The 71,912-nt window shown below is 32.5% G+C and overlaps 10 protein-coding genes across 12 annotated transcripts; 4 read left to right on the top strand and 6 right to left on the bottom strand.

Moving 5' to 3' along the window:
- Positions 1-9,259: 9,259 nt before the first annotated feature.
- LOC11418264 (beta-glucosidase 12) lies at positions 9,260-13,688 on the bottom strand. 2 transcript variants are annotated; one of them, XM_003620144.4, is made up of 13 exons: positions 13,456-13,688; positions 12,817-12,886; positions 12,514-12,572; positions 12,341-12,416; positions 12,138-12,215; positions 11,969-12,056; positions 11,594-11,849; positions 11,392-11,507; positions 11,009-11,226; positions 10,792-10,823; positions 10,588-10,690; positions 9,778-9,886; positions 9,260-9,677 (listed from the first exon to the last, which is right to left on the bottom strand). In XM_003620144.4, the coding sequence occupies exons 1-13, from the start codon at positions 13,621-13,623 to the stop codon at positions 9,482-9,484; spliced, it is 1,569 nt and encodes a 522-aa protein (XP_003620192.2). In that variant the 5' UTR covers positions 13,624-13,688; the 3' UTR covers positions 9,260-9,481. The 2 variants fall into 2 exon arrangements, with proteins under 2 accessions (XP_003620192.2, XP_024642029.1); XM_024786261.2 differs by having other exon boundaries at positions 12,138-12,234; positions 12,817-12,879; positions 13,456-13,592.
- A 1,721-nt stretch (positions 13,689-15,409) lies between these two features.
- Positions 15,410-19,308, bottom strand: LOC11427859 (UDP-glycosyltransferase 708D1). The gene is made up of 2 exons (XM_003620143.4): positions 18,406-19,308; positions 15,410-16,496 (listed from the first exon to the last, which is right to left on the bottom strand). Exons 1-2 carry the CDS (start codon positions 19,201-19,203, stop codon positions 15,834-15,836), a joined length of 1,461 nt encoding a protein of 486 aa, XP_003620191.1. The 5' UTR covers positions 19,204-19,308; the 3' UTR covers positions 15,410-15,833.
- Positions 19,309-23,686: 4,378 nt separating this feature from the next.
- Positions 23,687-26,471, top strand: LOC11422251 (54S ribosomal protein L37, mitochondrial). Of its 2 annotated transcripts, none has more exons than XM_024786216.2 (2): positions 23,687-23,808; positions 25,641-26,471. In XM_024786216.2, the coding sequence occupies exon 2, from the start codon at positions 25,650-25,652 to the stop codon at positions 26,043-26,045; it is 396 nt and encodes a 131-aa protein (XP_024641984.1). In that variant the 5' UTR covers positions 23,687-23,808; positions 25,641-25,649; the 3' UTR covers positions 26,046-26,471. The 2 variants fall into 2 exon arrangements, with proteins under 2 accessions (XP_024641984.1, XP_024641985.1); XM_024786217.2 differs by having other exon boundaries at positions 23,702-23,921.
- Positions 26,472-29,076: 2,605 nt separating this feature from the next.
- LOC11416176 (kunitz trypsin inhibitor 5) lies at positions 29,077-29,981 on the bottom strand. The gene has a single exon (XM_003620140.4). It carries the CDS (start codon positions 29,920-29,922, stop codon positions 29,281-29,283), a length of 642 nt encoding a protein of 213 aa, XP_003620188.1. The 5' UTR covers positions 29,923-29,981; the 3' UTR covers positions 29,077-29,280.
- Positions 29,982-31,598: 1,617 nt separating this feature from the next.
- LOC11422250 (miraculin) lies at positions 31,599-32,443 on the bottom strand. Its single transcript, XM_003620139.3, has one exon. The coding sequence runs from the start codon at positions 32,377-32,379 to the stop codon at positions 31,741-31,743; it is 639 nt and encodes a 212-aa protein (XP_003620187.1). The 5' UTR covers positions 32,380-32,443; the 3' UTR covers positions 31,599-31,740.
- Positions 32,444-38,990: 6,547 nt separating this feature from the next.
- On the bottom strand, positions 38,991-39,695 carry LOC11420197 (miraculin). Its single transcript, XM_003620137.3, has one exon. It carries the CDS (start codon positions 39,668-39,670, stop codon positions 39,071-39,073), a length of 600 nt encoding a protein of 199 aa, XP_003620185.1. The 5' UTR covers positions 39,671-39,695; the 3' UTR covers positions 38,991-39,070.
- A 2,057-nt stretch (positions 39,696-41,752) lies between these two features.
- LOC11420196 (miraculin) lies at positions 41,753-42,503 on the bottom strand. The gene has a single exon (XM_003620136.3). The coding sequence runs from the start codon at positions 42,455-42,457 to the stop codon at positions 41,843-41,845; it is 615 nt and encodes a 204-aa protein (XP_003620184.1). The 5' UTR covers positions 42,458-42,503; the 3' UTR covers positions 41,753-41,842.
- A 7,766-nt stretch (positions 42,504-50,269) lies between these two features.
- On the top strand, positions 50,270-52,220 carry LOC11419320 (pentatricopeptide repeat-containing protein At1g62930, chloroplastic). Its single transcript, XM_003620133.4, has one exon. The coding sequence runs from the start codon at positions 50,332-50,334 to the stop codon at positions 52,072-52,074; it is 1,743 nt and encodes a 580-aa protein (XP_003620181.2). The 5' UTR covers positions 50,270-50,331; the 3' UTR covers positions 52,075-52,220.
- Positions 52,221-58,275: 6,055 nt separating this feature from the next.
- On the top strand, positions 58,276-60,652 carry LOC120576109 (pentatricopeptide repeat-containing protein At1g12775, mitochondrial). Its single transcript, XM_039827100.1, has 2 exons — positions 58,276-58,289; positions 59,093-60,652. Exons 1-2 carry the CDS (start codon positions 58,276-58,278, stop codon positions 60,528-60,530), a joined length of 1,452 nt encoding a protein of 483 aa, XP_039683034.1. The 3' UTR covers positions 60,531-60,652.
- Positions 60,653-67,956: 7,304 nt separating this feature from the next.
- LOC11417289 (pentatricopeptide repeat-containing protein At1g62930, chloroplastic) lies at positions 67,957-70,155 on the top strand. The gene has a single exon (XM_003620129.4). The coding sequence runs from the start codon at positions 68,265-68,267 to the stop codon at positions 69,894-69,896; it is 1,632 nt and encodes a 543-aa protein (XP_003620177.4). The 5' UTR covers positions 67,957-68,264; the 3' UTR covers positions 69,897-70,155.
- The last annotated feature ends 1,757 nt before the right edge of the window (positions 70,156-71,912 follow it).

Raw genomic sequence — 71,912 nt, 5'->3', positions numbered from 1 at the left:
TGCTACACTTCTTTCAAACATAAATATAGCAAAATTACTATTATTTCAATCATTTCATAATATCAAAATTAAATCTCAATGCAGCGGAAAATATCTTAATAAAACATCATGTTGGCACGACGGCCTCGACTTAAACAACTTAATAAAAATTCAGTCTAAACAGTCTTCAACATAAAAGTCATAATAAATCACGTAACATATGGAAAACAATAAAGATTCTCATCCCGTTACGTATCAGAGCACCTAAGACTCATGTGTACCGCAACTAACAACAACTACTCTGCATCACCTGCAAGTTACTCATACGAAGGACAACATTTCCAAGCAGAAGAGGTGAGATTCACAAACAATAATAATAGATATATAAATCATCAACCGTATTTAACAACTTAAACTTCACCAATTTATAATAATAATTCTTTGTATAGTACTTCATTAAATCATCAATCAACTTCTAGTCAACATTAATATCATATTCATCACATCATGTACATTCATCATATAACCACATAATCATCACATCATAAACCTCATTGTATAACAACATAATTCATCACATCATAAAAATCTTCTCATAATAATATAGACAACACAACATAATCATCACCTCATAATAACATAGTCAACACAACATAATCATCATCTTATAATAATGTAAACAACAACAAATCATCATAATAATATTCTTACTTCTTTAATTTTAGTAACACTTACTAATTCAACCAACAACGACGACAACAACAAGATTCTACAACAACGACAACAACAGCTTAATCAACAACAACGACAACAACTTAATCAACAACGTAAACAACGTGAGAGTACACCACCTCTCATAACTCAACAACATAAGAGTACACCACCTCTTATAACACAACAAAGTAAGAGTACACCACCTCTTACACAACACCTGACATAATCATTCACCAACAACGGCTACAACTACGACTTCAACAACAACACGGACGATAATGACAACCTCGGCAATTTGCATAACATACTTATGACTTATTCGACAACGTACAACTCAACAACGCTTACAACTTAGACCAACATTTACATCTTAGTTAAGATTCAATAGCATCACAGGTATCACATAGACATCTCAAGATATAACAATATCAAATGATAATTAACACAACTTAAACATCATATATAATTCCACATAATGCATTTGCAAATATACCACATCATTAACAACATCATTAATCATCTTAATTTCATCAATAATAGATATATAATTCATCAATTAAATCTAACACCCTAAACATCAACAATGCTTCGATATACATATATATTTTATAATCAACAACATCATCAACACTGACAATTTCAACCAACAACAACGACTCATGCAATGACACGACAACTCCACTACGACTCAACAACAAAATGCGACAATGCACATGCATGTGGTACCATATTCAAGGTCGTAGCCCTCACAGCTGTAGAATGGTTAAAGCATTCATTTTCAGGACATAAGTCCTCACCACTAAACACCACTTTGAGCAACTAGTGCTCCACCACTTTGAACGACAAGGTGCTCCAGAGCCGAAGCTCTCCCACTTTTATGATTATGCAATGGACTCCACTTGTGTATATATACATACAACTCAACAATGCATATATATGATATGACTTTCAACTCCACAATTCAACAACATGTATGATTTAATTAAATGTAATCATACATCACAGTCATCAACAAATCATTATAGTCAATCCAACAATTCCAGAAAATATACAATTGATCACAATCATGCTCACACAATCAAGTTCATCCATTTCTACCCCAAAGACCAACTCATGAACTCATTAGCCCCTATATACAAGGTTATTTCTTACCTAAAAATATCTCTAGATGGTTAAGATAAAGTCCCTACACTTAGGAAGAAGTTTGGAAGCAATTGGAGCGAAGAAAAATGCATTTTAAAAGTTCCTGGTCATGCAAAATCGTAGCTCGATTTTCCCCCATCGTAGTACGATTTTTTTCGTGCTAAAACACCCGAAAACCTGGTCAAAATCGTAGCCCGATTTCTGCTCGACATACAACATCAGATTTTCTAATTTTCACGTTTTCGCGCATAAAATCCAAACCGTTAACCCATTTTCGATGTCGTTTTCGCCTACACGCTCCTGACACTTAGCTCTATCATAATCTACAGAAAAAGATTCAAGTTTCAACCACCCAAAAATTGATTTCCCAAACCTCACATAATCTCTTATTTGCAAAACGTTTAGACACCGATTTTTCAAACGAAAATCGCAATTTCCATCAACCCAAACCCCAATACTGATTGGAAACTTAGTCTGTGATTAATCTACAATCTAAACATCCTTTATCATCCTAATCCATCAAATTATCTACTTCTTTCCACAATTCAATTCTACATTCTAACCCTAATTCCCAACTTCATAAACAACTACATGTTAAATCAATTTCAGAGTTTACATACACTATGATTATTGAGAGTTAGCCTCACTCTTACCTTAGTTTTGATGAACAAACTCTTACACAATCAGATTCTCCCCCTTTGGCTCTTCTCCTAGCTTTCTCTTGTTTTCTCCCAAAACCTCTGTTTGTACGTGAAACTGGTTCTGACACTTAGTTTCTATTTTTCCAACCTATTGTAACCTCCCAAATATTCTTAACTCCTCTTAATTTCTATTAATTCTAATTTAAATCCCCAAACTCCAAAATAATTATATTTCTCCGCTTATTCTATTTAATAATGAAAATAGCCATTAATAAAATACATCACACCACAAAATCAACATAAATCATTTAAAATCATATAAAGACTTTAAATCAACTAAAATAATTAAATGACAATTAGGGCGTTACAATTATATTCTCACGGCTACGTATCAACTTCTTGTTGACAACCATTCAGACTTAATTTGGAGCAAAACAGTGTCTTTCAAGGGGTCACTCTTTGCCTGGAGAACAATTAATAAGGGTCTGTTTGGTAACACCTAAAAAAGAGTTTATAGCTCTTAGCTTATAGCTTATAAGCTCGTTTGACAAAAAAAGCTCTGTTTGGTAACACTTTTTCACCATGAGCTTATAGCTTATAAGCTATTTTTCAGAAGCTATTCCAAGTAGTGTTTGAGCTTATAGCTTATAGCTTCTCACTTTTAATTCCAATTTTACCCTTATTATTCTAACTAAATTCTATTTCTTACCCTTAATCATTTCCTGTTACGTTTAAGTTTTTTTTCGTTACAATTGTTACGTTTTTTTTTTTTTGTGGGACTATTTCAATATTTAATGTCACCTTTTTTTTTTAGCAAAATGACACGTTGCTTTTGTGTGATATATCAGAATTGAAGAGAATAAGAACAAGGACAATAATTTTCTCCAACAAAAAAAATGAGAACGTTACGTTACCTTCACTATATATATATATATATATATATATATATATATATATATATATATATATATATATATATATATATGGGAGGGATATTTTGACTCCAAGAGTAACTCTAAAGAGTTACTCCACATCCCCACCATTAGTTTTATCTTAATCTAATGGACTACATTTATGTCTTATTAATAATCATGTGCATCATCATACTTGATCATTCTAACAATATTTAATTTTCCTTTTTCATACTCAATCAACATTTATGTTTTATTAACACAATTTTTTTGGTCAAGATATTGAGACATCAGTTATTGGTGAAAAGATAAAAAAGAATATTCTTACATTATATCTAATACTTATTTAGAACAGGGCTTCGGTCCATCCTTATATATTAAATAAATTGTTTTGAAGTAGATATATATATATATATATATATATATATATATATATATATATATATATATTTTAATTTGATAAAAAAATAATTAATACAAATATATCTATACTTTTTTCTTTAAAAAAAAGTATATATATTTTTTTAATTTTTATTTTATCGGTGTATTAAAAAAAGTTGTATTTAAATATAAGTGTAATGTTTTGTCCAAAAAAAAAATAAGTGTGATGTTTTTTATCAGCATGAGTTTTTTTTTAGGAACGTTAATCATAGTTTAATATATTTTTTTTGACAAATCATAGTTTAATATTTGAAATTTGTTAAAAAAAACATTTGATGAAACATAAAAATAATTTCTTGTTACCAATTATTAATTGTGTCAATGAAACATAAATGTTGATTGAAAGCAAAAAAAGGAAATTTATTATTGTTAAAATGATCAAGAATGGTGAGACACATGATTATTGATAAGACTTAAATGTAATACATTAGATTAAAATAAAATTAAAGGTGGGGATGTGGAGTAACTTCTTAGAGTTACTCTTGGAGTCAATATATCCCTCCCCATATATATATATTTGTACAAACTATATTTTATTAATTGTTACATTTAAATTTTTTTACACTTTATATCTAATTTTTTTAGGCAAATGAAAATAAATATAAATTAACATTTAGGAATTAAAAATTAATTAAATAACAATATTAAATTAACAACTTTTTTTTGAGGGAGTTAAATTAACAATTTTTATTTTTTAAATACTTTAAACATTAATTGTTATAAACTTTATTATGAATTAAAAATATCATTTTATGTAATTTTACATCTATTAGCTAATTGAACCGCTAATTTTACCAAACACTTCAAGTAGCTTATCAGCTACTAGTCATCAGCTATAAGCTATCAGCTAGCTTATCAGTCATCCACTATTTTTACCAAACAGAGCCTAAGAGAATTCCCACGAAGGACAACTTAATTCGAAGAGGAGTAATTCCATCAGATTCGATTTTGTGTTCGGGCGGGTGTGGAAAAGAGGAAACAATCAATCGTCTATTTTTGCATTGTGACTTCTTTGGTAGCACGCATTTGACATCTCGTTCATCACTGGTTGGATATAACTACCGTTTTTCCATCAAATATTGGTTGTCAAGCACAACAAATTTTTTGGCGCGCATGCTTTCAGGAAGGACATTCGCTCTTGCAGGTGGTGTGGCTGACATGTCTTTGGGTCATTTGAAAGGAGAGAAATTCGGGAATTTTCAACAACAACGTGTCTTCTAAGGATAAATTTCTCGATAGTATTATGCTTATTCTTGGTGGTGGCTAATGACACATTAACCGGGTTTCGCTTTTGATTTTCATTATTGGTGGTCTATGTCGTCTCTTTGTATAAGTTACACCATTTGATAATTGTGGTTTTTGTTTTTACCGTCTTTGTTACTTTGACGTTGTACACAGTTCCCATTACACACATTTTGTGTTTAACTGATTTAGTTTTTAATATATTTTGCATTTAACTTCAATTCCAATTTAGTTTTTTGAGAAAAGTCCAAGGGATTTAACAATTAGAAGAAGAAAAAAGTTAAACGTGCATGATTTGTTATTACATTAACATCACTTTCTTTGACCCCATTTAACCGTTGGCAGATCTCAAAAAGATCACCGCCATATATTAAATTATATAATCTACATCATGTCATTATGTATAATCTATTTCTTATTCCTTTTTCCGAGTGGATGATCTATAATATTTCTCGTAGCTTTTTATTTTGACAAAATATAATATCGCATGGGAAAGAGATAGCTTGCAATTTTTATAAAAGAAAAAAACGGATAACTTGCAAAATAAAGAATTGGAACTTATAAAAGCTGGCATAATCTTTTCATGAATCTATCAGACTATATATAACTTCTCACAAATATGATAGGAGTGTTGACTTATGAGATTAGATCAATTTATATGAAATAATATTTTGTTTTCTTTTAGTTGAATATGAGACATCCCGTTTATTACCTTCTACTATATAGACGATCTTAGGAAAGTTGTTGGATTCAAGTGTGAGTGATAAATTATACATTGATTATGAGTAGGTTTAATGTTGGATTTATAAAAAAGATTAATCATATTTCCATTCTCTCAAGGGTTTGTTTGGAGATGTGGTGTCTCCCTTTCTCGTGGCCATGGAACATTGACTTGTTGATGCGCCCTGTACATCCCGGACTTCCCATATTTTGGGTTAATATGTGGTAGTCAACTCACTTGTGTGGTTGCTATGGTCTTATGTGGATGATTCTTGAGCTCCCTTTATGATCCAACTGTGGTATCAGAATCAATGGTTACAAAATGGATCAGCTCCTTCTGTTCAAACCCTTCCTAAAAATGGTGGTTACGTAGTGTATCCTATTAATGCAGCCGCAACGACAATGCAAGTATATGTAGATGAAAAAGGTTTTTATTTGAAGGGATCATATATTTATATGAATGGATGAACTCACACTTGAGGGAGAGATTGTTATATAGCTAGTATGAGAAGTTCCACATTGTTGAGGGAGAGATTGTTATATAACTAGCGTGAAAAGCTCTACGTTGGATTGAAAAGTGAATGTTAAACAATATATAAGAGAATTCATAAACTCAGTGCCTTAAAAAAATTTAGTTAAAGATGTGGTATCAACTTCATTTGTATGATTTTTGTTGATCCAATATAATGATTCTATGCTTCTATGTTAGTTATTGAAAATGTTTTGTGACAAAGGAATTCCTTTGACTTATTCTTTAGCTGGGTGACTCATCTTTGGTGATGCTTGCTTTTTCTTCTCCACATTTCCTTTTGTGGTGTCTTTGGAGTATTAAGTAAATCAATTGCATCTATTTTATGGAAAATGCTAACCAATGTTTTTGAGACACTTTTAAGTACCTTAAATAGTAAATTTGTATAAACATTTGTGTATCAATGCATTCAAAATTGATCTAAATTCTTAATTTAGACCCCTATTTCATTTCTTCTATTTGCTTTTCGGTTTCTCGTATGTTTTAAGAGGGAAATCATGTGAAGAAGATTTCTTTCTTAAACTTGGCTAGGTTTTGATGATAACAAACTCATATCACAAAAGAAGAAAAGCTATAGAGGCACAAGATGAAGATGTGATGAAAATGAATTCTTTTAGAATATATAGTGTGAATCATTGTAAGTATGGTCTTTATCTTTGATTTATTACTTCATGTATATAACTTAGAATGCTCAGAAATTCATTTGAACTTAATCACAAATCATTTGCTAAGTCAAATATAAGAGTCGACATGCAAGTTTCGAAAAATGGTGAAAAACTGATTTTCAACATCAAGTTATCGATTGCCATATGTGTAATCGATTACCACATATATGTAATCGATTACGAAGTCAAAATTTTCAAGTTTTGGTACGTTGGAATGTGGTAATCGATTACGTAAATATTGTAATCGGTTACCACGTATCAGAATGTGTTTTTTCATGAACATGTGCGATTCAAATGATCATGAGAACCCCCATGGAACTGACGTCTTGCTTCATGGACATTTTCTAAAGCCTCTATAAATATATTTCAGATCAATACAACAACAACCAACTTTCATATTCAAAAATCTAAAGATCAAATATCACTTAAACTTTCAAACTTCCATTTTTGTGAAGCTTTGATTATATTTTCATATCCAAAAGGTTTCTAAGCATTAATTTATATTAATTTGAAAGTGATATTGATATGATAATTAAGGTCATACGATATTTTCTTCAACCATTGCTTGCAAGATTTTCATTAGTGTTTGGTGGAAATTCTTGCTAAAGATAGTAGATTGTTATCTTATTTGTTTGTGAAAATTTTATCATAGAGTTTGGTGAAGATTTATGTTGCAAAGATAGTGAAGTGCTATCTTGTAATTGTTAGGAAGATTGTTAGAGAGGTCTTGGAGTGAGGCTTGATTTGTAACAAAGATTCTGACATAATAAAACTCCTTCACGGGGTGTGAGGGCACGGGGGATGAGAGCCTGAGAGGATTGGACTACCCTTAGGTTAGAAGAGGAACCAATGTGTTGTGTTCTTTTTGCTCTTTCTTACTCTCTTTATTTTTTCAGCATATCCTTCATACTTTCGTCATAATTTTCTGGAAAAATAAAAAGAACCTAAACATCACTAAAATAATCGAAAAAGTTTCAAAACCTAGTTCACCCATCTTTAGGTTGTACTCTAAACTTGCAAATCATTGTGCCAAAAAACTTGCTTCTTTTGGGATCTTTTCTAAGCGTCTGTTTGGCATCACGTTTTTACAAGCCAAACGTGGGTTTACTTTGTCAAACGTCGTTTCCCAATTTTCTGTGTTGTTTTGATGAAGGAAAAGTGGATCTGTAAAACCATGTTTTAGGTCCAAAACATCGGTTCTGCTAAAGCTAAAATTCAAAGCTTCTGCAGTAGTGAAACGCGATTCACAGTTTTAACTTTTCAATGACAAGTATAGTTTACCAATATACCCATGTTTTATTCTACAATTTCCTATGAATAAAAATCTTTCTTCTTCTTCCATAAAAAAACATTTCTTCTTCTTTATTAATGCACATCGCTTGAAGTAGTAAGACTCTTCTCCTTTCATTTTTGTAGATCTATCCTGTTTTTTTTTCAAATTTGTTCTTAATTGATGAGTGATGGAGAAATGGTAGAATGAGAGACAAATAGTGAGATGGGGAAGGAGAAAGGCTAGAAGAGTTTAAGCAGTGAGAGGTTGAGAATAAGATGGAAATGAGTAGAAAATAGAAAGAGTGACGTGGTGATCTCCAAGAGTGACACAAATTGGATTTTTTTAATTTTTTTTTCTATTGGGTTTGGGTTGTGTTGGAGTATTAGGTAATTTGGTCATTATACATTCAAAATTAATTTTGATTCAAACTATCCAAACAACATCAACTCATAAGAATCATTTTTAAAAAACTGTATCCAAACATAAATCAATTCACATCAAACTCACTTTTAATCAAAATCAATTCTTTCAAACTCAATTCTATTAAAATCAATTTTCGCCACCGTCATACCAAAAACACACTAAATATTTTACTTGGTTGGATTTAGTTCCTAAGACTAGACCTTTTTCGTAATATGTTTGATCTTTCTGACTCTTATTTGAATTCTTCATTTCTTTATTATTAATATATTTATTTATTGAGGTGCTGCATATGATTGTTGTTGTTTTGCTGAAGAGCCAACAATATAGTTGAAGATGTTAATAATTCATAATAAAGTCTTTGCTCTTTTACATTTTGCTTTTATATAATGAGAACAAGAATCATGAAGTTGTCGCGAATGAGTTGTAGCCATTAGATCTCTTATTTGACCGCAAATATGAGATACATGTTTGCAGGTTGTGATTGTATAAAACAAATGTTCGTAGGTTTTGATGTTTTCGTAAGCTGTTAATTCGAGTGATGTAGCATTATCCTTAAATAAAATTATGTAACTCTGTTGAATTTCAAAAGTAACTCTAGATTAGATTCTTTTTTTTCTTTATCATAATCTAATAAATATTTATGGAAGCCCTTGTTTACCATCAACTATCATTAAATCCATTGAAAACCTTGTCAACTTATATCTTGAGATAATGTATTGTACATTACCAAAAGTATCGTGGAACAATATTGCTCATTGCAATCATATTTAAGCCACACATCATTAATGAAGTTGACCATCTTAGCGCAAATCACCATAGCTAACTTTTTTCTTTTGTAGGAAATTTCTAAACCATATGGCTGACATTTTTGGATATCTTTTGAGACCATTTTTATAATCTACAAAGTTTATTCCAGTCCTCACTCTATAGCCTAATGTCCATTCGAAATTGTCGAGCAATGACCATGCAAAATATCCTTTTACATTCACACCATCCCTGAAAAATTCAAAGAGTGAAAAAATGTTAAGCATGCCTTACAATTCATATAAACAATAGAATAACTAAAAAAAAAAATCTTTTACTTCATGTCACATACTTGATTGCAGATTTAAGATAATATAGATGATTATAAAAGTAATCAATCCTGGCTGTATCTGCAAGGGCTTCTTCAAGTGAGAGTGTTGGATCATTGAGCTCATCTATACCTATACATAATTTAATGGGAAATGTTAACAAGTGCCCTTGGAGTATTGTTTAGGGAACTTTAAATAGTAAGTTTTTGTCAAAATTTATGAAATCAATGCATTAGAAATTGGAGTTTTTGACTTTTTTAAAGAATAATTTCTTTATTAGGAATCCTTAAAGAGTGCCCTTAAGGCACTCGTTAACAAGACCCTAATTTAATAAATTATTTCTCATAAAAAATTTGTCATAAGGAAATAACTATTATATTACATACAAAAATGACCCCCTTCAACTTTAGTATAAACATATCAAGCATAAGCATTGACAATGTCAATACATCACTGATGCTTCAAAATGAAGGTGTATCTGGTGTTCAACAAGTGTCAGTAGATATATGTAGTTACATTTTACTTCTATTTTCTGAAATTATTATTGACGGTTACGTATCAGACTCTATTTTCTTAAATTATTATTGTTGGTGCAAATTTGACTTAGACATTGACATAGAGATTGATACATAAGCATCAATAATAGTTTAAGAAAATAGATGTAATTAAATGTAACTATATATGTTCACTGACTCTTATCGAGCACGAGATACATCTTCAATCTGAAGCATTAGTTCTACATTAAGTATAAACTAAATTTGCACCAACAAATAATCTTTATGGATGAATACTAACTTATTAGATTTGAAAATAAAAAATAATTGGTGTTTTACCATTTTCAGTGATGTATATCAAAGGATTGTTGTACTTTGTTTTAGTATAGAGCAGCAGGTCATGAATTCCCTTAGGATAAATTGACATCCATATTGAAGAAGTCTGCATGTATATGTATACAAGTTACCTCTTTTCATCAAACAAAAATGAAATGAAACCTTGATGCATGATTGCAGTAGTAATTAAATTATTCACATGCTTACCATTGGACCAATAGGTATTCCATTACGTTCACCTGTCAAAACAAAATGCATCATGCTCAAATGCTAACAAAAACTATTGATAATCGCAGTAATCGATTGTTAATTACCATAATACTCGATGTCTTATCTTATTAATTAGTGAGGTCGAGTAAATACATCAACGGACAACATAATACTCTATCATCGTCGATTTAAAGATGGTGAATAAAATACATACTTGTAGTAATGACTTGAGAATCTGTGAGCAAGCTAGGCCTGGATTCGCTTAATTCAGGTGCATCGGTAGCATAATTTGAAGTGTAATAGTTTAATCCGATGAAATCAAAGGACCCTTTTACAAGCTTGACTTCATGTTTAGAGAATTTTGGTAATCTGCTTCCGACCAATGATTGCATAGAACTTGGATAATCTCCTGTTGTCAATGGCTCCATAAACCTAAAATATATTCTTCAAATTAAGTCTTTTGATTAATATAAGGACCGTCATTTTGCAAGTCAAGATAGGTTTGATATTGATATCGCAAATCGTTGTATACACTATAATATAGTCGGTCCATTTGTTGGGTTTTAGATATAAATTTAGGTTCATGAAGATCTTTACCATCCAAGTATGAAATCAACGGCTCTTTCTGTCGCACGGATATCTGATTCTGTATCATGTAGCGGAACCATCCAGTCACATGATAGTGTTATCCCTATGGAGCCCTTCTGAGATGCCTAGTGATAAAGGAAGTAATTTTAGGTAATCAATTATGGAAATTCTTACGTTATTCGTCCGAAAAAGAGTGTATATGAAGCAAAACCTGATATTTAGCTTTGTAAACTTTGACGGCAGTTGCATGAGCAAGTAACTGATTATGAGCCACTATATAGGGTTCAGTGGCTGAATCACCACCAATGCAATTGTGGTCATGCCAGGATGAACATCGTCCGGGTGCTGACCTTCCATCAGCGTAACCGTATTTACTTAATGTCCATGGCTCGTTCAATGTGATCCAATGCTTCACCCTATCTCCGAATTCCTTATAACAAAGCTCTGCATAGTCTCGAAAATCATTCCTACATATATATTGAAAAAAAATTAGAAAAAATTATGATAGTAGATTCAAATTATCAATGATCATCGACAAATATTGTTCGATCATTATCATTTATCAGTTATAAGGCATGTGAAATACACTATATTAGGGCTTAAAAAGCCGCCATATTCTTCATCAAGTGTCTGCGGAAGGTCCCAATGAAAAAGGGTCACAAAGGGCTGAAGTCCTGCATTGACAAATGCATTGAAACTAAGTTTTTGACAGAAATTAGTAAAATCAGAATTAAGCAATTATATGAAAATTTTACCTTTGTCAAGAAGTTCATTTATAAGATTGTTGTAATAATTGATTCCTTCCTTGTTCACACCTCTACTAGCCTTTCCTTCTGAAATAAGCCAAGCAATCTAACATTTAAATAAAACAATCACTCATTTGCATAAAATATACTTTTTTTATCGGAATGATTAAGGAAAACTAAATTAAAAATGTTTCTTGTTTAATGTTTTTTACTTGGCAATATTCTTGACCAAGAGATTGAGAATCTGTAAGCATCCATGTTCATGTCCTTCATGATCTCGACATCTTCCTGCATTAACAATAAAGTTTAGAGAATAATCTTTATTATGATTTAGATTCATTCTAAAATAGTTAATAGTTATATGTGTCGGATATTAGTATTTCACCTTATAACGATGATATTCATCGTTGGCGACATCTCCGTTACTTCTACCCAATATTTTTTCTGGCAGCAGAAATATGTTACATTACAGTCTATAACTAGAGACATCTCAAATAAATATGATAATCAATATTGACTAAATGAATCTGTAAAACTAATTCAATCTTGCATTGCATTTCGATTAAAAATTATAACCTTGCACACAAGGCTAGTTCAAAGGAACACTATGCTTTCACACTAGAGCAATCTCTGACCAATTATTCAAAATTGAAAATTCAAAATCCAATTATGAGTGTGTTTGTGTAACCTGGATAATTATGAGTGTAAGCATCCCATATGCTTGGTCCTCTGCCACCAACATTTGCTGCACCTTCATACTACAAAAATTGTTCAAAAATATATATACCAAATTATATATTGTGCAGAGATTTTTTTGACAGAGGATATTGTGCAAACATATCATAGCCGAACACCGATAAGTCAAAGCTGTGTTGTCAAATAGCAGCTATAGTGGAGCTACATACCTTGGCGAAATTTGAAAAAATTGCTATTGTTTCACGATATGTTATTTAGTACAAAGTGTTCATAAATAGTGGTTATAGCAGCCAGATAACATTGTAGCATAGTGGTGATTCGCAATTGACAACACTGAGTCAAAGCATCAACTCTGACCACCACATACCATCGTACACCAGTTACATTACAGTTAGTCAAACCATCGGCTCTTATACCACTATTGAATCAAAGGGAGTCTAAAACATCGAATGTTATCACATATATTGGGTCAGAAGCAACTACAAAAATGGTTTCCACATCGCATCTTCAAGTAATGGTTATACGGATCCTCTCATTTATATATTATTCAATGCTCACATTTTTATTCATTATACTCGAACATAATTTATATACACAATTAAGTAAAAGATTATTGAAAATTTTGGACTACCTGGTAAGCTGAAGAAGCTGTTCCAAAAATGAAACCATCTGGAAAACTACTCCGGTTGAGGGGCGGACTAATACCGTCGGTGAATATGGTAGCAGCTTCAATGATAGCCATTGAGCTAAGAATAAGCAAAAAAGAATTCATGAGAAGAAAAACATTCAAGTATGCCATAACTAAATTGATCCGCAGATTTGCTAAAGTTTAATGAATAGTGCATGGCTTGGGTCCTTATGTACACTATTATACATGATTTAAACAAACAAATACATTGAATTGTGAAAGCAAAAGATAATATAGTTAAATTCCACATGAATGTCATTCGTTAGTAAATTATGAATATTAGCATAAGATATAAGGACAGCCTGACATGGACAAGGTCCACTATGTTTTTTTTTTTTTTTATAGATAATATACTCATAATTGTAGATAGATGGGGAGCTCTTACGCAATGGAAAAGTTGTTGTCACATGATTGAAACGTTGCGAGTTTAAGTCATAAAAACAGTCTTTTGTGTAAAAAAATTACGTTAAGGTTGGACCACTAGCTTGGTTCCTTGTGAATACTATTAAACAAGATTTCAACAAAAAAAAAATACATTATTGGATTGGAAGGAAAAGATAATATAGATAAATTCCACGTGAATGTCATTGTGCCAATAATTATCATTTCCAAGAACAATATATGGTGATAGCCTGACATGGAGAAGTCAACTATTTTTTTTTGAGATCGTTAACCGGTGCCCCAGTCTCTGGCGCATTGGTTAAGCAGCTAAAAAAGGTACTCCTTTCGTCCCTTAATAAGATGTTGTTGGATTCGTCTCGATGAGTATTTTTAAAATTTAAAATTTTTATAATTTTTTTTAGTAGAGAATTGAAGATATCAAAGATAAAACATACGCATTGGTATGTGTGTCAGAGTCAACTAAGTCATTTATTAAAGGACGGAGAGAGTAATATTTTATTAAAAAGTGGTGTAATAATTAATTACTAAAAAGTAATAATCACTGCCCTTTTTTTTTAATCTTTCACTTCATCTCTAGCCCATAAATTAATAACATTGTTTTTCATTGTTTCGCATATGTAATATTTGGATTATAGTAATTTGAAGTTCGAACTCGAACTCTCTTAAATGATATTCGTTTTTTATTGTAATTTATTAACCACTTGAATTTAATTATTTAGTTTAACTTTTTTAAATACTTTGTAAAATCTTTTTTATTTTAAAAATTCTCTAAATTTATGATCAAAAGAATAATATCAACATAAACCAAATTTAAATAACCATCTAAATTAAATTATCTCAAAAAAATTTACCATCCAAATACTTTGTACAACCATATTTGTCTTCAAAATATCACCTTAATTAACTTGTAAATGTATTACTTTCTTCCGAATCTAGTTTACTTCATATTATTTAGCGTACTCTGCGATCAGAATAGTTAATAAGAATAAGTCTTACATGGTCATAAGATCAAATGCATAGTATTTCGACACACACCACAAAGAGACAAATATTACAAAAATATAAGATATTTTTTTTCTTTCTTATTTTTAGAAAAATATATATATCTTTGGGTGTGCACATAAACACCGCTCTATATTTGGTCTTGGGACCATTCTAGGTGAGTTGTTATGGTTCACTCAATCTATTACTTTTTGTATACTTAATTGCACATATGCTTGTTATATCTATGTCTATTTCATTTTAGGAATGATAGATGGTAAAAGGATAGTAGGGGAAAAATGTACCAATTTGTCATGAAAAGAATGATGGATATTATTCTTAATGAAAAATGCTAGGGGAAACCAGGTAAAATTGGTTTCTTGTTATTATTTGTATTCATCTGCTTGAGTAATGCATGTTGTATCATGACTAATATTATTAGTTAACTCCCATTAAAAAAAAAAACTAACTAACAATTAACTAAACAGCACTAAACAGTCAAGAAAACATAGACTTAAGATACCAAATTAAAAATAGACCATATATTAATAAAGATTGAGGAGACATATGCAAACAACACTCACTCTAACACTATTTCTTCGATATCATATCTTTGATCGAGTAAAGTTCATATAAGTTCCATTATTTTGAAAACGGATCCCGCATAGTGTTGGGACTTACATGTAGTTCACCAAAGAAAAGTCTCGATGTTGAAAAGAGGATTAAAGTGAGTGTTGCTATTTATTTTTTTTAATTGCGATTGTCTGCATTCAACAATCAAGATATTGGTGGTCGTTCTATTAAGATCAGATGATCTAGATTCAAGTTTGGTGTTTTTATTTTATAATTCAAATATCAAACTTGATTAGTTTGATCTTGATCGAACGACCATCGATATTCCAAATACGTGAATGCAGACGATCCCTACTTTTCTTCTATTATATGCTTTGAAAGTTCATTTTCCATTCCTCAATTTGTTTCTTAATCACAACTTCAATACTCCCACCGACACTAGCAGCCTTTCTAGCTACCTCCATCATTTTCCCAGCTTTGATCCTCAAAGACTCACTACTCATCATCTCTTTAATAACCTTTGAAATCTCCTCCCCTTTCACCAAATTTTGCTTACCCCACCCCCACTCCTCAGGCCAAACCCCCACCCCACTAATTTGCACCACTTCTGATGCTATCTTTTGATCCCCATCATGAGCCCATGATAGAATAGGCTTTCCATGCCATATAGCTTCTACTATTGAATTCCACCCACCATGATTTACAAACCCTCCAATTGCAGGGTGACCAAGGATCTCCATTTGATTTACCCATTTATTTATAACCATACCCTTTTCATTCACTTTCTTCATCATCTCATTCCCTAGTACATTCTCTAACTCTTCCTCCTCTTCCTTGTCAACTACCTTCAATTTCACCACCCACAAGAACTTGTAACCACATGACATTAACCCATTAGCCATATCTTTTATTTGATCCCTCCTTGTACTTGTCTTGTTTCCCAAGCAAACATATACCACTGATCCTTTAGGGTGTTCATCAAGCCACTTCAATACAGAATCCGTGCAATTGTTGGTTGAGCATCGTACCTACATATTAAACAAAGACAAATGTTTAGGCTACATTAGAATAACACATATATGTATTCAGACACTTTATGATGTTGGCCGTGTGTTTTGGTGCCCAACATGGCCGTCCCCGTGAAATAGGAGGCTCGACTCTCTTTTTAAAATAGGCCCCTAGTAAAATAAAACATAATTTTTTTGTATAGCTAAATTTCATTAAAAAAAAATCATAACGAGAAGAAGTTCTAAATATAAAAGGAATTTAAAAAAATTAAGTGAAAGAGGTGAAATTTATCTAGGTGTCATTTGGATTTGTCACTCCTCTGTCGTGGAAAAGGGTAAGACGAATGGTTTATGCGAAGAAAAAAATGATTGTTGTGATTCTTTCAATGAAATAACTTTTCAAATTGACTGATTAAGTGATTATACTAATTAGGGGTAGTTTGATAGGATTCGATTTATGTACAAAAATGAAAACTAGAGTCAAGAAAAAAACTCAAACGTGTACTAAAGAAAGAAAATGATATGACATATATATTTTTTATTTAAGTGGAGGTGGGTATTATATTTAATTTTTTGTTAGAGGCCCGTAGCATTTGGAAACCCGATCTGATTGAGCACCTTGCACACCCTCAAGCCCGGGCCTGGTGCCCAACACATTGGTCACTTCACTTTTTTCTTTTTCCTCTAAATTTTCATTGTTTTTATCGGTTTCAACAAACCAATGGCAAGTTGGTTATGTCTTCATAATTATGGTTAAAATTATATTTCCACCGATCATATTTATAAGAAAAAAATATTTTTTTAAGTTCATTGAAAATTAATGTATTCAGTCACATTTATAGATCAGATACTTAGTTATTCAATGTACTTAAAAAGTTGTTTTTTGTTTATAAATATGATTGGAGGGAGTAAAAGATAATAAAATTACCAATAGCAAATCGGTGATGTCTTCGTAATATAATTTTGTCTTTATAAACTAAGGTCGATTCAATTACTATTGAAAAAGTTATATATGTTTTTATTCCCTCTAAATATATCAACTTTTATTTTAAATCCTTCTAAAAAAGATCATCAAATAAAGGCCCTTTAAACTTTACCATCATCAAAGTTGGTCTCTAATGATAACTCTCATTAACAAGCTAACATGGCACCTACATGTTGCTAATTTAATTGACGTGGTAAATACACATGACTAAATTGTGTAATTGCCACACCAGCTTTTTATTAGTGGAGTCATTGGTGGGGACCAATTTTGAAGACAATAATGCTTATGGGGATTGTTGCTTGATGGAAAGTTTTTTAGGAATTAAATATGAAAATTGGTATATTTAAAGAAATTAAAAACATATTTAACCTTCTAAAAGATGACTTATAAAAAGATGTAGAATCAAAAATGTTACTCCCTCCGTTTTAAAATGTGTGTTGTTTTAGATCTTTACACACATATTAAGAAATGCAATGATTAAAAGAAAGAGAATGGTTATTTTACCAAATTATCCTTATTAGTTATTGGTTAGTTTTAATAGCAATACTTTGGAGTAGTGTGCAGAGTATTAATTGGAGGGTACAATTGAAAAGAAAAAATTATTATTGCATTGGAAACTGAAAGTGACATTCATTTTGAAACAATTTTTTGTTGCTAAAACGACACTCATTTTGAAACGGAGGGAGTAAGCCTTAGCTTCAAATTGGAATCAATTTTTAAGACAAAATCAATTCTACACAAAAATCAATTCCATTCAACTTACTCTTTACCAAAATCAATTCTATCAAACTCAATTCTATCAAAATCAATTCTCTCCACCGCCAAACCAAACATACACATAAACATATCAAAATCAATTTTACACCTCTAAGTCAATTTTAGTTTCTACAAAAGTAAAATAGAGTCAAAACTGCATTTAAACCAAAGTTTTAGTGAGACATGAACCTTCTCAAATTCACATGGCACCAAAGGACCAATAGCATGAACAGGAGGCAACCCAGGAACAACTTTCCCATCATTAAGTGCAGCTAGTGCTTCAGCTTCCAGATCTTCAAACGAGTTCATAAAAATACCATGAAGCTTTCTAAGTTTAGGACTATCTTCCATAAGTATCTTTTCAAAGAGACTATTAGGTTGAAGAATCAAAGGAGGTAATGAAGATTTTGGTATTGGTGCAATTCCAGGGATTTCAACAGCATCACCAATGCATGAAAAATGTTTACCATCATTGCTTTTCTCAGAAAGAACAGATAAATATGCAAAGAAAGAAAACATTCTTGCTGGTGCTATGAAATATATGTAGCTAGGAAAAGTGAAACTCTCCATGATGGAAACCAAAGGTGAAATCAAACTAACATCATAGATCAAAGCTGAGAGAGGTGATGACGATGATGGTGAAGATGATAGTTTTGTTAGAATTGAAGGTAAAAGGCGATGAAGTGATTGACGAATGGTTTCGAACTGAAGCCAAAATGGATCGACGGTGTTAACGTTAATCGATGGATCTAAAGGGATGAGGTTTAAGTCTATTTGAGTGAGTTGAGATGAGGGGAAAGAAGAACAAAACTGAGTGATGAGGTCTGATTCAGCTAAAGAGATTGTTGGTTTTGGTGTGATGAGAGTGATTTTGCAGCCATAACGAAGAAATAACTCAGCTGTTCTTAGACATGGATTGAGATGACCTAGACCAGAACTTGGAAGGAAAGCTACATGAGCAACAAAGGATTCATCTGAAGAAGACATTGTTAGTTTTGCTATGTGGAGAAGAAACAAGGGAAGTCTAGCTAGTGTGGATGATGAATGATGATGGTAATTTATATTAGAAAAATGTTAACTTGTTGAATAAGGGTGTAAGTTTAGAAACCAAATATAGAGGTTTTTTCATGGAAATGGTGCATTTTTTTTTGTGGTGGTCGGGGTTCGAACCCCAAATCTTGCATATGTTTATGCATTGATAAGAGAGGTGAATCCAAAGTCTACTTTTTGGAGTGGTTAAAATATTAAAATAATAATAATTTTTTTTGCTTAATTAAGTTATAAACTATGTTCTATTTCATTCAATAATATTTTCAAAAGTTTTATTCGAACTAGTGTTATTAGTTTATTAGTTCAAGTCAATTCGAAACCCTAACAAATGTTAATTGTAAGAAAATGAATCGACAACATCTTTTAATATTTCATTCTTATAGACATCCTTAGTAAATAAAAAAATTGGTGTGGCTAGCTATATAAACTGGATCCACCTATATTAATAAGTTTAATATTTTATATTTTTAATATAAAAATTGATTTTTTTTTTTTTTTTAACTTCTTAACTTATACCTCGAAGATACAAATTAATAAAATTATTTTAGAATCTATGACACTTTTGTCGTAGGATCCACAATAAATCAAATAGATTTAAGTAATAAATGGATATCATGATTCATGCATGTCATACATTTATTTATGGGTGACCAGAATTATTATGGAGGTTAGGTAGGGGTGGGCATGGTTCGGTTAATCATTAAAACTGAACCGAACCGAACCAAATTGCTTAAATGGTTCGGAAAAATTGAACTGAACTGTTTAAAGTTTGGAAGTAACCAAACTGAACGACATTATGGTTCGGTTAACCATTTGTTTACCTATTAACCAAACCGAACCAAAATAAATATTTTTATCCAATAAATAAAACCACTTTTATTAAAAATAAATAACAAATTAAAATTAAAAGGTAGAATAGTTTATTTCTTCAAAACAACTTATCTTATGCAAAACAACTTATTTTAAAAAATAGCTTATTCAAAACAGCTTATTTTAAAACAACTTATTTTATGCAAAACAACTTATTTTATGAAACTACAACTTATTTTAAAAAACAACTTATTTTAAAAACAGCTTATACAACATGTTTTAAAAAACAGCTTATTTTAAAATTAAGAGTCTGAAAATTAAGATTTACCAAACCATTACGTTTGATTTGATCAAATTGCAAGTTGTCAAAAATTGTGACATTTAATCCTTAAGGAGGTTCTAGCTTGCAAATTACATTATTAAAGAAAATGTATCTACCAGAAGCATTTCATGCTTGAACGTTCATACTCTTCCTTTAAATCAATTCTTGATAGCAAACCGTTAGAATACATTTATTGTGCTCCTTTGAGTTAAACAATTGCTGTTGTTATTGTTATATTCCTATGATAAAATACAGGACCTCTGATGAATGTTGGACAACATAATGAAAGCTATAAAACGAATCACAATTACCATAGCAATATTTCCATGTTACTGCCAAATAAGAAAAGAATCACAATTCCCATTGTACATAGTTTTTTCAAAATAGATAAGTAAATCTCTAATCATTTAGGTAACATGCAACTTTAAAATCTAACGGTGTAAACATGTTAACTGTATGCTTACAAAACTAGGTACTCGAAATTGTTCCCTAACAATGTGTTGCTATCCTCGAATAAGCCCCAAGATCAGCTAGTAGATTTCTCAAAGAATTGCAACAGACTTAGTTAACAGAAGTTGATTTCCCTAACATAAAACTAACCATCCTAACGGCTTATTCAAAACAGCTTTAAAATAAGCCGTTTTCATTAAACAAGTTGTTTTGAATAACCTATTTTTTAAAATAAGTTGTTTTGCATAAAATTAGCTGTTTTAAAATAAGCTGTTTTGAATATGCTGTTTTTTATTTATTTAAAATAAGCTATTTTTAAAATAATTATGGTTAATGGTTCGGTTTGGATAATTGTGGTTACTAACGGTTCGGTTCGGTTGTAATTGTTATCAAAATTATGGTTCGGTTTGAGAATTGGTTAAATGTTTCAGTTAATTTTGATACGGTTCGGTTCGGTTAACCGGTTCAATTTTGTTTTTGGTTATTTTTGCCCAGCCCTACGGTTAGGTAAGCATATCAACTTCGGGAAATAATTTGGCAAGTTTGTAGTTTTTCTTCTTCTTTTTTTTAACCCTTTAAAGTTTGCTCGGGATATAAGTATAGGAGTTATGTTATTTGTACATCTAAAATTGGACAACCAATGCAACAACCTTTAACTTTGTGAGGAGCACAAAAATCGAAATCAATCAAAATATCATTAAAAATAGCAAATAAGTTGTTGGTTGTACAATTTGGCTGTTCACATATCATTCCTCTAATTATAGGGTGACTAATAAATGTTTTACGCCAAAAAGGAACTTGAGTTCTTTCGAACAATTCGTCCTTTAGTAAAATTTATTAACCACTTAAGTCTAATTACTTAATTGACAAGTTTGTACCTTTGTTCATTAGTTTTATTTTTAGTGTTGTTGATTAGAAATTAGTATTACCGTAATAACATCTTATTATATGAAAATATGCTTATAACATTTCATGTATTAACTATCTTGTTTTTTTTCCTTCAAAAAGAAAATAGTTAATATATGAGGTATATCCTAATGAGTAGTGGGACTATCTTATAAACTGGCATCTCCTGCAAGTGCATGAACTACCAAGTTTGTTTGTCGTCTGTTAAACTCCACTTGAGAGTTTGTAAACTGAGTAGAAAAGAGATTCCTGCATGTTGTAATGATATGGCCGAATTATGTCGCGTCAACATGAGATGAATGAAACATACTTGTTGTTATATTAGAATCAACCACAAAATCAACGTTGTCAAATTGCATATCGTGAATCCAATGTGTGGAATAAACCAAGAGCCTCCTACTACCACAATGCATAATGAAGAGAAGCTCATAGTTTTAGCTAACACAAAAACTCCATCCTCATCACGCAGACAAACATCAATACTTGTACGGTTCTAGTAAGACGAAAAAGAGGCATCGATGTTGCACTTATACCGACCCGGTTGAGGCTTATACCAGCGAACATGTGTTGCTACACTCAGAAGTTGATGCATGCACATGCATAATGGCCATATGTTAAGAGTGACTTGACCCACATGAATGACATATTGTGTCGACACAGAGTTGTCAAAATACGTGCTTTAAAAATACAACTATTTTCCTCAAGTGTGTTTAAATGATAGAATGTTTTGAGGTAATGTAATATTGTGAGGGAGTTCAAATGCTTTTAAGTCAATTTCATTGGTTGGATGATAATTTGGAGAATTTTCAAAATGATGGAGATTTACGAAGTATTTTGTTGAAATTAAATTTAAAGAATTTCAAATGACATCTCGACGTTAAGGATTTGAAATTTCTTCGTTCTTATCATTTTTCAAATTTTACATTTTGATCCTCAAATTTTTCAAATTAACCCCTATAAATTTCAATAAATTGCAAATTGACCCCTAATTTTTAGAACAAATTATAAATTGACCTCGATAAATTTACAAATTTACCCCTCAAAATTATAAATTGGTCCCTCAAAATTTTCAAATTGACCCCTTGTTTCAATTTTTAAATTTGGCCCACAATATTAAAATTTATAAAAGTTGCTAAAAAATGATGACAATGTATATTTTTGGTGTAGATTGAGTATCCTCCGTGCGCAATCGGTGAAGGCTGGATTCAAACTCATGGCCTTGATTAAACTAGAAAAGTCCTTTGCCATCTCATTTAAGCGATCCTAGGTTGTGATTAAAAATAGAAGTGTAAGAATCAAATTCGACAATCTAAATAAGCACAATTTCTAATTATTTTATTGTTATAAATCAAATATGCCCAAAATTAGATTCAGACCCAAAACCTTAATTAGATTAGAAGAGATCTGTGTTATCTCATCTAAGCGATTTTGGGTGCACAATTTCATATTTGAAATGAGGAAAATTTTAAAAATTTCATTAATTTTGCAAAGATCTTATTTCTTTTTTAGGGTGTGGAGATCTTACTTGAATATGGTATCTACTATTATTTGTGAGTAGATTCTAGTTACACTCTTTCTTTGAGGAGGGTAAATTATTAATTTTTTTTATTTGCGTCAGTTAGTGTTTTAATCTTCATATTTTTACTACTTTTCAGAATTAATCTCTCTATTTTAAAATTTGACAATTTGGATCTCTACATCAAATATTTAGTTTAAAATATAATGATATAACATAATTTAAATAACATTTTCAAATCCTTCAAAAAAAGGTTTTTAAGGAATTTTATTTAAAAATATATGAAATATCGATATGAGCTTAGCTCGTATGACAATACATCAAATATATAAAGTCGAAGGTTCGAATCCCGGCAAAAAAAAAAATCAAAATTGCATTAAAATCTCTTTTATTTTAACAATTAAATTAAAAACCCTAAAACAAAAACTCAACAAAATGCACGCTCTATCATTTCCCATTTGTTGTATCATAAACAAGAAGTTAGAGTTGCAGCACTGACCTCAACGCCACCGGAGTTCCTCGTCGGCCGCCAATAACGGTGAGAAAGTCTGTCCAGCTTTTTCTTATTTTTTCGAATTTTCCTTCCCATTTGCTGTTCGCGTGGCTAGAAGTGATTCCACCGCGATTTCCGGCCGCCATTCACAGTATAGGGTAGAGTGTTTTCTCCGATTCCATAAGCTCTAGATATTCATAATTTATATTTTTAATAGTGAAAGGTTGAAATTCAAATTGATATGCTGCATTTTAGTTATTTCGTTTGTATCTAAAATCTAAGGCAGTTGAGGTGTTGAATTTAGATTTCTGAGTAATCCTTAGTTCACTTACACATCACTGATACGTAGACACTAATAATAATTTAATGAAATGAAAGTGATCGAATAAAATCACTTGTGTCAGTTTCGTGTTGGCGGATCAGTGTTGGAGACTGATATGACATGTGTCGAACACTAGTCACTTGTTCAATCTGAGTGTTAGTGATCCATAGATAGCTTTTTGGTGACATTGGTACATTTTAGATGAGAGAGAATGATTAAGAGAGAGATAGAAACAATATCACCAATGTTACCAAAATGCTATATCACTCAAGTGCTATCCGCCGAAGAGATACATATGCATATTGAAATAAGTGTATGTCGAGGTTTTACTCGCAACCGAAGTTACTTTCATGAATCATAGACACCGACAATTACACAATACACAGACACTGACAATAATTTGATAAAATGAATGTGATTGAATAGAATCACATGTGTTAGTGTTGTAGACTGACATAACACCGTGTTGACAACAGACACTTTAATTTGAAGTGTTAGTGCTACATAGATATTGACTGTGGAAATGATACATATGCACTATTGAGTATTGGAGTGTACTTGTAGGTTTTACTTGTGCGTCCGTAGTCTCTTTTATGAGTCATAGACACCGACAACTTACATAACACTGACATGTAGACATTGATAATAGTTTAATAAACAAAAGTGAGTGAATAGAAGGACATGTGTCAGTTTCGTGTTGGTGTGTCAGTGTCGTAGACCGACACTTTAATTCCAAGTGTTGGTGCTACGTAGCTTTAGATACTAGAAGAGATCCATAGGCACTATTGAAGTGTATGTCAAGGTTTTACTCACATCGGTAGTTGCTTTTTTGAGTCATTGACACCGACAACTTACAAACACCGACACATAGACACTGATAATAGATAGTTTAATATAATGAAAGTGATTGAACAAAATCACATGTATCAATGTTGGAGACCGAAATGACAAGTGTCAAACACTAGACACTTCTTTAATCCAAAGCATTGGTGCTACTATATGGAAGAGATACATATTGTAGAAAATTGTGCCTGTAGTCACTTATATTGCTGAAAATTGTGAACAATGTTTTGAAGATGTCATTTTAACAAGGTTTATAAAAAAATGTTGGTTCTAAAAAAATATATATGTTGTGTTTTGTTAAACGTTTTTTTGTAAAGACAAATTGTTAGTAAATTAGTGATTATGTAAGTTTCGAGAGTTCGAACTTTGAAACTCCTGCATAAAACTCTTCCGGTGTCTCTTAGGTCTCCAATCGATCTTCCAGTACATAAAAATGGTTGGTTCTTATAAAATATGTACAAGACGTTAGTGATTATGTTTGTTTCAAAAATTCAAACACTGGGACTTCTGTGTTAAACTCTTCCAGTTTTATATTGCAGAAAATTGTGAAAAATACGGCTGCAATGCAATTGTAGTAAAAAATTGACAATGTTGAGGCTGCAGTTGTGTTTGTGGACCATTTTTTATTTCTGTATACCTTAATCTATACTCATACCAAGTTTTTCTATTTAGCCTGTGTTCTTTCCTGAAGTGATATGAACTTGTGTTTCAGAAGAAAGTCATGGCAATGAACCATGTAAGATCTGTTAGAAGCATTCTCAGCAGCACCAATGAGGCAATTGGGGTTGCATATCAGCGAACTTTTGCAACTGGGAAAGCAAAGAAAGGGAAAGGAGGTGCATCTGCTGATGGACCAAAAGAATCCTCTCTCAGCAAAGAAGTCAAGGCAAGTACCGTTGTAGGTGGCAACATTCTCAAGGAAGGAACCGATCCCAAAATCCTGCCTGACTCTGAATACCCTGATTGGTTGTGGCATCTGCTTGATAAACGTCCTGCACTAAGTGAGTTGCGTAGGAAGGAGATCGATACACTCCCTTATGAAGATCTTAAACGCTATGTTAAGCTTGATAATCGAGCTAGGATCAAGGAGAATAACTCTCTCAAGGCTAAGAACTGATTCAATTTCAAAAAGAGAACTGTGGGTGGGGATGGTTTAACGATCAAACAGTTCTGAGGTATTTCTTTTTCAAGTTTTTGTGGTTCTCAGTCTTGTGAGATTCCTTTGAGTAATAGATTTACATTTGTGCAAATCGTTAAATTGAACCAAAACCAAATATTTGCTTCATCTAGCATTTGTGTTTTCCCTAAAATGTTTAGTAGATTAAAGCCGATTGGTTATCTTTGTTTAATATATGAGTAGACTTGTATTTTACTAAACAAAGGAGATTTGATTAGACTTGAATTTACCTGGAATGTTTAGTACTATGTTAGTTAAAGAGGATTCTCATATATAAACAAAGGAAGGAATTTCCTTCCCCTCAAACAAAATGTTGGTCGACTACCAAATGGTAGTTGTACAAATCAATTTGCTTCCATTCAAGAATTTCATGTGTTCTTGAATATATGTATAACCTTCCTTACTAGAATTGAATGTCTTTTACATAGGAACAACTTATTTGAACAAACATCAATAGTTATATTTTTATTTTCATTTCTGATAGCAATGCAATGAGATTTGTTATGATTGGCATTGTTCCCACCATATGATTCAAGTTACAAAATGATAGTAATTTATTATAGTTTGAGAAAATTGAAGGGCATTAAATTTGTTCTGCTTCTTGTTCATGGGCCCTAGTTTTAAGTTTTAACATTGCCATCAAACTTTGGTGGTGGAAGCCACGTACCATCTGTTGCCGCCCACCCGGCCAGTGAACGGTTTTTTAACCAATACATCACGTTTAATTTGGTGGGGCCTTCTGTTCATGATTACTTTTGTAGGGAAATGGGTTTGGTAAACTTTTTAATTGCTATAACTAAGATAGTGCTAGTACTAATATACATATGGACAAAATGTGATAGATCATAATTTAATGATCCCTGACTTCCTGTTTTTTTAATTTTCACTTCACTGTAGGGGTCCAATGATTCAAGGATTAGGAAAATAAAGAAAAGAAACTAATGTATAAGTTTTATATTAAATGGATAATTACATGTTTGCATTGTTTATGTTATAAAAATATGGTCATGTTAACTAATATCTCCGAGGCACTTGTTAAGAAAACAAAAATAAAGTAAATTTTGCATTGAAAAAAAATATTTTCTTACACTGTTAAGAGGTTGACTACACAAGTTCCAAGATAGTTTTACTATATTTGTCTTCTTAGCATGTGTCCTCGGAGCATTTGTTAGCATTTTCCATAGACATACATCAGCATTTACCTTACTGTCATTAACTGTTGGGGCCTTCTCTTCAGAATTTGTCTTGTAGGGAAATGAGTCTTGTGAACTTTTAATTGCTTTAGCTAAGATAGTAGTAAATGCACATATGGTCCTAATATGTATATCATAATTTAATGGTCCCTGACTGTCTGTCTAATGTATCTTTAATTTTTTCTTCATGATTAGAGGATTAGGAAAATAATGAAAAACAAACCGATATAAGTTTTATATTGTAATGGATGATTACCTCTGTAGCACTAACACTTTTGACTGAAGACGTGTTCAGTGTCCGACATGTTTCGCCAAACACCGATACTACACTTGCACATGTTATTACATTCAATTCATTATCTCAAATTATTACTGATGTTCACATGTCATTGTCGTGATCGGTGTTTGTACTGTCAGTGTTTTATGGATAATTATGTTGTTTATGTTATAAAATATTACACCAACATTTACCTTGAACAGTCATTTCAACCTAATGAGAAAATATTAAGATTGTTGATATTGTTTTTCTTGTATCAACTTATCCATATACTAGATGGTTAAGTCTATGGAGCATGCACCCATAAAATGTGGCACTGTGCATAATCAAATTCGGATTATGTGCTATTAGGAATCACACATTTAACTCAATCTCACAATCTGAAAAGTTAGATCAAGACTGGAGAATCTGCATTCAGGTTTTCGTAAATTAGGCCTAAAATACAAGGTTAGAAGATTAGTTATTGATCTTGACCTGATAGACGATTGCGTTAAATACAGAACCTAAATTTGTGTATAATCTAACTTTGTTCACTGAATGTGATATTGAGAGGCTGTTAGTGATTGCTATGTGCTCGTTTGAGCTCGTGTGAAGCTTTATATTCATGATCTCTCACCAAAGCAAGAGAGACTAGCAGAGGTGACAAAAGTTTAGAGAGGATGTGATGAAACCGAAAGTGTGAATTGAAGGTAAAAGGTGATGAGGAGATTGATGAATCGTTTGTGCAAAAAGGGTTGTTGGTGTTATTGTTAACACCATGTCTATATGGGTTAGTTGATATAAAGGGAAAGATGAACAAAAGTGAGTGACTAGGTCTGATTAGGCTGAAGAGACTGGGTTTTGGTGTAACGAGAGTCATATGAGAAACAAAAGGTACTACCGAACCAGACATCATTAATTTGGGTATAAACAGAACAAAAATAAAGAGGCTGGAGTGAATGGTAAAAGTTGTTTTTTTTGGGAGGAAAATAGTTTGTTTTACAGGTAAAAGTTTAGATAAGTTGAGTCGAGGGTTTAATTAGGATGAGTGAATACCGTAAGGCTCAACGAACATTAGCAAGTATAGTTATATAATACTCAACAATGAAGTCTTCACAAGTATATTTGATACTTTAGGTGGGTAAACTTAGTAACTAGAGCTTTTTATTTTGACAGAAAAAGAGAGAAAAAAAGCTATGCTAATATTTTTTACAGGCCATTACTTTTTCCACCCTATAATTTCTCGCACGCCCTATTCAGATTTTAAAATCCGAAATGTTTCAACGTGTTTTTGAAGGTTTTTATTGGGTGTTTATGCTGTTCGGATTTTATAATCCGAACTGTATAGGACGTGCGAGAAACTCATAGGGTGGGAAAAGAAGTAGTTTTTTTTATATCATATGTTTGGTCTTCTTCCTGCCACACTTTTCTTTTATCATTACTTTGGAGATTATTTGTTGTCTTCCACAACCACAATTGGAGTCTAGAAAAGTTGCAAGCATTTCATTATGTAACAATAATATGAACAAAATACATAAGTATCACTTTAAAATGTGTGTAGTATATATAGTGAAATATTACAACACAAATTAGATCAGATTGTAAGATAAGAATATGCAGTTTATTCATATAAAAATATATGTGACAAACATATTTGTCTAAACAAACCCAACTCTAAACAAAACATATACATATCACACAATTTGTTCCATGTATTGAAAATATTTCAAGCAGATGGCTGAAACCTAACTTTGTATGGCACATCAGTGAGAGCCACACGCTGGTTCCCATTACTATCCCTAAAGATCCCAACATTCCTGCACATGACCTTGCAAAAATTACATACCGTAGGGCAAAACACAAACTTATAATCATCTTCATACTTTTCAATCTTGAACCAATTGTCAACGGTGTCCTTGCCGGGATTTCCAAGAACCCCACCGGTAGTGACAAACCATTGTCCAGTTGAGGAATCAAAATCATCAAGCGTCCATATGGTGGACTCTTCACATGATGTATTGAGGGATGTCTTGATATTAAGATCGGTTGAAACCCTAATAACACCTTTCTTAGGGTTAACAGGTGTAAACGTTACTCCCTGACCACGAAAACCCTCAACCACTACAACATTTAGTGGACATGTCTCGTTTGGTGATCTTGCTATGAGAACAAAACCACTACCAACAACACAAGGCCCACGACCGTCACATGGGGTTGTTGGGACTGGTCGGATGTAGTAGTCTACTCCAGCCCGAACCTTTTTGCCTTCTGTGTCAACCACTTGTTCAGGTGAAGCGTCAGCTTCTCCGAGCAAGGGCTGGGTGGACAAGGCAAAGAGAACTGCAAGTAATATGCATATTGATTTCATGGTTAACTTTTTTACTTTTGCTTCTTTGTAAATTTGTATTGATGGGAGTTTAGAGGTGTTATAGGACTCAATTTATAGATAATGATGTGATCTAAAACTATGGATTCAAATGATTTTATATATTAAAAAAAGAAAAATCAAAGTCAATGATTTTGGCCAACTCATAAAGTTTCCATGTTAAATTATACTACATCCAATTCCCCACGTCTAATTAGATATGTCAGCATTAATTGATTGTATTGGAAATTATAGTTTGGCAATTCAGCAAGCTTGGTGAAATGAAATAAACAAATTGATCTTTGAAATTGAATGATGCCAAATTTGAAGCAGCTTCCACATATTCTATTGCATTCAGGAATCAGGACTTGCTTGGAGGGTGAGGCATTTGCTAGCTTGTATGACTTTTTTTCTTCATAAGAATGAAAAACAAATAATATTTTTTTGTTGGTGGACATTTAGTTATAATTTAGTAGTCTAAATCTTTAGAATTCTAATCTTTAGAATTATAAAGTAGTCTAAATCCTTGAGCTGGTTCTTCATAGTACAGTTCATTTGAAAATTCGAAATCTCTTGTTTATTGTGTATTCTAGTAGATTGAGATCATAGATTCGCAATCCTTGAGCTACTGTGAATCAAATTTATGTGAATTTCATTTCATATATTATTAAGTGTATTGCTAGAGTAAAATACATAAGTGTCTTTCCTAAGATTATTGATGAAGTAGCTAATATATTGCAATTTTTTCTTGAAAATATAATTTAAATATTTGACTTTATTAAGAATACATTTTGTCTTGTAAGTACGACTCAGTTGAAAATAATATGCAGAAAATAAATAATAATATTCATAATCAAGTGTGTCTTTTTCTTTGATGGTGGCTTAGTTGGTGTGGACAATGTATAATCGAGTGTTTCTATATATATCATCACCATCTAGAATATTTTTTGTTTTTGTTTTTGACGTTAGGATTATTTAATAATTTTAAGGAGCTTGCCTTCCCCTAATTCATTATATTGAGATTGGCATTGAGTTCCAAGAGGATATACATGGTTGTGATATATGTTTTGTTGACTTTTTAAAGCATGAACGAACGTGAAGTACTCCTATCGTATGAGATTTTATTGAATACACAAAGAAGTATAATTGATATCACAAATTTATAAAAATAAATATTATCCGTTTGACCCTCTAAATATTAATTCTCTCAAAGGAATCCTGTTAATATTAATTACAACAATTTTTATAAAAAAATTAACAATATTAAAGTTGTGAAAGAAAATAAATAATAAAATTTTATTTATGCTAGCTATAAAACAATATATAAAATATAACAGAAAATAAGTAACAATAATTTTAACTCTCAAGGGTTATCTTGTGGTGTAGACTTTGATATCTCATAGTATTCTCCTATTATAGTTTCAGTTCGATTCCTCGTATGTTTAACAATTTATGTTTAGGGTCCGTGCATACAAAATTTTGCTCTGATTTCAATTGAATCCACCGTTAGTGGATGGTGGAATTGATCTCACATATTAGTCAATTCTTGAACACAATCCCATGTTTATTTTTTTTTATTTTTTTTCCACCAATCGTCTTAAAATATGAAGCCGATCGAGGTACTAATTAGCAAATACAATGTATTCTTAAACAAAGGACATGCTCTCTCTCTATATATATATACAATGAGAAAAGTATAGATTAGAATTTTTTTTATTCATTCATATATTTTTATTCTTAACAAGGAAAATAAAACTTAATAATCCTTATAAGTTATAAACACACTTGTACTTTGTTGCCATTGAAAAAGCTTAACTTCGATCAAGCCTTTTGGAACTTTACTTTAAAGGGAACATTGGTGAGAGCCAAACGCATTTCCCTATACTTATACACATAAATTCCAATATCTTTGCATACATGTTTGCAAGAAGGGCACACATTGGGACAATAGACCAACTTATAAGCATCCTCATACTTCTCAATTTGGAACCAATTGTGGATTGTATTAGAACCTGGGTTACCCAATACACCATTAGTGGTCACAAATGTTTCTTCTTTAGAAAAAGGATCAATCTTCCACACTAAGGAATGGTTAGGGCATCTAGAATCATAAGCATCATTAGAGAACTTTATGTTGAGATCAGTGGAGACACGAACAACGCCTTTCTTGTTGTTAACGGGTGTGAACCTCAACGGTAAACCTTGATTATGTTTCACAACTACTACATCAAGAGGGCAAGATTCGCCGACGGTTTCAAGAGCAATGCCTCCACTATTGAAACAACTAACAAAGCCACATGTTGTAAATGGTTTAGCCGGAATGATGTAGTAATTTGTATCAGCTCGAAGCTTCTTGCCCGATGTGTCAATGACTTGATCGGGTGAAGCTTCAGCTGATCCAAGTAATGGTTGCGAGGACAATGCAAAGAGAAGGAGAAATGCTAGCATTGTACCCTTCATTGTTGTGTGCTTATGCTTTATTTGTTAATTTTGTTTGTTTTGGTAATGAATGAGGATATGATGGGAGATGTAGAACATCAATTTATAATTGCTGCTACAATTCATATCTATGGATTATAAAATATTCAAGCTAGATTTGTGGCCAGTGATTTAAGCAATACAACTGGCCAATATTATTAATTCATTGGAGTATTTGAAATTGTATTCAAGAACTGCCTTCAAAACCTATATTACTCTATTTCAATGTCTTCAATTTAAAGAAATAATAATATATTTTTTTTAGTGAAGAAATTGTTGGAACAAAATGTGTTTCACAATGAACCTTATTAAGTTTTGATGATAACAAGGTATTAAAAATTGTCAATTGGTTATTACTAATAATTGTTCAAGTGTACAGGACTAAAGGCTACTCAAGTTATTTCAATAGGTCTTGGAAGAACAATGGAAAGAAAAAGAAATTCTGAGCATCTGAAGAAAACTGCTCCTGAAGCTAAACTGCTCCTGAAGAGATGACGTCATCAGAAGCAGAAAGTCATCAGAAACAAAAGTTTTCATCAGAAGCAATATCTTCACCAGAAGCTACATTTGATTCTTTAATCAAACTGAAGATTCAAAGTAGCTGATTCTCAATTCAGTCTTATCAAAGAAGAACGAAGAATTGAAAGGGAGGTATCAACGGATATATGGATAGCACTGAGCTCTTGTCTCTCGTTAATAGAGTTGACAAAGTACAAGTGTACAACCACTACCTCCACTACTCTGTTTTCTGTCTACGCTACAAGACAAAACAACAGCCATGCCTGCAGAATTGTACACTCAAGATGGGAATGAATTTGAAGTTTATTCTTCAAAGGACTACACCCAAATCAGGCAAAGGATCACTGGTGGATAATTAAAGGATTTCAAACGACTCTTTAGACGTGCTGATTATCTCAACGTCTCTTTCACGCCTCTATATAAAGGAGTGAAGACTTGAAGATAAAAGATAGAGATACATAAGTTTAAAAGCGCCAAAACTCTGTCAATTTGATTCTACAAAGCACACTGAATTTCTGCACTGATTTGATACATCTTAGAAATTCAAAGTCTAGAGTCTTTTCTGTATTGTATTGTGAACACCACTGATTGTATATCAAGTGTTCAATTCAAACTCAATTCTCTGTATTTTTGTTTGATTAGAAGTCTCTCGCCTGCGTGCTTGAGCATTAGAAGTCTCTTGCTTAGTGCTTGAGCATTGGAAGACTCTTGCGTGTGTGCTTGAGCATAGTTTTGTGAAGTCTCATACTTAGAAAGTATTGAGCAGTTGTAATCTTGTGATTATAGTGAAATCTCCTTGGAAGTGCAAGGGGGACTGGACTACTTCCGTGTTGTGGAAGGAACCAGGATAACTGCCTGTGTCTTTGTCTTTCTTTTCTCTGCTCTGTTCTTTTCCGCTGCAATCTGACTCTGATCATTTCATCAGAAGCAATCAAACTGCTTCTGAAGTTTTATCAGAAGAAGTAATTTTTAAGAGAAAAAGAAAACACAATTCAACCCCCCCCTTCTTGTGTTTTTCACCTTCAGAAATAATTAAAATGTTATGGAAAATGTTAATTTGTGTCATTGGGGTATAAGTTAAGAAGACAAATGTAGAAGGTTTTTCTTGGAACCTATGCATTCAATGTCTTAAAAGTTGGAAAAGTTATACTTTCAATATAAAATTTATTTTAATTTTCATTTTAAACTCCTTAACTTGTGTCCTTAACATGACCCAAATGTTATTAGAGCATCCACAATGGGAGAGTCTTAAACATTTAAGACGTGGTACCTAATAGGTACCCCCATTGTGGGAAAAAAATTTGAGGGTCTTAAAAGATGCAAGGTCTAAATTAAGACATCATTCTTAAATGGGCCCATATCACCTTTTTATTAAAATAATAATTAAAAAAAGAGTAGTGTTATTTGAACAAGCAAATGAGACAATTTATGTGACAACTTCTTTTTTCTCTCTTTTCATTGGTCAAAAACAATGGAGAGGGAAAAAGAAAGTGAGAGAATAAGAGTATAATGTGAGTATGAGAGAGAAAGTTGTCAAAAAGTTGTCAGAAAGTGGTTGTACAAATATCATTTCTCTTAAAAAAATGTATTAATATAAATAATGTATTAAATAAATAATATTTGTGGGATCCAATTAGACCTTTTGTTAGAGGATCTCCGTTGGAGTGATTGAGTACCTATTAAGTATTATTATTAAAAAATTGTTAAAAACGATGTGTTAATGTGAGATTCATTTAAGACCTTAAAGATGAGAATCTCCATTATAAATGTTTTTTTTACTTGGTACTTTACCCAAAGTCTTAAAGTGAGACGTGTCGTGTAGAAAACAATGTGCATTGCTCATAATAAATCACTGGATATTATATTTTTAGTTATTATTTTTTTATGTAGATATATTAAGTTATTTAGTGGATTATTTTGACTACTCAATATATTTCCTAGCTTGCTCTAAATACGGACAAGTTAGAAAATCTTCACTTTTTAAAGACAAGATCTCCTTAAACCGACTTGGTCTTACAAGACAGATTTAATAATTTGTATATTTTTTTTAACATCTAGCACTCTAAAATTTGTTGTATATGGTAGGCCAACATCCAATTATTTATATCATATCATCTATTTACTTCTAATTATTTTGAAGTAATTTAAATTAATTTCATCTTCATGGTACTGGTTAGCCAAAATAACTTTAAGAAAGTGTTTGCCTCTCTAAAGATATATAGATATTTAGCAAATTTATTAAAGGTGGCATTTAGGGTGGGTAGGAGGAAGACTTTTCCACCATGACAAAGTTCCATTTTTTACCATTGATTTAATAGTTTTTTATTTGGATGGTTAAGATTTATGACCCGGTAATGGTTGTAAATTGTTGTTTGGTATTGTGCACCCAAGCTGTGGACCCCACCCACATAATTAAATAACAATTTCTTATTTGTTTGATTTATTTATTTTTGTTTGTAATAAATCTTGGCCTTTTGGCTTTAATTCTCCAATATTCTCAATCAAAACATCACGTTCAAATCTGCAATTCATGTCAATATCAAGAGTTTCATATTTTTCTACTCCAAGTTTTAAGATCTATGCATTCTTCTTCATATTTTTCTACGGTTGTTAGTTGAAAACAAAATAATTCTTCCATCTCTTCTACTTTATCTTTTTTGGTTGTTGGTTTAGAATTAAATTCCATTTTATGATTTACACAATTAGAAACTATGAACAGAAGTTAAAGATTGAAAGTAAGTTGTGCAAATTGAACTAAAATAATTCTGGAAAAATTGAACTAAAATAATTCAGGAAAAAAATGGCATTCATATCTTTTTAAAGAGGAGTTTTCCAGATACGAACATTTGTTTGTGGTTGTGGTTTTCCAGACGAAATACATGGCAGATCTGATACGTTTCGGTTGATGCTATAGCAATCTTTAACCAAAATCGAAAAGCTTCTCATATGGGTTCCGCATCTGAAGCTTTCCTTGAAACTATAGTTGAAGAGTTTACTTCGGATCAAAAAGCTTCTTCCCTGAGTTTTGTTATGTTATGTTTCTTTATGTATTGTAAAAAAAAGATGTACAAAAGTAAAGGTGCGGTGTAGTTTGTGTTGTTGTTGGAGAATGGGAGGTACACTAGTAAAGATACTGTTTAACATTAAAAAATGCAAATTTATGATTTTTTTTGTTTGGCCTCAACCGGTAGCAGCAGACACGTGTGCTTTAAAATCCCATTTTCCCATCGTGGGAAAGAAGTAGGCATACCCAGGCTAAACATCAAAGCAATAAAATTATATAGGCTTATTAGATCGTTTGGTCCCTTATTTAATTTCTTATTTTCATTTTGATCCCACAATTAATAAAAATGACGTTTTAGTCCTTCATCTTTTCCTCCGTTTACCAAATAAATCCAACAGTTAAGTTTAACCCCAAATGATGTCTGTGGTGGACAAACCTTAAGAGTGATCCACCATAGATCCTATTAATTATTTTAATTTCAACCGTTTGATTTTTTTTCAAAAAGATAACCATTGGATTAGGCAGGTCTATTTTATCTTACGATGTACCACCAACATCTAATTTTTTGTCCTTTTCTTCATCTTCTTCCTCACTCTTGTTCATCACATTCATCAACACCATCATCATCTTCATCATTTTACCCAAAAAAATCCAGAATCATCAACCAACAACAACAACAACAACATCGTCATCACCGTCACCATCAATTCCTCACATCACTACCATAAATTATTTTCAGATCTGAATTTTTCCAGCAAACATTTTTTTTAACAGCATATGGCAAGAAGCTACAAACAGAGACCAAAACTGGCACAAACCAAAGGTGCAGGGATCCCCTCCAAAACAGAAAAATAAAACTGACACCACAAGAAGCATATCAGAAGAAAATAAACACCCAAATCCCAGCCAAAGGAAGCACAGACCTAGATTAAAGCAGAAGCTGGCCGAAGCCTTACAACACCAAAGAACAACCACACAAACTGTCTCAAAAAACAACTCTACCATATGATGTGAGGAATCAAGAACGAAATCAATGGTTTCAGAATGGCTTCAGATGCAACAACAACAAACAAACCCAAACAAACAAATTTCCACAACTTCACAAATCTCAACCTCTTTCTTCTTCACTACAAATTAATTCAACAAGAAAGAAACGTGTTGGATCTGGATCCCCTGTTTACCTCTGCCGTTCTTGAATTTGGTACCTACAAAGGTTGCTAGAAAAAGGGAGAAATTGAATTTAGGGTTTCAACGTAGGATTTGGTGCTGGGTTGTTATAATATTAGATTTAGTAGATTTTGTTTCTAGTTGTTTGGTTATGCTATTGTGTTCTTATTTTGAGATTGGGTAGGATTAATGTTGTATGATGTATAACTCTTCAATCTGATTAATATAATTTCTCATTTTCCCCAAATTTTCTCTTCTCCTAATGCCTGCCTCTATCGTTTTTGAATAGCTAAATATTTTGTGGACATTAATTTTTTAATTTAATTTTAGTTACTGGTTAAATGATTGAAATGTTAAGATGATGATGGTGTTGATGAATGTGTTGTGTGTTGTGTTGTGTTGATGAAGGCACATAACGTGACATGGAAGAAGATGCTCGCTGGAGAAGAAGAAGAAGTGGAAACAAATTGGGATTTTTAATTTGGCATTTGGGGTATTTTAGGTATTTCATATCTTTAGCAATATTTTGTGAAGATCTAACGGTCCCTTTTATGATAAATAGATCGAATGGTTAAAATTAACAAAATTAATAAGGTCTACGATGGACTACTTTTAAGGTTGATCCACCATATACATTTGAAGTTAAAATTAACGGTCGGGATTTATTTGGCAAACGGAAGAAAAGGTGAGGGACTAAAACGCCATTTTTGTTAATTGTGGGACCAAAATGAAAACAAGAAATTAAATAAGGGACCAAATGATCTAATAAGCCAATTATATATGTATCCAACTGTTAGGTCAAATTGTGTGTGTGTGGGTTATTGAATTTATTACGATGCCTAAATCAAAAGTTAGGGCTTGTAGTCATTTGACATTTATAATCATTTTCTATGCGATCAAGATATAAAAAACATTAAACTCAAATAATTCTGAATAAAACTACAATATGAAGTTTGTAATGCATAATCATATAACACTTTGCCTTCAAATCGCCACAATATTTCTAAAATTTGAAATCTTTCTCTTGATGCTCTTCAAATCGTGGCAAGTTGACTTCAAACCGTGTCACGATTTTTCCGAAATTGAAATCATTAATTTATCTCCAAAATCGTGTCGGGGTCTCCGTGTCACAATTTCCAAACTTCAAATCTTCATTTCTTATACTAATCCAATGTCCCGACAATCTAAATTTCTTTAAAAACTCTACTCAAAAACATCAAAATGATCGAAATAACATTATGACGAAGTGTCTTCAATTTGAACAATTGGTGTCACCCAATTTAAATTGTGGAGAAGAAGTGATAAAAATAGAGTGCATCTAGAATATCATATTTAAAATAGTAATTAGATGTTGATCCTTAGTGAATCTTTTTGTCAACCATAGTAGACTCTGTTTCAATAGTTACATTCTTTAGATTAGATCTTTCGCACAATTTAACCCCGTAATGGACAATAAAACCATTTGCATCTCAAATGAATAAGTCGTGGATGCTACCAACTAATAGAATCAAAATCAAATAATTTAATACTTAAAAAAAGTAAAACAATGTCTATTTTTAGACATCTCTTATTAATTAAAACAATACTTAATATAGAATAAAAGGAAGGAGTGTATATATAAATTCATCTTGAAGAACAAAACTACCTTATATTTGGATGAGATGATTAGAGTAACTTTCCATTTAACTAGTGAGTTTCAATTTCAATTGGAATTATGAGAGTGCAACTACATTAAAATTCTTAAAAAATATCTTTGTCATTTTTGTGATCTGATATAACTCAAGAGGTTAATATATCTCCACAATTACTAGTACGAGATATCCAATAATTTAGACAGAGAAATTTAAAGTTGCAATAAATAGAGAAAAGTATAGATCGGTCATTTTTATTCATTCATATATTTTATTCTCCATAAGGAAAATCAAACTCAATAATCCTCATAAAATTACAACATTTGTTGCCATTGGTATATCTTAATTTTGATCAAGCTTGCTGAAACTTGATTTTGAGGGGAACATTAGTGAGAGCCAAACGCATTTCCCTATTCTTATACTTATAAATTCCAATGTCTTTGCATACATGGTTGCAAGAAGGACACACATTAGGGCAATAGACCAACTTATAAGCATCTTCATACTTCTCAATCTTGAACCAACTATGGATTGAATTCGAACCTGGGTGACCTAATATGCCATTAGTGGTCACAAATGTTGCTTCCTTAGAATAGGGATCAATCTTCCACACTACTGAATAGTTAGGACACCTATCATCATAATTACCTAGCATAATATTGAGATCAGTGGAGACACGAATATCACCTTTAACTGGTGCCAACCTTAGAGGAAACCCTAGACCTTGTCTATGTTTCACAACTACTACATGAAGAGGGCAAGACTCACCAATAGAACTTTCAAGGGAAATATCTCCACCATTCGCGGGAATGATGTAGTAATCGGAATCAGTTCGAAGCTTCTTCCCCGATATGTCAAGCACTTGATTGAGTGAAGTTTTAGATGATACAAATAGTGGTTGTGAGGACAAGGCAAGGAGAAGGAGAAGTGCTAGCATTATTGTGCACTTCATTGTTTTGTGCTTGTGTGTTTCAAGTTGTTTGTGTTTGTTTTGGTTTTGAATGGAGTTGATGGGAAATATATCATCAATTATTTATAGTTAGTTGCTACTACGATTGCTATCTATGGATTCATAAAATACTCATGCTAGATTTATGGTCAATGATTTGGACTACACAATTGGCCAACATTAATTATATGTTTGTTGTATTTGAAGTCGCATATTTAAGAATTGTGTCTTCAAAATCTCTAGGTGCTATATAGTACTTGATTCGTAACCGAGACGTGTCGTGTGTAGCAAACAATGTGCATTTTGCTCAAAAAAAATCGATGAACTATATTTTTACTTTATTACAATTTTAAAAATATTTTATTTATTTATGAAAACATTTTTAAATTATTATAAGTATCCGATTCTCCCCTTACAAAAGAAAAAGACAATTCTTACTCCATAGTACTATCCAAACTAAGATTGTGGACTTTTAGACTTTTTTTTTCCTTGTATTATACTCTTACTTTAATTTATTAAGATTACTAGTATATTTATCCGGCATTGCTCAGGTTATACATATAATTATGGATAACCAAAACATTTTATGCATGTATCCGCAAATAAAATATAACACGGGCAGACATTGGCGGAGCTACATGCATCTCAGGGGATGCAGTTGAACCCCTTGGGTTATTAAAATTACACCTACAAATCTTTTCAATTTCAACTTTGAATCCCCTGGAAATTTAAGTTTGCACCCTTATCTCAAAGATTGTTTCACTTCTACACCTCTACTTTCTCTTTTTTACAGATTTGAATATTTGGTTGTATCTCTTTAGTTTTCGTGTCATGAATGTATGTTAGACACTCTTATCATACTCTCTAAATGTATTGAAATTGTAGACACATCCTTAGTGCATATGTGTTTTTAGTAATTTTATAGATTAAATTGGACAATAAAAAAACATATTCTAGAATAAAGTTGACTATCTAAACTAATTCGACGATTAAAATGACTAATAAAAGAGACGTTTATGAATATATTTGCAATTTTCATATCAATATGGCAGCAATATACACACCCATGATAAAAAAAATTGAAAGTTCGAAAGTTTGAACCCCCTAACCTAGGGTCCTGGCAACGCCACTGCGGACAGATGCATCACGAATATCTTAATTGATACACACAAATAGAATAAAATAACCATATTTTAAACACCCGTAGAGTAATAGATGCGTCGGCCGATGAAATTAATTGAATTTATTAAAATTATTAACACATAGAATAAAATAAACATGCTTTAAGTATCCGGATTCACAAAAATAACAAAAAAATCTATTTATCTTTTTTAATAACCAACAATATAACAACATTATACAAAAAATAACCAAAATAACAAAAAAAAAATTATCTTTTTTAATAATACCAACAATATAACAACATTATACCAAAAAAAAAAATCTATTTATACTTTATATATAGTATAGAAGTATAGAAGAGAAGTGTCTTGGAAGGGGCGAGCTCGGGTTATGTAGTGTGTCCTCAAAAAATTGAGGTGGATCATTTATTTCGTGAATGTAGTTTTGTTGGTTTGATAATTGATTTTTAAATGAGAAATGATATTTTTACAACCATTTTGTGACAACTTTTTAACAACTTTCTCTATCATAGTCACATGATCTTCTTATTCTCTCCTTCATTTTTCTTTCTCCATTGTTTATAACCAATAAGAAGAGAGCAAAACATGGTTGTCATCAAAATTGTCACTAAATAGATGTACAAATATCATTGTTGTTTTGAAGTGGATCGAAAAGGGAGCAATTCTACCCAAAAATGTAATCACTCTTCTTGATTATTTTTTTCGTCTACATCAAGATGTTTGAATCATATCATTTTAATTTTTTCAATAAATAAAATGATTATCTCATGTAGTTTTTCAATAATTTTAACTTAAAAAACTTATTTATGTAGAAGCAATGGTCATGATATAGTTAAGAAAATTTGAACAACAATTTCATTGGAACTTACACTAACTCACCATACAACGTTAAAAGAAAACATTTATTTTATTTAATTATATTTATTTTATTTCTTAACATGGAAGTTTATCTTGAGAATCCTCATAAATTAAGGAAATACACTTATTCATAGTTTTTTCCTTGTGTGCATGATTAAAGACAAGCTTAATTTGACTAAACCTTTACGAATTTAACCTGGTAGGGAACATCACTAAGAGCTAAACGTTTATTCCCATTTTCATCCTCAAACAACCCAACATTTTTGCACTCATGTTTACAAGAGGGACAAACAATAGGACAATAGACAAGTTTATAGCCCTCGACATATTTCTCAATCTTGAACCAATTACTGATGCTTTGTGGACCCGGGTTGCCAATAAAACCATCCGTTGTAACAAACGATTTTCCCTTAGAAGCATCAAATCGATCAAGCTTCCACACCGTAGTATGATAAGGACAACTTGAATTCGAACGAAACATGATGTTTAGGTCGGAAGAGACACGGATAACACCTTTTTTTAGGTTAAGAGGTGTAAACCTGATTGGAAGACTTTGGTATCTACTCACAACAATGACATCAAGAGGGCATGGTTGACCAATATTGTTAGAGAGACCTAGGCCTTCAGGACTTCTACTATTGGTGTAGGGCATGGATAAAAGAACATTGTAATAGGCATTAGCTCGAAGGTTCTTGCCTGTTATGTCAACAACATGTTCCAGTGATGAACTAAGTAAAGGTTGTGAAGTTAAGGCAATAAGAAGTAGAAAAGCTAGGAATGTGCTCTTCATTTTGTTTTATTTGTATGGTTTGAGTAAAATTGTGTTTTGGTTACTTGTGAATGAAGTTTAAGGAGTTGAATAGCATGAATTTATAGATACCTATTATAGATTATTATTAAGAAAAACTGGAACTATTATACAGTTTTTAAGATATCTGTGGGGGTCTATCAAAAAAAAATCTGTGGGTTAAATGATACTCCTGTTCTTGTATTTGTTACATGGTTCTTATTATAAATTGTCTTTGGAACCCAAAACCTTTTCATACATTGAGAGAGAGACATAGACAGAGCAATGTGATAGATGAAATATAGCGCATATATATATTTCTACTTTTAGTTATAACTTTATTAAAAGACATCTTCATAAAAAATTAGTTGGTATATATATATATATATATATATAGTTTTGTTAGAAGTCATCCATAAAGATGTCTTTTAGCAACCCACACAACTTGCAAAACCTATATATATATATATATATATATGAGGTTTGCTACAATAGATCCACTCATTTTCATGAAGGTCCATTTTAGCAAGGAGCACCTTTTCACTTGGACAAAAATATCCATGTTTTTGTTTTTTGAACCAATTAAAATTAAAGGACACAATTGTAATTGTCAGTTTTTCATTTTATTTTCTATTTTTTTTACGGTCCTTTTGCTTCTCCCTTTCTCTTTCCTGCTTCTTGTCTTTTGTTATTGCCCTTCACCAGGTTCCATGAATTGATGTTCTTTGACCTTTCTTCCTTCCATTCCGTTGTATGCTTAGCTAATTCTTTTTTGAAAAAATATGCTTAGCCAATTCTAATTCACTATTTTTATCAATTAAAGGTTAAATGTCATCTGAAGATTCTAAATCACGATATTGTTCCAAAATTTAGAATTGCTTCCAAAAACTAACAAAAAAAAAATATCGCCTTGTCGATGTTAAGGAAGGCAACACGCGCAACTGAAATGGGCAGCGAAGCCGCAACAGCCCACGGCGGCGACTGAAACTAGGATCCTATTTTGGGATATATGGTTGCATCAGTTCCTTTTCTGTGTAAAACTAAAATCGAAAACATAATTGAAAAAAAGAAATCGAAAGTTCATCATGAGATTTCAAGAGAAGAGAGATTGCAGGAAAACTAAAACACAGAGAAAGTGATGAGGGAAGAGGGATGACAAAAACTCAGAGAAAAACGCTAGATACGAGATACCAAAGAACAGTAAGAAAATATATATATCTTCTTATTCCTAAACAAAGCTTTGTTGCCCTAATTTTAACCTAATATTTTAGCAATTTTTCCCTCCTTCAAAACCTAACCATATTTCCTAATTCCCCTCCTCCAAACCCTAACCATCGTTTCCTAACTTCACTCCTCCTAAAACCTATCTAATTGATTTCCATAAACCATATCTCCTAACTCTCCTCCTCGAAACCCTCACCAATATATTTTAATCCTTTCTCCTAAACCGAAATCTCTTTCTAAAACCATATCTTTATCTTAAACCGAAATTTCTTAATCAACATGGCTTCCAGAAACATTCAGACTTTGCTTTCATACCACTGCCTCACTGGTAACCATATCTTCATTCCACTCTGGTTTATACTAAATATATAGACTTTTGCTCTTATTCCTCGCTGTTGTAAAGTATAAATCATTCTTTCAATCCCTTTTAATCTTTTTTAGGTCCGTTGGTGAAAATCCCTCTTTCCGATCTTGACAAAGCAATCAACAAGCTGAGACTGAAATACAGATCATATATCGTTGAATATGACATTGATGCTGTATGTGTTTTATGCGAAATATACCTATTCTTAATTATTTGCATTCTATTTTATCAACGTTTGTGATGTTTTTGTTTGTTATTTTTTTAGGGTGCAGTATGCTTGCCAAACATGTTTGGCGGTGATTTTGGAGATCAAATTGGGCGCTATGCAATATTGACTGATCCTAAGTCCAACAAGTTTGAAGTATTGGTCGACAAAGTAAACGGAGTATTTTTTTCTCACAAAGGGATGGAAAGTGATTCTTGACTTTTACGGAATCGATCTTGGTGCCTGGATTACCTTGGTTTTTGTTGGTGACAGACATTTTGATATACAGTTGACTGATAGGTTTCACAAGAGTATCCCATACCCAGTTTTTGATCCCCCTATGCATTTCCTTCTTGACAAGATGAATTTGCAAGCAACTTTCGTGAAGGTATGAAGATCAGAGGGGGTGCTCCAATGGTTGGGTCACATGATACCATTTACCTTGATGTTATTTACAATTAGTCCATGTTTAGATAAATTGTGCAACACCTTTCCACTTTGAATTTTAAGTTTTAGTTTCTTAGAGTTTTGGAAGCATCTATTTTTTTGTCTTTGAATTTAGCAAATGTCCCTTGAATTTCATAAATAATTTAGCCTTGCTTGCTTTGGTTTTTGATTTATATATTTGTGTTTGTGCTCCTCAAACTATATTAAGTAGCATTGTTGTGTTATTGAAGCATTTTAGTAGCATAGCTTTCAGTAACATTATTAGTAACAATTACTACCTTTTTCGTGACACTTTTAGTAACATTATTACTAACAATTACTAATCCTAATCTCTAAAATATGTTTTGGGTGGATTCAAACTAAAATCCTAATCCTAATTTCTCTCATTCAAGTAACTAAGAAATTTCATCCACATCTCTAAAGTAACTTTTTGGTGGAAACAAACTAAAATCCTTATTTATCTCATTCAAATAATTACGGAATTTCATCCACATCTCTAAAATATGTTTTGGGTGGAAACAAACTTAAAATCCTAATTCCTCTCAATCAAGTAACTACTAAAGATTTCATCCACATCTCTAAAATATTTTTTAGGTGGAAACAAACTAAAATCCTAATCCTAATTTCTCTCATTCAAGTAACCAAGAGATTTCATCCACATCTCTAAAATAACTTTTTGGTGGAAACAAACTAAAATCCTTATTTCTCTCATTCAAATAAGTAAGAGATTTCACCCACATCTCTAAAATATGTTTTGGGTGGAAACAAACTAAAAATCCTAATTCCTCTAATTCAAGTAACTACTACATTTCACCCGAGTCAACTATCTTAATCATTTGTTATGCGCCCCTAAACCCTATTTACAAGTCAATTCTTAAGTCAAACACACTGCCCCATCAAGAATATTAATTTCATCTTATTTGTATTTATCTTTATCCTAAAATGTTGGGCATTTCTTAAATTTATTCCACTTCAAGTGCATCCATTTGTTCTGCGCCCTCCCTATTTACATGCCAATTCTTAAGTAAAAAAAAATGCCTCATCAAAAATATTAATTTCATTTTATTCATATTAATCTTTATCCTAGAATGTTGGGCATTTCCTAATTTTGTTCCACTATTTTGTGCTTATCGTGATAAGTAATACTCTTTATTGTTCAACCATCATATCTTACTCACACGTATTGTTCGAGGGGTGATATAAAAATATTGATTAATGACGAGGACGACGATTATACCGATGTTGCATCAAATGTGGTCTACAAAGAAGTTTTCCGTAATGTGTAGGACTTTTTTGTGTACTATTCATTTTCTTACTTATTGAAATTATTTGCATGTCAACGAACTTCAGTTTCCCTTTTAAAATTATATGTTATGTTAAAGTAACAGAAACGCGTCTTAGAATTATGGAACAATAACAAAGTCTATCGTAATTGACATTATGCTTTGATTCACGACAATTTTTACATTCAAGCGAACTACATTGTTTTATTTTTACATGAATATTTACTTCTTAAAAGTATATATATATATTCTTATTCCTAAACAAAGCTTTGTTGCCCTAATTTTAACCTAATATTTTAACAACTTTTCCCTCCTTCAAAATCTAACCATATTTCCTAATTCCCCTCCTCCAAACCCTAACCATGATTTCCTAACTTCACTCCTCCTAAAACCTATCTAATTGATTTCCATAAACCATATCTCCTAACTCCCCTCCTCCAAACCCTCACCAATATATTTTAATCCTTTCTCCTAAACCGAAATCTCTTTCTAAAACCATATCTTTCTCTTAAACCGAAATTTCTTAATCAACATGGCTTCCAGAAACATTCAGACTTTGCTGTCATACCACTGCCTCAGTGGTAACCATATCTTCATTCCACTCTGGTTTATATTAAATATATAGACTTTTGCTCTTATTCCTCGCTGTTGTAAAGTATAAATCATTCTTTCAATCCCTTTTAATCTTTTGTAGCTCCGTTGGTGAAAAACCCTCTTTCCGATCTTGACAAAGCAATCAACAAGCTGAGACTAAAATACAGATCATATATCGTTGAATATGACATTGATGTTGTATGTGTTTTTTTGCGAAATATACCTATTCTTAATTATTTGCATTCTATTTTATCAACGTTTGTGATGTTTTTATTTGTTATTTTTTTTAGGGTGCAGTATTTTTGCCAAACATGTTTGGCGGTGATTTTGGAGATCAAATTGGGCGCTATGCAATATTGACTGATCCTAAGTCCAACAAGTTTGAAGTATTGGTCGACAGAGTAAACGGAGCATTTTTTTTCTCACAAAGGGATGGAAAACGATTCATGACTTTTACGGAATTGATCTTGGTGCCTGGATTACCTTGGTTTTTGTTGGTGACAGACAGTTTGATATACAGTTGACTGATAGGTTTCACAAGAGTATCCCCTACCCGGTTTTTGATCCCCCTATGCATTTTCTTCTTGACAAGATGAATTTGCAAGCAACTTTCGTGAAGGTGTGAAGATCAGAGGGGGTGCTCCGATGGTTGGGTCACATGATACCATCTACCTTGATGTTATTTACAATTAGTCCATGTTTAGATAAATTGTGCAACACCTTTCCACTTTGAATTTTAAGTTTTAGTTTCTTAGAGTTTTGGAAGCATCTATTTTTTTGTCTTTGAATTTAGCAAATGTCCCTTGAATTTCATAAATAATTTAGCCTTGCTTGCATTGATTTTTGATTTATATATTTGTGTTTGTGCTCCTCAAACTATATTTAGTAGCATTGTTGTGTTATTGAAGCATTTTAGTAGCATAGCTTTTAGTAACATTATTATTAACAATTGCTACCTTTTTGGTGACACTTTTAGTAACATTATTACTAACAATTACTAATCCTAATCTCTAAAATATGTTTTGGGTGGAATCAAACTAAAATCCTAATCCTAATTTCTCTCATTCAAGTAACTAAGAAATTTCATCCACATCTCTAAAGTAACTTTTTGGTGGAAACAAACTAAAATCCTTATTTATCTCATTCAAATAATTACGGGATTTCATCCACATCTCTAAAATAGGTTTTGGGTGGAAACAAACTTAAAATCCTAATTCCTCTCATTCAAGTAACTACTAAAGATTTCATCCACATCTCTACAATATTTTTTAGGTGGAAACAAACTAAAATCCTAATCCTAATTTCTCTCATTCAAGTAACCAAGAGATTTCATCCACATCTCTAAAGTAACTTTTTGGTGGAAACAAACTAAAATCCTTATTTCTCTCATTCAAATAAGTAAGAGATTTCATCCACATCTCTAAAATATATTTTGGGTGGAAACAAACTAAAAATCCTAATTCCTCTCATTCAAGTAACTACTACATTTCACCCGAGTCAACTATCTTAATCATTTGTTCTGCGCCCCTAAACCCTATTTACAAGTCAATTCTTAACTCAAACACACTGCCCCATCAAGAATATTAATTTCATGTTATTTATATTTATCTTTATCCTAAAATGTTGGGCATTTCCTAAATTTATTCCACTTCAAGTGCATCCATTTGTTCTGCGCCCTCCCTATTTACATGCCAATTCTTAAGTAAAAAAAAATGTCTCATCAAAAATATTAATTTCATTTTATTCATATTAATCTTTATCCTAAAATGTTGGGCATTTCCTAATTTTGTTCCACTATTTTGTGCTTATTGTGATAAGTAATACTCTTTATTGTTCAACCATCATATCTTACTCACACGTATTGTTTGAGGGGTGATTTAAAAATATTGATTAATGACGAGGACGGCGATTATACCGATGTTGCATCAAATGTGGTCTACAAAGAAGTTTTCCGTAATGTGTAGGACTTTTTTGTGTACTATTCATTTTCTTACTTATTGAAATTATTTGCATGTCAACGAACTTCAGTTTCCCTTTTAAAATTATATGTTATGTTAAAGTAACAGAAATTGCGTCTTAGAATTATGGAACAATAACAAAGTCTATCATAATTGACATTATGTTTTGATTCACGACAATTTTTACATTCAAGCGAACTACATTGTTTTATTTTGACGTGAATATTTACTTCTTAAAATGACCCGTGCGTTAGCATGGGTTAATGGTCTAGTATATATATATATATATATATTAAGGTGTAAATTAGCAAGCTACACTCACTTATATTTTACTAAAACACCTTTTGTAACTATCTTAAGGAAGATCCTTAAAAAAAAGAAACAAAAAAGAGAATGACATGCTTAAGGTACAAAACATGAAATAGAGTGCATAGTTTGAGCGTATCTGATTTGATAACTGTTGAGGAACGAGTTTGAGATAATGATAAGATTGAATCTTTGTTTCCAGATGATATGGTGCAAGCTATTCTCGACACACCATTGTTTGCGGATGTTCAGAATGATAAAATAGCGTGGATGATGAAATGTAACGGTAGATATATTGTTAAGACTAATTATAAATTGGCTATGATGGAGTTGCTACATACTGATCGATTCCATGTTGAAGGAGAGTGGCATAAAATATGGAAGGTGAATTCCCCTCATAAAGCTCGTAATTTATTATGGAGGATTTGCAAAGAGTGTGTTCCGACACGTCTTCGATTACAATCACGACATGTACAATGTGAGATGATATGTCCCTGATGTGATACGACTGTTGAGGATGATTGGCATGCTTTTGTGGGTTGTACAGTGGCACATGAGAGTTGGTATTGGCCAGGATTTCGACTGTGCTGCAACCGCGAGTTGAAACTATGAGCAGTTTGACAGATTTTGTTTTTGATGTATGTCGTTCAGAAAGTCGAGACATTGCTGGTCGGGTGGCTTTACTTCTTTGGCAAATTTGGGCTGGACGTAATGATGTCACTTGAAATGATGTTCATCATACCTGAATGAGCATTGGGAGGACAACACTAGATGCATGACAGCAATGGCAAGAGGTTCATAAACATCATTCATTATCGGTTGTGTAACACGAGCACAATAGAGTGCAAATTTGGGAGAAATCGAACGAAATGTGGTTGAAGTGAAATGTGGACGCTGCAGTTCATGACCGTAATAAATCTTTTGCGTGTTGTGTTTGAGACTCTCGTGGACAATTTATTCGCTCAAAAGAAATGGCAGCGGATAAATATGACAGTTTTGGAGGGGGAGGCAATATCCTTACTCGAGGCCCTTCACTTTGCTGATGCTAATAGATGGGACCTAACTGTTTTCGAGTCCGACTCATCTACTATAGTGCAAGCTCTATCGTCTCCGGGTCATAGTGATTCGTAATTCTATGCTATTGCTTCTAGTATTAGTTATCAGTTATCTTTACCTTCCAACTTCAAGGTAAAGTTTGTTAGGAAACAAGCGAACATAGTTATTCATACTTTTAGTTAGGGCGACATGTTCTTACGCTAACCACACTATTTTTTATACTTATCGTTCTTGTATTGAACGTTGGTTTTTTTTTTGTTACAATTGAACGTTGGTTTGATTAATGATGATAATTAAATTTGTTTTTGTCAAAAATAATAATAATAATAATAGCGATTGTGACTAATTTCAGAGCACTTTATGGTTTTGGTAGTTAAGCAAGAGGAAAACACACAAACATTCTGAGATCTGAAATGAAATGAAATAACCACCGATACCATATGTATATATCTTTCAAACAAAGAATTAACCTCAACACTGTTATCTACGCAAACCAAACCACAATGTTGCTTTCAAATTTGAGATCTGTTTATTCAGTCTCTATATTCATCCCCAATTTTCAACTTCCAAACCCTAATTTTCTGATTCGTTTATTACCCTTTTCTTCTTCAAGCTCAACAAGGCTATACTCTCAATTCCATGAAAATGATGACAACAAACACAATCTTGTTTCCTCATTCAATCGATTGCTCCATCAAAAGAATCCTAAACCATCCATCTTTCAATTTGGTAAGATTTTAGGTTCCCTTGTCAAGTCCAATCATTACTCCACCGTTGTTTCACTTCATCGACAAATGGAATTCAACGGAATTACTTCAGACTTGGTCATTTTGAGCATCTTGATTAATTGTTTTTCTCAATTGGGTCAAAACCCTCTTTCTTTTTCTGTTTTGGCTAAGATTCTTAAGATGGGTTATGAGCCAAATGTCATAACTTTAACTACACTCATTAAGGGTCTGTGTCTCAAAGGTCAGATTCATCAAGCCTTGCAGTTTCATGATAAGGTGGTTGCGCTTGGATTTCATTTGAACAAAGTTAGTTATGGGACTTTGATCAATGGGTTATGTAAAGTTGGACAAACAAGTGCAGCTTTGCAATTGCTGAGACGAGTTGATGGTAAATTGGTTCAACCTAATGTGGTAATGTACAACACCATTATTGATAGCATGTGCAAAGTTAAGCTTGTTAATGAAGCTTTTGATTTATATTCTGAAATGGTTTCTAAGGGGATTTCTCCCGATGTTGTTACTTACAATGCTTTAATTAGTGGCTTTTGCATTGTCGGTAAAATGAAAGATGCAACTGATTTGTTTAATAAAATGATATTCGAAAACATCAACCCAAATGTGTATACTTTTAACATATTGGTTGATGGATTTTGTAAGGAAAGAAGGTTGAAAGAAGCTAAAAATGTGCTAGCTATGATGATGAAACAAGGCATTAAACCTGACGTTTTTACTTATAACTCTTTAATGGATAGATATTGCCTAGTTAAAGAAGTCAATAAGGCTAAACATATATTCAACACTATATCTCAGAGGGGAGTGAATCCTAATATTCACAGCTACAGTATCATGATTCACGGGTTTTGTAAGATTAAAAAGGTCGATGAAGCCATGAATCTCTTTAAAGAAATGCATTGCAATAACATTATTCCTGATGTGGTAACTTACAATTCCCTTATTGATGGTTTGTGTAAATTGGGGAAAATCTCTTATGCTTTGAAGCTAGTCGATGAGATGCATGATAGAGGTGTACCACATGATAAAATTACTTACAATTCTATATTGGATGCTTTATGCAAAAACCATCAGGTTGACAAGGCAATTGCGTTGTTAACGAAGATGAAAGATGAAGGAATTCAACCAGATATTTGTACATACACAACATTAGTTGATGGACTATGCAAAAATGGAAGGCTAGAGGATGCACGGATAGTTTTTGAAGATCTTTTGGTCAAAGGCTACATTCTAGATGTCAATATATATACTGCTATGATTCAAGGGTTTTGTAGCCATGGCTTGTTTGATGAATCATTGGATTTGTTGTCAAAAATGGAAGAAAATGGTTGCATTCCAAACGCCGTTACTTATGAAATAATCATCTGTTCTTTGTTTGATAAAGATGAAAATGATAAGGCGGAGAAACTTCTTCGTGAAATGATTACGAGAGGCCTATTTTAAGACTGAAACTAGGTAAAATGTTTTCTATTTATTTGTTGTTATATTGTATTTATATTTAAGTATATAGAATGTACTGAGTTATGAAAGTCACACCTAATTTTGACAAATGACTGTATAAAATCATGGTGTCAAATTAAAAACAAAAACTTATTTTGTTAGTATGAGGTTGCAGAAATTTTGGATTTTGCATGATGTGTTCTGTTTAGATGTTTGCCTCTAAGGAAAGGTGAAGAGAAGTAATAAAAGGCTAATAGTGATCTGTAAAGTCTATGGAGGACTTGTTTTTCCCCCCTCCAGTTCCTTTATGAGATGCTAGAATTTTGGAATTAACATTATACATTGTTGAAGAGATTGTTATTTATTTTTAGGCTTAAATGCATTTGTGACCCCTTACCTTTTAAAATATTGTGATATTGACCCTCTAACAAAAAAAATAACAATTTTATCCCTTAATTTTACAAAACGTTGCAAAGCTGCTGAGAAGACGCCATGTGTGCCAAAGCGGGGGGCCAAAATTGCAACTTTTTGTAAAGATAAAGGGCCAAAAGAGCTTATTTCTCAAAATATAAAGGGTCAAAAAAGTGTATTTCCCTAAAATTAGGGGATCAAAAGAGCACATTTCCCTAAAGATAGAGGGGAAAATGTTAATTTTTTTTATTAGGGGGCCAAAATTGTGGCATTTTTGAAACTTTAGGGGAGAAAACTGCATTTAAGCCTTATTTATACACAATTTTCTTGTATGTGAGTACCTAGTGAGGACTGCTTTTCCCCTCCGATACCTTATGAGATGCTAGTATTGAACTAGGATAGGTAGCCACTAGGTATGAGTGGATGTGCATTCTTTGATAGACTAAAACCATGCTCATTTTGCATTGATGGGAGAAGGTTCAACATTATCTGAGTATCATTGCTATTGAATACCTCATTTCCCACAGTTATGCAAAATCATTTTGATCTGTGAAAGGTAAGGTTGAACATGCTGCTGAATCCAAGTATGAGCTTTTGAAAGGTCTGTCATATTCTGCAGATACTCATTTCCTAAATATTTATCCTGGTCTTTATCTTTGATGGAACATTTGTGTATCAAGTATCTTCTCTTGATATACCACAAATGTGATGAATGGTTTAGGATGGCAGCACCTGCTCACTTTTTTAACAATAACAGCCTCTCATATTCCTGAATATGGTTCATGATTCACCTTTTTTTTGAAAATACATGTGTTTTCATTCTTTGAAATATCTTTCTTAGTTTGATGGCCTCAGCTGCACACTTAGATTATCACCAACAACTGTGATGTGATTTGATTTGCGTTTTGGTGAGGTTTGCAATGAGCATCAAGCCATGAATTGTGATTATGAGAGGTTGTTAAGTCTTTCGTAGACTTGCTTCTTATTCAAGTAAAATAATTTCTAGAATTCAAGAAATGTATGAGCACACAAAAGATGAGTAGATTTAGAAAATAGTGTATTTAAAGTAGAGTTTTTTTGTTGTAGTAAATTTTGTAGGCTAAAATTTACTTGTACTGAGGCCCACACTTCCAGGATTTCGATTTACTTCTCTGAATCAGAAGTATCAAAATAGAATGATAACTGATTATTTATGCTGTAGTGATTATCATACTATTTTTGCTTCTGGTTAGAAACACCAGCTGAAAATTTACATGTTGTTACAAGCCACTGTTTCTGAAATCACGTTATTGGGATTGTAAATAGATATTCCACTGATAACAGGAGTGTAAATTGCATGGATGATATTACTTTTATGATCGATCGATATGAGGTTTGAGTTTTTGTCAAAATGAGAGAGAATGTTTGATTTGAATTTCTGGGTTGATAGTAAAGGGTGTATGTGTGTTGATGAGAAAATTACCAAGCAATTGTTGAGAAAGAAAGTTGATTTTTTCGGAAATAAGAGAGAAAAAGTTGAATTCTTTTTGTTTTGATGATCAGGGGCGGATGGTAGTGCAAGGGAGGGGTAGCCCTTGCTACCCCAAAAAAATATTTTTCTGAGCGAGTAGGTATATTTTTATATTTAGCTACTCCTAATAATATATATTTAGCTACCCCAAATTTAATTTTAAGTGAAATAATTTTTTCTATCTTTATTTAACTTCCGGTCGAACTTCAAATTATTTGATAATGTTGTATAGGAACCGAAAGATTAACACCCAAAAGAGATAAATAATAAATAATAACAATATTTGATTTATTTAACAAATAAAGTAATACAATTGTAGGCCCACACACTCTCAGCCCACCAGCACCACACACTTTATAGCTTTGTTTGTTTGGTTTGATACTTTCCGTCTCAATAACAACGACAAAGAAACCTTTTTCAACAATAAAAATGATCAAGACAATAGTCATAGACAAATTAAATGTACAATGAGTTTCTTGCAAATAACCTATTTATTTACATTTGAAAAGACATTATTAATCTATTATTAAACAAACAATTATTGATGAAATTCGGTTCTTGAAACGTATTTTGCCAACGTTTCTAAATACTCCCTCCGTCTTTAAATAATAGTCGTTTAAGGTTTATGCACAATTATTAAGAAAATGATTAATTGTGTTGATTTTGATGGTAAAACTAGTATCATTTACTAAAACATCCTTATTAATTGTAGTTAGCGGATTAGTTAAGTTGGATGAAATTCAATAAATAAGAGTATAATAATGGAAAAAATAATAATAAATGCTGCATTGGTATTCTGAAGTGACAATTATTTTGAGAAAAAGAAAAGATGGTAAAGAGACAATTATTGTGAGACGGAGGGAGTAGTGATTTTTATGTTCCTAAGATTTGTTAATTTTAGTCCTTAATTTTTTGTTAGAGATTAAATTCAAGACTAAAAAAACTTAAAAAACAAAGACAAAAATTAAATAATTTTTTTAACCCTAAATTATAATTTATAGGACTAAAAATATATTTTATCCTTAAATTTAATATGTTTGTTTTAAAAAAAAAATCTTTTTTATAGTTGGCCCCTGCATAAATTTTTTGCGAGCTTCGCCGCTGTTGATGATTCAGTAATAACGAATCTCTAAGTTCTATGAGTTGGGTTCAATAATAATGTTGGGGGAGAAATTGAAGAGGTCGTGGTTAATGGACAATAACTCTATGTTCATGTGCCTAGAACATATTTATGTATAGAATACTATGCTTTTCTGTATATTTGCAGCACATTTGTGTATATAGAAAACATTTTTGCAGCAAGTATTTGTTTATACTATGCTAGAATCTAATACAATTGATTTTGATAAGAAAAAAATACAACTAGTGTTTATTCTATAAATGAAAAATCAATAATATTTTGAATAGATATGACTGACGTAACGTTTTAGCAATTTATTCCAACCCATGGAAATTTGATTGGTTTGTTTTCATATGTTAGTGTGATATTTCGTTCAAAAGTGTAAAAAAATGTAGTTGGCACGGTCATTATAATTTTATTAATTTTTTTTTTCAGAGTCTAGTATATGAGTTTTTTTTTTGACGAAAATAAATTTTTATTTTATAAATTACGGAAACGTAATAGGTTTGAATTTTTATATTTTTTTTTTTTTTAAGAAATCAAAATGAAATATATAGCTCAAAACGAATTGATTCACCCAACACAAGATGTGCTAAGAGTGATGAATCATCCAATATCTGTTGCAGCACTTTGACACCTAGAAAAGATGCCACCACCAGAAAAAATAAAGGCTTAAATGCAATTTTACCCCCCTATTTTAAAACTCGGAATTTTACCCCCTCTATTTTGATTGAATCGGGATTTTACCCCCGTTATTTTAAAATTCGGAATTTTACCCCCTCTATTTTACGTTTTTTAGAATTTTACCCCTATTTTAAAATAAAGAAACGATTAGAAAATATTAATTTGGTAAAAAAAATATAAGGAAAACAAGAAAACAAACAAAAAGAAAACTAAAAAATAGAAAAACAATGAAATTACAAGAAAAAATTCAATTAAGAATACATGAAAAAAACTAGTTTGCACCTCTAAATATTTGCTATTTTCATGTATTTTCATACTAGTTTTTTATTTTATTTTTAGAGATCATACTTGTTTTATGCATTTTTTTCTAATATTTTTTATTCATTTTTTTTAGTATTTTTTTTGGTTTTATTTTTATTTTTTCATTAAAAAACATTTAATACAAATAATTAATTATGTGGATAAAAGAGAGGGAGGGGGCAAAATCCTGAAAAACATAAAATAGAGGGGGTAAAATTCCAAGTTTTAAAATAGGGAAGGAAATATCCAGAATCAATAAAAATAAAGAGGGTAAAATTCCGAGTTTTAAAATAGGGGGGGTAAAATTCAGATTCAATCAAAATAGGGGGGTAAAATTGCATTTAAGCCTTAAATGAACAATTACAAGTTACATGACACCCATACAAAGGAGTGGGTGTCTCCACCAATCGTGAAAACCAAAAGCAATAGGCACCGATAACGAGGATAGCCATAAGAAGGAATTAAGCTTCACTTTTTCTACAATAATGTGGGGATCAATAATCGCATCTGTGAAGACTCAGTTGTTTCTCTCCTTCCATATTGGCCAAACACAAACAAGCCAAATAACCTTAAGATAAAAGTGTGTCAATCTCGGCAAACCCGCCAAATGAATAAACTAAAAGTAGTGATCTAAAATGGAACCTGGACAAACAAAAGAAAAACCAAGCCAATGACAGACTAGAAACCAAACTCTTCAAAATAAATCACATCCAACGAAGAGATGATATGTCGTCTCAATGAAACCACATCCTCCAACACACATGTTGTCGTTTGGTTGAAGAACATGTCGATGCACCAGGTTGGATCTAGTTGGAATTCTATTTTGAAGGAGACGCCAAGTGATGAGATAAAACCGCAAGTGCACGGTTTATCGAAGTAATAAAAATAGAGTATCGTTCCAACAGGGAGTTGTTCAATTTAATTAACTTTAGTTGATGATTAGAAGAGAATTAAGTTGCAAAGTTGGGGTTTTCAAATGGTTGAAGAAATTAAAATAATAAAAAGAGCCTTGAGATTATTGGTTCATCCTAACGACAAATCCTTCACAAACCAAAACCTTAAACCTAGAACTTTATGTTAGACCTAATTTCTAAAGACCGATTTCCCTTTAGCCCCTCACTTTTCCTTCCAGTCCAGTGAGAGTTTTCTTCTAGTAATCAAACCTATTTCACTGATTTGATTACTAGAAGAAGCTTTAAGGTTTGAAACATCCAATGTCTCAAGAATTGCAAAGAATATTTTGCTACCTTTGCAATCCTTATCTAAATTCACTTGTTCGAATATCAAAACTCCACTTTCGTTTTATGAATTGATATTTGAGATGATGAATTAACAATTATCAAACCTTCCTCGTTTCCACAGTTTGATAATGGTTAATTCATATTAAAACGGTGAATTTAGATTAGAAAATAGGGTTACATAAGATTAGGGTTAAAGCTTGGTTTGATTAGGATTATGACATTAGACTTATCCAACAACCCCAAGACAAGAGAAGTCTACTCACTCATGTTCATTGTAGACATAGAGAAGAAGAAGAAGAACATAAATAAAATAACAAGAAAGTAAAAGAAAGAACTTTTATTAAGAAAGACAATTGATTATTGAATTCCAAGAACAAAAGATGAATTGTTATGATAGATGGCTACTCAATTTATAGTCTTATGTCGACTTAAAACCTAAGCAACTATTCAGTAGAATGTTCCACAAGAAACCACAGGTTTTTAGGTCAAAATTAGTAGCTTGTACATGAAGGAAAAGCAACAAAAGAGGCCCTAGGAGGTGGCACGGTCGTGCTTGATAGTGGCACTGGCCGTGCCAAGCTTCTGACTTGGGGAGAATATATTTTTATCTTCAATCTTCGTATTTTTCACCCGAATCAGCTCATAATCCTCTTTCTTTTGCTCCAAGACTTAATCTATCAAATATTTGTTCTTGAAATATAATAATATGCAATTGAAGTAAAATAGTTCTAAAAAGAAATAATATTTAAATAAAATAAACTTAAATCTAAATAAAATGAAATCAAATATTATATTAAAACTACTAATTATTGACTCATCACCAAGCAAAAAGAGAAACTTTTGTCGGAACCGGTTTATGCCACACATCGTTTATTGAACCAACAACCACTTTCTTCTATAGTTGTTTGGAAACGATACGTCCCATGAACCGAGTAGCCATGAATAGGATCAAGTAACCAATATCAATGGTCATGAGTGTTAACCTACAAAACAACATTTTCCAACAAAGTAACACACTCCCTCACACTATCCTCCTCCCATGCCAACAAACGCCGCCTCCAACCCCACCCATTACCTCCTTCCTCCCAACCCCATCGAGCCATATCCTCCACTGTACACTCATTATGGACCGATAAATCATAAAGCCGGCTGAACTGGATTTTTAAGGGAACTCCACCCAACTAATTATCAGTCCAAAAGAAAGTGTTACGACCATTACCTACCACCCGCCTAATATTATCATCAAACCAACTTCCTACACCCGTCCCAACCCCTCCCTCACGTGACACAACATCGTCCACCAACCAGACACATTTCTCCCTCCTTCCTGAATTCGGCCACCAACCTCCCAATATCGTGCCTTTAAGACGCGATACCACAATCAATCCTCATCAACCAACAACCTCCAACACCACTTCCCTAATAAAGACAAATTAAATTCTCCTAACCTTCGAACCCAAACCACCTTGATTCACAGTTGAAATTGAAGTAACATACTTTTATTTATAGATTATTATATAATAATACTAAAAACTTAATTTAAATCGATAAAGTTTACGATGCATAAATAAAATTACAATCAATTAAAAAAAGTTAAACTCAAGTAAAAAGAAAAAAGTTGACACGATCATTATATTTCGTACCAAAATAATGATCGAAATATTTAAAATCAATAAATATTAATAATGATAATTTATAGTTTTTGACATTTGAGTAATTTACATGTCAGCATCAACAGCAATTTTCTCAATGAAGTGACTTAACACGTTACCACTGGGACACAACAAAGTTTCGTTCTTCTTCTTCTTCTTCGATGTTGCTGAGGTACGGTTTTGTTCCTGTTTCAAAAAAGTTTCATTCTTTTCAATTTTTGATAAACACCCATTTCAATTTCATTCCTTATTTTTCAACTTCAACCACATTCCATAACAACAATGATGTTGATGATGCTGTTTCTTTGTTCAATCGCTTGCTTCAACAGAATCCCACTCCTCCCAACATCGAATTCAATAAGATTTTAGGTTCCCTTGTCAAATCCAAACATTACCACACTGTTCTTTACCTTTCTCAAAAAATGGAATTTAGAGGAATTAAACCTAACTTAGTCAATTGCAACATTCTCATCAATTCTTTCTGTCAATTGGGTCACATCCCTTCTGCTTTCTCTGTTTTGACAAAGATTCTCAAAATGGGTTACAAGCCAAATACCATAACATTGAATACACTCATCAAGGGTCTCTGTCTCAATGGTAAGATCCATGATAAGCATTGCATTGTTGGTAAACTGAAAGATGCAGTTGATCTGTTTAATAAAATGATATTGGAAAACATCAACCCGGATGTGTATACCTTTACTATATTAGTTGATGGATTTTGTAAGGAAGGAAGGGTGAAAGAAGCTAAAAATGTGTTAGCTATGATGATGATACAAGGCATTAAACCTGGCGTTGTTACTTATAACTCTTTAATGGATGGATATTTCCTAGTTAAACAAGTGAATAAGGCTAAGAGTATATTCAACACTATGGCTCAGTTGGGAGTGAGTCCTGATATTCAGAGTTACAGTATCTTGATTAATGGGTTTTGTAAGATTAAAATGATGGATGAAGCCATGGAACTACTCAAAGAAATGCATCACAAACAAATTATTCCTAACGTGGTAACTTACAGTTCCCTTATTGATGGTTTATGTAAATCGGGGAAAATCTCTTATGCTTTGAAGCTAGTGGATGAGATGCATGATAGAGGTCAACCACCTAATATAGTTACTTACAGTTCTATATTGGATGCTTTATGCAAAAACCATCAGGTTGACAATGCAATTGCGTTATTAACACAGATGAAAAACCAGGGTATTCAACCAAATATGTACACATACACTATTCTTATCAAGGGATTGTGCCAAAGTGGGAAATTGGAGGATGCACGGAAGGTTTTTGAAGATCTTTTGGTCAAAGGCCATAATCTAAATGTCTATACATATACTGTTATGATCCAAGGCTTTTGTGACAAGGGCTTGTTTGATGAAGCGTTGACCTTGCTATCAAAAATGGAAGACAATGGCTGCATTCCAAATGCTAAAACTTATGAAATAATTATCCTTTCTCTGTTCAAAAAAGATGAAAATGAGATGGCAGAGAAACTTCTTTGTGAAATGATCGAGGTCTATTGTAAGATTGAAACTATTCAATAGCATCATTTCATTTTATGTACTTGCCTCTGCTAGTGGAAAAGATATTTTTTTATTGTTTTTGTTAACTGTGTTTACCAAAACTTTTATACTTCTCGTATATCTTCCATTTCGATTTCTCTATATGATATTCTCTTGCCTCATTGAGAGTTCCATCAATCAGTTATGAAAGTTGTACACCCTCTTATCTGCAGATTTGGATGTGAGTATACCTTTCTGCTTTGAATTACATTTTTTTTTTTTGAATCAGCATATATATATATATGAAATGCCACGCACGAGAAGTGCAAAAAGGCAAGCTGTTACAACCCAAAAAGATCACCCCTGCATACCGATAATTACATTTATGTGAAACTTTGAATGATCTGAACTGTTATACAGACTAATTTCGATGGAAGGGTTGCCTTAACAAATGATTTGATAGCCAGCATATGGGTAAGAAGGACTTGGTGTGCTCGTTTAGCTAAATGAAATTGCTGCATAATGAGTATCTATGGCCTCATTACAGCTTCATAATCAACTTAAATATGCCTTGAAATATAGTTGTCCCCGCATAATCTGTTTTGCTGCATAATTCTAATTTTTTCAGTATTGAGACAGAATTTCTTAATCATAATTGAACTTAAGAAGAAGTACCAGATGTAGGAAAACAAGGTGATTAAGACTTGGCTTGCTGAGCCTATCTTATGGCTTCTAAGTTGAGTTGGCACAAAACAAGTAACTTCATTTATTTTTATCTTAGTTATACTTGTAATTCTACATGATTCTAATCTTGGGAAGCTTAACTATTTTAGAATGCTAAACTTAAATCAGTAACTAAGGTCTGGTCTGGCCTTGAAATTGTTTGGTCACTAGAAATATAGTTTAGAATTTAGAAATTGCATGCTTGTAGGAAGCATGATTCTATTTCTGACATAATTGTTGATTTTGATGTTAAATTTGATTCTTGGAAATATTATATGTTGTTTAAAGCTAATTGAAATCTTGCTTAAATGAAATCTATACACGTACTGTTAAGTCATACACTTATTGTAGTATATCATGCATTCATTGTGCTTAAAATGGAAGAACTTAAGGCATGTTGTTAATCTTGCAACATATATGAATGGAGATTACTGCACAGTTAGTTAGGGCATCATTCTTGGGGATGCAGGTGGACATCCTGATGCATATTCTAGCGAGTAAACTCTTAGAGGACGAGTGACTCTGTCTTTTCTCACTTGCGTTACATTGCAGACAGAGTCACTTCCTATAGCTCTATGATGCTATATGTCTTTGGAATTTTCCTCTGAATGCATCAATGGACCCTTGTGTCATTTAATGTGCAAGCAAAAAGGCTTATTGCCTTTTCACCCGTTTCTTCCAAAGAAAAAGTAATCTTTACCTGCCTCTTGAAGTTTGGTCTGGACATGGTTCTATAGATTTAGGTTTTATTTAGAATGTTGTATAATTATGTTCCTCTATTGTGGAGTCTAAGTCTGAGGGGTAACCTTGGCACAACTGGTAAAAATTGTTGTCATGTGACTGAAAGGTCACGGGTTCAAGTCCTGGAAACAGCCTCTTGTGTAAGAAACAGGGTAAGGCTGCGTACAATACACCAATAATGGTGGGACCCCTTCCCGGACCCTGCGTATGCGGGAGCTTTAGTGCACCGGGTTGCCCTTTTTATTGTGGAGTCTAAGTCTCCTCATGATATGTTAGAAGTGGTTGTTATTTTTTTTTTTTTTTTACACAATTTTACTTGTTAGTGAATAGCAAGGAGGGACTGCTTCTCCCCCTCGAAATCCTTATGAGATGCTATTATTGAACTATGTTAGGTAGTCACTAGGTATGAGTGGATGTTTATTCTTACATAGACTGGGCATATAAATCACTTGTAATTTTTTTGGGCTGGCTCAAACTGATAGGAACCTGAAAGGTCGAAGTGGGTTCAGGGATAGAAAGTAAAAGTTAGTTAATAAGGTGACACTAATTGTCATGTGAATGGGGAGAGAAAAAGGATATTAAATCATCCATTCAGAATTATTAATGATGTGACATTGATTGTCATGTGAATGGGGTTATAAAAGAGAGGAAAGCCTAGAGAGTAAGGCATTCATAAAGTTTGTTAAGAGTTGTTTAGGAGAGAAGTTCTATCTGGTCTAGGAGCTTAGCTCTGGTAGGAGTTCTCTGAGCTCTGGTAGGAGTTCTCTGAACTCTGGTTTATCATTTTCTTTTTTGTTTTACCACCATTGCAGGGCTCTTAAGCTCGCCTATTTACATTCAATAATGCAATTTCTTTATCTTGAATTTCGGGGTTCTATCACAAACCATGCACATTTTTGCATTGATGGAAGAAGGTTCAACATTGGCTGAGTCTCATTGCTATTGAATACCTCATTTCCCAGAGTTATGCAAGTTATTTTTGTTTCTGAAAGGTAAGGTTGGACATGGTGCTGTATCCAAGCTGGAGATTTAGAAGGGTCTATATATTCCATAGATACTTATCTTCAAATAAAAGAATAAGACTAGTTCGAGATAAATAACATATAAAGATTGAATTAAAGGGAATAAATGCAGAATTAGACAGAAGATAGATAGTGAACCTGAAATGGTGAGAAGAAAGAAAAACAGTGATTTGAAGATGGATTAATGTTTCATTATTAGTAGCCTGATCTTGACCAACCATTTCTAGGGACAGAAAGTGAGATGATGCAAGGTTGGACACATAATGATGAAGGTTAGATCTTCGTTTGGCCCATGTAGCCTATCTCACTTAGTGGGATAAGGCTTGGTTGTTCGTTGTTTAGAATCTCATGACATACTCTATTTTCGTTTTGTTGACGTTAACTTATACTTCGATTACTTAAAAAAAAGTAAAATAAATGAAGAAGAGGTGATAGAGTTTTAGGAAACAACATTCATTGTTCTTAGTGTTGTTGCTGTGCTATTGAGTGTAATAGTTTGGTATCATAACAAATATTTTGTTATGAAACCAGCTCAAAGTTGGGAATTCGAATAGTGCAGTTTCCATAATCGTCTATATAGGAGAACAAGAACTGATTGCATTGAAAAATTAAGGGTAAGGGGACATAGCTTTATAGAATTTTAAAAGAGAGAGGACAACAAAATCTGTAGTTATGTTTTTGCTATCTTTACTCATGAGGACTAGTGGACTAGCAGTGATAGTAGCAGCCACAATCCCTTTGTGGAGGGTGTCAGTGAGGACTGAAGATGGTTTTGCATGTTGATTCTTCATTATCAGTTCTATTTTGTATTTTAAACTACTACATATAGAAATGTTATTTTGTTTTCCATTTTTTTTTGGGTTTGATCCATTTTTTTACTTGTCTTGAGGCACACTTCCAGGATTCTACTTTTTATTTCCATAGGCTAAAATTTTGTTTGTCCTACACCTGAGGCACACACTTCCAGTATTACTTTTGTACCATTTACTTTTACGAATTAGAAGTATCAAAATAGAATGACAACTAATTATTTATGTTGCAGTTAGTATCTTACTCTTTTTGCTTCTTCTGGTTAGAAATACCAGCTGAAAATATACATGCTGTTACTAGCCACTGTTTCTGAAATCATATTATTGTGATTGTACGATAGATATTCCACTTATAACAGGTGTGTAAATTGCATGGATGATATTAGTTTTATGATTGATGTTAAGCTTGAATTTCTGTCCAAATGAGAAAGAAAATTGATTTGAGTAATGGGATTATGTGTGTTGATGATATAATTACCTAGTAGTTGTTGAGGAAGAAAGTCGATTTTTTTTTGGAAAAGGAGAGAAAAAGTCGAATTCTTTTCGTTTTGGCTTGGATGATTCAATAATTTTGAATCTCTTCGAACGGCCGTGGGAGTCTTGTTGCTGCAACAACACAAAAAACCAGTTCTGAGTTTGGTTCAGGATGTTGGGGGAGAAATGACGATGTGGTTGATAGACAATCTATGTTACTGCTTCAAAGGGGATGTAAAAGAGAGTAAATTGAATCTGATATGGGCAACAAGAACTCTGTTCATGTGCCTGCAACAATAATCCCTTTTAAGTAAATTTGTAGCATATTTATGTAAAGAATTCCATCATGCACTTGAGTTGGAATCTCCTATTGCATAATACTGAATGGTCTCAAATGTTTAAGTGTCGTTACTTCAAGTTGGGCAAGCCTAAGTCTAATTACTTCTCGTCTGTGTGGTATGGTATCAAACTCCATATTCTTACCGTGATGGAGAATTCTTTGTGGCTGGTTGGTAGTGGTGATGAAATTAATTTCTGGAATGATAATTGGATTGGTACTCCTTTGGTTGATTTACTGAATATATCTCCCGCGGTTCGACCTCTTTTATCCAGCACAGTTTCCGATGCAATTGTTGATGGTCAATGGGTTCTTCCTCACCCAGTTTTACACGATGCTGCTGTTGTGTCTCGGATATCACATGTCACTTTGCCCACCTCGCCTTTGCCTGACAAGTTGGTGTGGATACATGCAAGAGATGGTGCTTTATCTGCCAAGATCGCCTTTCAGTTCCTCAATCCAGTTCCTCCTGCGATTTCGCGGGAAACAAATATTTGGAGGTCTTGCATACCGCCATCTCACTCTTTCATATTTTGGCATCTGAAGCATAGAAAAATGCCGTCTGATGAGAACTTACGTTTGCGAGGATGCACTATTGTATCAGTTTGTGTTCTTTGTCTTGGTGCAGCAGAATATGCCTCTCACTTGTTCCTATCATGTCCGTTTGCCGTTGACCTTTGGCGCTGGTTAGGTGAGCAGTTACATCGTCAGTTTGATCTCCCTTCCATTGAGTTGTTATTAGAAGTGATTCCAGCTAGAATCAGCTCCCAAGCTTTAGACATCTTTGTTTCTAGTATTGTGCATACCCTCCACGCCATTTGGATTGCTAGAAATGGGATTCGTTTTAACAATGCTAGAGTTGCTGCCCATGGTGCTAAAGCAACAATTATTTCTCAGGTTTCCATGAGTGGTTCGGAATCTAAAGGTTATTGTTTATCAAGTTTGTCAGATACTGGCATTCTTGATGCGTTTCAAGTGCATCCGCGACATTGTCGTGTCAAAGATATTATTCCGGTTGTTTGGCAGCCTCCCGCTCCTACTTGGATGAAGGTGAACACGGATGGTTCAGTCTTGGGGAACCATGCCTCTTGCGGTGGGATTTTCCATGATCATCGCGGTACTTTTGTTGGTTGCTTTTCTAGTAATCTTGGATCTTTTTCGGTTTTTGAATCTGAGTTGCTTGGATTTATTCATGCCATGGAAATTGCTTTTTCGGTTGGATGAATTTATGGATTGAGGGGGACTCGAAGAGCGCTGTCTTGGTCTTTCGGAATCATGATCTTGTTTCGTGGAAGCTGAGAAATCGTTGGGCAAATTGTGTTAATTATGGTATACAACTTCTTTCATCTCATGTTTTTCGTGAGGGTAACATTTGTGTGGATAAGCTAGCAAATCACGGTCACACCATTCAGGGGATGCTTTGGTGGGATTCTTTGCCCAAGTTGATTCAGGACGATTTGTTTAGAGATCGCTATGGTCTCCCAAATTATCGCTTCCCTTAGTTCTTTTCTCTCTTGGTTTTGTCTTTTTTGGAAGGTTTTGGTTTGGTACCCTCTCTTGTATATATTTTCTCATTTTTTTAATAATATATTTTATGAGTTGGTGGCAAAGGATGGGGGTTTCTTGAAGGTGCCAACCTAGTTGGGATGTTCAGTCTCCCCCCGATGTTTAACCTCACTCTTGGTTCATAAAAAAAAATGTAAAGAATACTATGTTTTTCTATATATTTGCAGCACATTTGAGTAATACTTTGTTTTTCTATATTTTTTGCTGCATGTATTTATGTATACTCCCTTTTAAGTCATCATATTAGTTAGCCAAACCATGAACCAGATTGTGTGCTTACTAAATCCAATCTGAGGGACAAAGACGTGGAGTTTCTGTCCCTTATTATTTATAGCACTTGTGATTGCTCAAGCGAGTTATCCATAATGTATGTCACCTGCTTTGTGGTTTTGACCTTTTGCATGTTTATATGAATTACATCTACAATTAATTTTATAGAGTTTTGCTATCATTTCTCTTCATGTCTATTCTATAAATGCATAATCAATAATATTTTGAGCATGTCTGAGTGACTCAACCATTTAGCAATTTTGAACACGATCTCTTCTATAGGATCATACTATTATGCCATTGATTTCTATGGAGACAATAACATCAAGGTGAGAAAAACAAAAGAAAGAATTGGTGAATTGTGTTGATTTTTTCTAACTTTATTTGATTGTTTAAACTAATAGTTTGAAACCGAGTATGAGAGAGATGTGACATTTGATTAAATGTCAGGTTTCAGTCACCATCCATCTTCTCCGATGAATTATGGATGTCTTTTGTTCAACTTTTTGCTTTTTAAAAAAATAAAAGTATAATTGAAGTAACTATAGTTATTGCTAATGATGTAATAATACATAAACAGTTCATAACATGCCTTTATGCAAAATAATACAAAAACTACATGTCAAACTGAATTAATACAAAAACTACATATCAAACTGAATCAATGTCTGACGCTTTCAGTTTTTTTTTTTTATCATTTATATTACACATGGAGAAAAAGAAAGATCACATGAAAAGTCTTCATCAACGGGCAACCATGAACAATTCAGTTTAGATGTATCTATCCAAGTAAATAAGGTAAATTAAATACCTTCTAACCATATCCTTCAAGATTGGAAATCAAACAAAACCACTTATACTAACTAGCGAAAAGATGGACACTCATATGTTCGTCCTTCTGCTTTTAATATTATGCTAAAGTTTGAAAATTATAAATGATGTTTTTATATGAAATTTTGGTTTTGATTAAAAACATAAATATAAATTATTGTTGCTTTCAAACTATATCAAACCAATATAACATTATTTATCTATTTAAATGACACCAACAATATAACCAAAAAAAATATAATTTAAATTCTTATATTTTCAATGACACCAACAACAATCATTATTATAGAAAAAATTGTTTGGGTATAATTGAGATAATGAAAAGGTCTGCCAAAAATCTTATTTTTTTTATAAATATTATAGATATATAATATAGATATACTCGATCTAGTTTATTACGTTTTTTAAAGCATTAAGGAAAAAAAGATGTACACATATTCTTATTGTGTTTGTTATAAATGGTCACTTTGGTCCTTGGTTATGCACCTCGCTCTCACAAAGTCTCTTACTCAGGATTAAAGACAAAGTAGTTCCTTAATGTGCATTTCCATTATCACTTTAATCTTTGAAGATAAATGATTTTGTTAACTGATAACGTGACAAAAAATTTATGATAACAAGGAGTATGAGGTGTATAGGAGATTAAAGTGATAGTAGAAAATTGTCACTTTATCTCTGAACAAAAATCAATATCCTAAACTCCTCCAAAGATACCAAGTGTTGCCTTTCGTCAAGGACCGAGTCATCTTTGTCAATGTAGTTGTTCTATGAGGGAGATTTGTTGTTAAGTCTCTCAATCCGCATATGATACGTCCCCAAAGTAAACACATAGAAGCACAAAACTGTGACATTTGATTTGAGCGTGTAAACATTATTGAGTGAGATCTGTACACTTGCATCGTATCCTTTTGCTCTCAACAATTGTAAAACCTCAGTGGTGGTTGTAAAGTGTAAACTGTATCATCATCATCATCATCATATCAAACAAGATTCATTCACAAAAATGATTCGGTTTGTTCCTTTCTCAGTTTCTCATTTTCAATTTCCAAACCCTAAATTCATCATTTCAACAAGTTTATACTCTCAATTACATCATCATCACCAAGATGATGAACACAGTCTCGTTTCCTCCTTCAATCGCATCCTGAACATCAACCCTACACCCCCCATCTTTGAATTTGGAAAGATTTTAGGTTCTCTTGTTAAGATTAATTGTTACCAAACTGCTATTTCACTTCATCGAGAAATGGAATTCAACGGAATTGCTTCAGACTTGGTCACTTTCAACATCCTCATCAATTGTTTTTCTCAATTGGGTCATACCCATTTTTCTTTTTCTGTATTTGCCAACATTCTCAAAAAGGGTTATGAACCAAATGCCATAACTTTAACCACACTCATTAAGGGTCTGTGTCTCAAAGGTCAGATTCATCAAGCCTTGCACTTTCATGATAAGGTGGTTGCGCTTGGATTTCATTTAAACAAAGTTTGTTATGGGACTTTGATCAATGGGTTATGTAAAGTTGGACAAACAAGTGCAGCTTTGCAATTGCTGAGACGAGTTGATGGTAAATTGGTTCAACCTAATGTGGTAATGTACAACACCATTATTGATAGCATGTGCAAAGTTAAACTTGTTAATGAAGCTTTTGATTTATATTCTGAAATGGTTTCTAAGGGGATTTCTCCCGATGTTGTTACTTACAGTGCTTTAATTAGTGGTTTTTGCATTCTTGGTAAATTGAATGATGCAATTGGTTTGTTCAATAAAATGATATCGGAAGAAATCAACCCTGATGTGTATACCTTTAGTATATTGGTTGATGGATTTTGTAAGGAAGGAAGGGTGAAAGAAGCTAAAAATGTGTTAGCTATGATGATGAAACAAGGCATTAAACCTGATGTTGTTACTTATTGCTCTTTAATGGATGGATATTGCCTAGTTAAACAAGTGAATAAGGCTAAGAGTATATTCAACACTATGGCTCAGGGGGGAGTGACTGCTAATGTTCAGAGCTACAATATCATGATTAACGGGTTTTGTAAGATTAAAAAGGTTGATGAAGCCATGAATCTCTTTAAAGAAATGCATTGCAAAAACATTATTCCTGATGTGGTAACTTACAATTCCCTTATTGATGGTTTGTGTAAATCAGGGAAAATCTCTTATGCTTTGAAGCTAGTCGATGAGATGCATGATAGAGGTGTACCACATGATAAAATTACTTACAATTCTATATTGGATGCTTTATGCAAAAACCATCAGGTTGACAAGGCAATTGCGTTGTTAACGAAGATGAAAGATGAAGGAATTCAACCAGATATGTACACATACACTATTCTTATTGATGGATTGTGTAAAGGTGGAAGACTAAAGGATGCACAGAATATTTTTGAGGATCTTTTAGTCAAGGGCTATAATATAACTGTCTATACATATACCGTTATGATTCAAGGGTTTTGTGACAACGACTTGTTTGACAAAGCATTGGCCTTGCTGTCAAAAATGGAAGACAATGGCTGCATTCCAAATGCTAAAACTTATGAAATAATTATCCTTTCTCTGTTCGAAAAAGATGAAAATGATATGGCAGAGAAACTTCTTCGTGAAATGATCGCGCGAGGTCTATTGTAAGACTAAAACTATTTGATAGCATCATTTCATTTTATGTACTTGCCTCTGCTAGTGGAAAAGAAACTTTTTTATTGTTTTTGTTAACTGTGTTTACAAAAACCTTTATGCTTCTTGTGTATCTTCCATTTCGATTTCTCTATATGATGTTATCTTACCTCATTGAGAGTTTCATCAATCAATTATGAAAGTTGTGCACCCTCTTATCTGCAGATTTGGATGTTAGTATACCTTTCTGCTTTGAATTACATTTATTTATTTATCTTGAGTGAAACTTTGAATGATCTGAACTGTTATATAGACTAATTTCGATGGAAGGGTTGCCTTAACAAATGATTTGATAGCCAGCATATGGGTAAGAAGGACTTGGTGTGCTCGTTTAGCTAAATGAAATTGCTGCATAATGAGTATCTATGGCCCCATTACAGCTTCATAATCAACTTAAATATGCCTTGAAAGAAGTATTGAGAGCTAGAAAGGTCATGGAATATAGTTGTCCCCACAGAATCTAATTTTTTCATTATTGAGACAGAATTTCTTAATCATAATTGAACTTAAGAAGTAACTTCATTTATTTTATCTTAGTTATACTTGTACTTTTACATAATTCTAATCTTAGGAAGCTTAACTATTTTAGAATGCTAAACTTAAGGCTGAAATGCTAAAACTTAAATGAGTAACTAAGGTCTGGCCTTGAAATTGTTTGGTCAGTAGAAATATAGTTTAGAATTTAGAAATTGCATGCTTGTAGGAAGCATGATTCTATTTCCAACATAATTGTTGATTTTGATGTTAAATTTGATTCTTGGAAATATTATATGTTGTTTAAACTTTAAAGCTAATTGAAATCTTGCTTAAATGAGAACTATGTTTCGATACACGTACCGTTAAGTCATAGACTTATTGTAGTATATCATGCATTCATTGTGCTTAAAATGGAAGAACTTAAGGCATGTTGTTAATCTTGCAACATATATGAATGGAGATTACTGCAGTTAGTTAGGGCATCATTCTTGGGGATGCAGGTGGACATCCTGATGCATATTATAGCAAGTATACTTTTTGAGGACGAGTGACTCTGTCTTTTCCCACTTGTGTTGCATTGCAGACAGAGTCACTTGCTATAGCTCTATGATGCTATATGTCTTTGAATTTTACTCCGAATGCATCAATGAACCCTTGTGTCATTTAATGTGCAGGGAAAAAGGCTTATTGCCTTTTCACCCGTTTCTTCCAAAGAAGAAGTAATCTTTACCCGCCTCTTGAAGTTCGGTCTGGACATGGTTCTATAGATTTAGGTTTTATTTAGAATGTTGTATAATTATGTTCCTCTATTGTGGAGTCTACGTCTTATCATGATATTAGAAGAGGTTGTTATTTATATTTTTTTACACAATTTTACTTGTTGGTGAATAGCAAAGAGGGACTGCTTCTCCCCCTCGAAATCCTTATGAGATGCTATTATTGAACTATGATAGGTAGTCACTAGGTATGAGTGGATGTGCATTCTTGGATAGATTGGGCATAGAAATCACTAACAACTTTTTTTGGGGCTGACTAAAAGCATGCTCATTTTGCATTGGTGGGAGAAGTTTCAACATTATCTAAGTATCATTGCTATTGAATACCTCATTTCCCACAGTTATGCAAAGTCATTTTGATTTGTGAAAGGTAAGGTGGAACATGGTCCTGAATCCAAGTCCGAGCTTTTGAAAGGTCTGTCATATTCTGCAGATACTCATTTCCTAAATATGGTTCCTGGTCTTTATCTTTGATGGAACATTTGTGTATCTAGTATCTTCTCTTTATATACCATAAATATGATGAATGGCTTAGGATGGCAGCACCTGCACCTTTTTTAATAATGACGGCATATCATATTCATGAGTATGGTTCATAATTCACCTTTTAAAAATACATGTATTATGATATAAAAATAAATAAATACATGTATTATCATTTTTTGAAATATGTATTTTAGTTGATGGCCTCAGCGGCACACTTAGACTTCTAGGCCAG

This window comes from Medicago truncatula, chromosome 6 (genome assembly GCF_003473485.1).
Source record: "Medicago truncatula cultivar Jemalong A17 chromosome 6, MtrunA17r5.0-ANR, whole genome shotgun sequence".
Classification (NCBI taxonomy): Eukaryota; Viridiplantae; Streptophyta; class Magnoliopsida; order Fabales; family Fabaceae; genus Medicago; species Medicago truncatula.
This window is presented reverse-complemented; position numbering and strand designations above follow the sequence as displayed.

What these genes read in the sequence shown, in the direction of transcription:
- LOC11418264 (XM_003620144.4), bottom strand. Translation starts at nt 13,623, where the DNA reads ATGGCATACTTGAATGTTTTTCTTCTCATGAATTCTTTTTTGCTTATT. An exon ending in TTACACTCATAATTATCCAG is followed by an intron (nt 12,573 to 12,816) that starts GTTACACAAACA and finishes TTCTGCTGCCAG; the next exon opens with AAAAAATATTGGGTAGAAGT. An exon ending in TTTTTAAGCCCTAATATAGT is followed by an intron (nt 11,850 to 11,968) that starts GTATTTCACATG and finishes ATATATATGTAG; the next exon opens with GAATGATTTTCGAGACTATG.
- LOC11427859 (XM_003620143.4), bottom strand. Translation starts at nt 19,203, where the DNA reads ATGTCTTCTTCAGATGAATCCTTTGTTGCTCATGTAGCTTTCCTTCCA. An exon ending in TGCCATGTGAATTTGAGAAG is followed by an intron (nt 16,497 to 18,405) that starts GTTCATGTCTCA and finishes TTTAATATGTAG; the next exon opens with GTACGATGCTCAACCAACAA.
- LOC11422251 (XM_024786216.2), top strand. Translation starts at nt 25,650, where the DNA reads ATGGCAATGAACCATGTAAGATCTGTTAGAAGCATTCTCAGCAGCACC.
- LOC11416176 (XM_003620140.4), bottom strand. Translation starts at nt 29,922, where the DNA reads ATGAAATCAATATGCATATTACTTGCAGTTCTCTTTGCCTTGTCCACC.
- LOC11422250 (XM_003620139.3), bottom strand. Translation starts at nt 32,379, where the DNA reads ATGAAGGGTACAATGCTAGCATTTCTCCTTCTCTTTGCATTGTCCTCG.
- LOC11420197 (XM_003620137.3), bottom strand. Translation starts at nt 39,670, where the DNA reads ATGAAGTGCACAATAATGCTAGCACTTCTCCTTCTCCTTGCCTTGTCC.
- LOC11420196 (XM_003620136.3), bottom strand. Translation starts at nt 42,457, where the DNA reads ATGAAGAGCACATTCCTAGCTTTTCTACTTCTTATTGCCTTAACTTCA.
- LOC11419320 (XM_003620133.4), top strand. Translation starts at nt 50,332, where the DNA reads ATGTATATATCTTTCAAACAAAGAATTAACCTCAACACTGTTATCTAC.
- LOC11417289 (XM_003620129.4), top strand. Translation starts at nt 68,265, where the DNA reads ATGATTCGGTTTGTTCCTTTCTCAGTTTCTCATTTTCAATTTCCAAAC.